We start from the raw sequence: 64,358 nt of genomic DNA, 5'->3' as shown, positions 1-64,358 counted from the left end.
TGTATATGTATGTCTGCATGTATGTGTGTGTGTGTATGTATGTGTGTGTGTGTATGTGTGTATATATGTATGTATGTATGGCCGATTCAGTGTTTACATTTTTTACGGAAATCGACGGAAGAAATCGACAATCGACGGAGGAAATCGACGGAAACGTGTGCTACGACAAGCGAAACATCGCCAAAACCATTAAATGGTTGACTACTTTTTGAAGTCTGACGTTCATGCTGACAATCACGGTCCGGGCCATATTTTACATATTTTACTAGGTTGAGTAAAGTGTCATCCAATTTGATGTTTATTGGTAATTAAACTTAATTTGCAACAACGGTGCATATTTATCGGCTTTGTTTTTGTTGATAATTCTTATCTTAACTTTTTCTGTGATCGTAATTTGAGAAGACATACAGAAGTATGCTAAAGATCAGACAAAATCTGTTGTGAACAAGAAATGTAAAATACAGTTTATTATAAACAGCACAAACACTTTGTAATTAAATAACTTTCAATGTGATACCTGTTAAACAAATTATTTTTATTTAATAAAATCTAATCATAAGTAAGTGAAATTATGCTACATACAACTAAATTGAAAACCGTTTCCTTCTGGCCATATCGGCAATGCTGAAAACTTTTGAGTGCGAATTTTACATAAGTAGAAACTTTTTTTAACAATTTTTATCCTGAAAATCTCGTGTATAAATTATAGAGGTATGTATGAAAGCGCTAATTTAACTTTATGGGCACTGCAAAATAGTTTTAAAATGTTAAATACCATATTAAAAAAAACTCGAAAATCAGACCATGTTTTAACTTTATTCAACTGATATATATATATATATATCACGTGATCACGTGACCGACCAGACCATCAGATGTTGTTACACATCGCTGGTCACAATGCGTTCGCATTGTTTTAGGCTTCGAATGACGCCACCCCGCTGGCTAAGCGAGCAGGCCAACAGAAGAAAGAGTGGGAGAAAGAGTTGTGAAAGAGTACAGCAGGGATCACCACCCCCTGCCGGAGCCTCGTGGAGCTTTTAGGTGTTTTCGCTCAATAAACACACACAACGCCCGGTCTGGGAATCGAAACTGCGATCCTGCGACCGCAAGTCTGCTGCCCTAACCACTAGGCCATTGCGCCTCCACTACATACATACATACATAACTATATATCTGTGTGTATGTATGAATTCGAGTAGTATATCCTTGATCAGGAGTGGTTAGAAAGTCACCATTGGTTTCGCGTCTACTTTTGTCCAGGACAAATAGACGAATCATCAGATATGCTGGCCGGAAACACGTAGCTTCTTTCCTGAAAGAGGTGAATATACAGTCTGGGTCAGTTTGGTGGTGGCAAAACGGAAACAAAATAAACCCCCTCTTTCTGAGAGGGAAAGGACAGTTGCCTTCTATTGTATGAGTCCAGCTGTGGCTGAAGTGGTGTCTTTTCCGTTCTCTTGTTGGAAAACGGGTAAGACCACATTTCCAAAATGAATTTTCTCTCATGACGACAGTGGCTAAAAATTTCACTTTTTTAAGTCAAGATGGTGCCTGGGTCCTGCAAACATTTTAGGATCATTGCCAATTCGGCTAACAAAATTTGCACTGTCTGCTTCCCTTGTGATATGACCGAGGTGGCTCAAGCAACTTCCAATTAATTTTATATGGCAATCCTTCCTCTTTTAATCGCCATATACAGCTGACTAATGTTGTAACTATTTTAAGATCCTCCCTGGTGTCCTAACAGAGAACCTGCAGTTATTTATCATGGCCTTAAAAGAGTCCTCCGATTTTTAAAGCTCATTAACGTGTGTCTGTTGTTTCATTGCTGTTACTATATTTTTAGTATCTGTCCTATTGATAACAGAATCTACTTTCCTAGTCATATCTAGTAGCTTCATTCTGTTGGTACCTTTCAATGTTGGCAATCTTTTTCTTACCTCTTTTCTCTTTACTTCCTGCAACTTATCTACAATCTTTTGACCTTCCTCACTTAAATCCTCACTTAAATCGTTGGAGCCATTTTCCCCTACCTTATTGGTAGTGTCATTATTATTTTTCCTTTAGGTTCTTCTTTGGTTTGAACTGTATCACTTATGCTGTTGTTTGTCTTTACTACTGCCTGGTCTTTCTTTTCTAATTCCTTTGCGATCTCTTCAACCTCCAATTCTGTCATCCACTTTCTTCTCCTAATAACTGTTTCTTTATTGCCCACAAGGGGCTAAACATAGAGGGGACAAACAAGGACAGACAAACGGATTAAGTCGATTACATCGACCCTAGTGCGTAACTGGTACTTAATTTATCGACCCCGAAAGGATGAAAGGCAAAGTCGACCTCGGCGGAATTTGAACTCAGAACGTAACGGCAGACGAAATGCGGCTACGCATTTCGCCCGGCGTGCTAACGTTTCTGCCAGCTTGCCGCCTTCTTCTCCTAATAACATTAGCTTGATCTACCAGCCTCTGCTCATTCACTTTAAACACACCCTTCTCTACCCAAAGTGTTAACATCTGTTTTCTATAACCTCTTCTTTTATATTCACTTTGTAAGTAGCACTGAATCACTATCCTGTTTTCTTCGGTGGTCCATTTCCTTTTCCTCACTCTATTATCTGCTGATGCTGTATTAGGATAACAGCTGTGGTCAGTCTGCATCTTTACTGAACCACTGCCGAGCGAGAGGCCTTCCCTTAAAGGTCCAACTTCATTTTCGCTTTTACAATCAGAGTTTCTACGCAAACTCTTGTCTCTCATAAACTGAGGTAGGGTAACATTCGTCACCATCGTCACCATCACTTAACCGGCTTCCGTTTGGCATAAAAGTCGCTCCCAGCTATATTCCAGTCAGCGATGCTTGCAGAGTGTGACTTCGTGATGGCCTACCTGGATGATACCTTAATTAAAAGTGAAAATCGTGATCAGCATGTCGAACATGTAAAGTGTACTTATTCGATATCTGATAGTTTGGAGTAAGTTTCTGAAAAGCAGAAAATTAACCCACGCGTCAAATGTGGTACGACAGGTCATTAAAAATTACACTGTAAAACAAAACCCAGAAAACAGTTCAACACAAAAAATCACGTAAATAGTTTATCAGTAACAAGAAATACAAACGAGACTCAAAAGGAAATATGTGTATGTAAAAATAATAATACAAAGGTAAAATTACATTTAGACACAGATAGTAACACGCGGTAAGACTATAAAAGTAAAAGCTTAGGTATTAAAAAATACAAGCAACCTTTTTGGAACTGACTGGAGGGAACTGTTCGACTTACGGGATTTACCCTTAAATTTTGTAAAAATATGTAGTGGGGTCGTGCGCCAATTCAAACTCAGAGACAGAAAAATTTTAAAAAGAAGTAAAAAGGTTGTTCCCTAATGTTTTTTCAGACGAGTTGGGTCGGTGCAATAAATTTAAAGCCAAATTTCAGGTAAAAGAAAATTCATTACCAGTTTTCAAACCCAAACGTAATGTACCGTTTGCCGCATTAGAGCAAATGAAGAAGGAATTAGACAGACTGAAAAAATGAGAGTGATTGAAAATATCTTTTTCATACTTCTTAAAATCACTGGATATAATACATATAATCTATATATATAAAGATGAGAATGTGTGTGCGTGTCTGTCTGTCTGTGTGAATCCCTAAAACTCGAAAACTAAACAACCGATTTCATTCAAATTTTACACATGCCTTACTTAGGGTCTACGTAGTGTCATGGGCGAAAACACTTTTCAACTTCTTGCTGAATGCGAGCCCAGAGCAATCTCTTATATCTTCCACTGTTTCAGTATAACGTATCAAAAGTGAAACAATAACATCTCTCTATTGTAATGTCAGATACTTTCACTTTAACACTTTCGCTATTAATACTGAAACTATTATCTCATATATATACATACATACATACATACATACATACATACATAAATACATACATACATACATACATATATATATATATATATATATATATATATATATATATATATATATATATATATATATATATATATATATATATATCGGTGCTTCGTTGTACCATTTATTTACTTTATGTATATATATATATATATATATATATATATATATATATATATATATATATATAAATGAAAGAATGGAGATGAACGACGATTTAACAAAATTCCTTTATTCTCGACATATGTTTCGAAGGCTGCATATTCCTAATTTCGAAGGAATAAGGGGTGCATTATGCCGCCTTCTCATTAGGAAAAACAAGGAACTTATGTCAGCATCAAGATGAACAAAAACTCTTAGATGACTGCCCACACGGAGCCCATAGCGATAATGAGTGTTACTTTAAAATATTCCGTTATAAGCAGTGACGTCAAAAATGGTTGAATGTAGAAGATTCTAGAAAGTTCAAGGATTCAAACAAGGTTGGAGGGGAGAGATCTAAGAATAGGAAGGTGATAGAGTGCAAGTCATATGAATGGTGATGTGTTGTTTGCTTTTGTGATTGAGTGCCTATGTGTGTGTATGTATATAACTGCATTCGTGTCTATGTGTGTGTATGTGTGTGCGTGATTTTGTGTGTGGTTGGGTAGATGCCAAAAATAAACAGTGGTGAAGTGACAGGTTTGTGTCTGTGTGTTTGATTGTGCTTACGATAGAGAGAGGGAGAGAGAGAGAGGAGGGCGAGGTAGAGAGACAAAGGTAAAACATACCTCAACGAATTTGGTAGAAGTCCTTTATGAGTATAAAAATTTGTCTATGGGGTGATGTATAAATGGAACCAAATTATTAAAATTCAAGGAGGTTATTTATATTAATCATCATTCATATGAGTGAAAGGTATGTTTCTGCCAGTGCATGCACCTATAGGATTTTTCAACCATTGTATTTACTAAAGGGAATTTGGCGAACAATATATGGAAAAGTTCGGAATTACAGACGCCACAAAATTTTCTGCCCTTATCAAACGGAAAGGATACAGACAATATGGACCATTCCAGCTTGAAAGTTATATTGCTGTCCTTAAGACGCCAAACTAATTTACCTAGTCCTGTGCTTTGTTGTTTTCTCTTATCTCGGAAAGTTGAATAATGATTGGAGATCCTCAGGGCTAATTTAGAAGTAGTTGCCCCAATGTAGAAGAAGACATCGGTACCGGAAGAAATTTTACACTGGTAAATGGAATTTCTAATTTTAGAATTGCTGGACAAGAACTTTAATCTGTTAGGGTTTACCTCCGAGACTAAGACGGAGTTTTTATTGTTATGATTGCTGTTAATATTATTGCTAGCTAGAATTTTGTTAAATCGTCGTTCAACTCCATTCTTTCATTTATTTGTATTAAAAAAACACACAAATTTCCACACGAAAGCACGTGATCTCTGCCCTTGGCATGTAGCTTCAAACGTGTTTTTCTGACGTGAATTTGCTACCCAGGTATCGGTTAACCGAATTATCCATACTAAGGTAATTCATTCAACTACTTATATATATATATATATATATATTATATATATATATTACGGAGATGTACTCGCATAGCAAGTGATTTGATCTGAGATCGTGTGCTGAAACGAAAACAATTGCAGCGTGGAAGGTGTTTGTAAGCCATTTAAGAAACACAAAAAATCCGTTCGATTCACTTCAACATTTAAGTTTAATTTGTCAAAATATTTTCGTCGCTAAAATCCGCGACCTGTTCACTGACAAAAATCCGTGCTGCATATATATATATATATATATATATATATATATATATATATATATATATATATATATATATATATATATATATATATATATATATATATATATGTATGTGTGTGTGTGTGTGTGTGTTTGTATGTGTGTGTGTATGTATACATCTGCACATGTATATATATACATAGATGTATATGTATAGATGCATATATATATAGATGTGTATGTAAAGATGTATATACATATAGATAAATGTTTACATACGTATGTATGTATATATATATATATATATGTGTGTGTGTATGTATATATATATATGTATAAATATATGTATGCATGTATATATGTGTACATATATATACACCCACCCACCCATATATATATATATATATATATATATATATATATATATATATCAAAATAGTGTTAGAGATAGAAACACCCACAACTTCATCAACTCCAAACGGTATTAACTCAACCAAGTCATAAAATGTCAAATAATATACTTACTAATTTATATTCATAATCCACAAATTTTCCATATTACGGACTACACCTGTTTCATGAGGGTACGTATGGTATTGTTAAGACACAAAGTCTCATTCAAAAACTCATTATGTTTACACACTCCCAATCCTCAGGTCTACTTTCCCCACGTTTATAAATATAACTACTCCTTATATATCACTATGTTTGTCAAAGTTTATTACAAGTATAAATAAGTAAATAAATAAGTTCATGAACCTTAAAAATTTAAGGAGTAAAAACGGATATGAAATACGACTAAAGAATACGAATGAAAAAATGTGAATAAATCCGGATAAAAATTACGACTAAAAATACGAATGAAAAAATTAATAAAATAATATAAAAAAAATAAAAATAGAATGTAAAAAGTAAAAATTATGAACAAATCGGGTGTTAATTTATGTTTTTCAGTTTCCTCCCATCAAAACTAAAATATGTCTCCATCTTGCCAAAACCGTTCAATCTATTCATAAAAATTCCGATGTTATTTGAGTTGAATCTAAGTTATATTAGAAGGCTCATAGAACGTATTCATTACTTTTTATACCTGCTGTGTATTAATGGTACGCAATAAAACCACCCATAATACAGTCAGGGGAACCGGAAGTAAATGTAATATGGGAATAGTCTATTTGTTCCTCCGTTTTTTCATTCTGCCTACCTGTCTCACGATCGATCATCTATCTTGCCCGATATTCCAGTTGTAAGTTTTTTCTTTATACCCACAATTCAGATATTTTAGGATTCATAAAAATCTCATTTTTTATATGTTTATGTAATTATATAGATTTAATATTATTTAATAATTATATTTCTACGATTATTCTTAAGACTTTAAACTCCGTCTCTTCGAAGGATTATTTACCTAAATTTAGTGGAATACATCCACTGGTTTTCAAAAATAGAAATATTATTATTTCTAAGTCTCTCTAAAGGAGACTACGGCAGCGGTACTGGATATTAATAGTTATCGCCAAGCTAATATGGCAGTCCATAAATATAAGACTTAAGCTGCCGTTGATTAGCTCCAAGGGGCCATCGCCTCTAGCTAGCTATGTGACACACGAACCTGTATCCATTATAACCTTCGAACAGGGGAGGTCAGCCGCTTCCCCTTGCTGATCAGGCATCTGCAGACTAGTTTCAGGGTATTTGCCCTTATTCAATGCAGTGCAGCCGACCCCAGCAGCCATCGCTACTGACTGTCTGTTCGAAGGATTATTTACCTAAATTCAGTGGAATACATCCACTGGGTTCGGCTGCTCTGCATTGATAAAGGGCAAATACCCTGAAACTTGTCTGCAGATACCTGACCAGCAAGGGGAAGCGCCTGACCTCCCCTGTTCGAAGGTTCGTGTGTCACATAGCTAGCTAGAGGCGATGGGCTCTTTGAGCTAATCAATGGCAGCATTCGTCCTTATGAGTCAGATACATGCTTGCGTATGTTTGGAGGGGGGGATCAGGTGTAGTGTTGGCGAATCTCAGGAAGCATGGAAGTTTTGAAGGATGCAGTGCTTCGACAACTAACAACTGATGCCGGCAGTTTGTTCCATGCTTCAGCAAGTCTTAGCTTGAAAAAATGTTTCCGAAAGTCATGGGAGAAGCTGTGCTGTTTTCTGACTTTGTAAACATGTCAACGGGTGTTAGACAGGTGGAGTTTGAAAAGGTGCTCAGAGTTATTGTTTGTAAGATGGTTAATAATTTTATGGGTGTCTGTCAAGTCAGCTGCCAGACGTCGGAGTTTCAATGTGTCCATGTCCAGGGAAGTAAGGCGTTCAGAATATGGCAAATGCCTGATGGAGGGTATTCTCTTGGTTGCACGTCGCTGAACGGCTTCCAGACAATTAATATCCTGGGCAAAATTGATATCTTTTACTGAAATTTTATATAAATATCTTTCTATTTACACTCAAAATACTGAGTGTTTATGGGGAAGCCTGAAGAAGTGTATAGTTCGACCTGGAATGAGACCGAGTTATTTGAAACAATATGTTGCTCAGTTACTTTTCATAGGGGCCATCTCACTGTCAACCCAGCGACTTCATAAGTTTCTTTTGGAGGCTGCAAGACTATACCCATGTTCCTGATGACATGGAAGAATGGGTGGAGGTAAAAATTTTCCGAAGTCCTCTCCCTACCCCCTTGGAAAAGATTTTCCCACAAATTTCATTATAATCGTAATGTATGCCGTTTGAAAAGTATTTCTCTAAAATTTCATTGAAAAAAAACCACCCATTTTCCTAAAAGTTATTAAGGAAAAGCTTGGATCTTGTGAATTTTCCGAAGTCCTCTCCCCACCCAACCGTTGCTTTGCGCGCATTTTTTTCTCATATTCGTTTCCTACACATTGTTTTACATCCATTCCAGTATTTTGGGGGTTTGGGGATTTCCATTTCTGGGTCAAGATGAAAACATTAACCGTTTTTTTGTCTACGAATGTTTCATGTGAAGCAACGTTTCTCTATTTTGTTAAAAATAAGAATTCTGCTCAGAGTCCTCTTTCAAACAAGACTATTTAGAAAAGATAACCAATATAGCCATCTTGGCATTATCATTTAGATTTACAAACTAATGTTTTATAAAATTGTCATACTTTCATAAATATGTAGGCGCAGGAGTGGCTGTGTGGTAAGTAGATTGCTAACCAACCACGTAGTTCCGGGTTCAGTCCCACTGCGTGGCATCTTGGGCAAGTGTCTTCTGCTATAGCCCCAGGCCGACCAATGCCTTGTGAGTGGATTTGGTAGACGGAAACTGAAAGAAGCCTGTCGTATATATGTATATATATATATATATATATATATATATATATATATATGTGTGTATGTGTTTGTGTGTCTGTGTTTGTCCCCCTAGCATTGCTTGACAACCGATGCTGGTGTATTTACGTCCCCGTCACTTAGCGGTTCGGCAAAAGAGACCGATAGAATAAGTACTGGGCTTACAAAGAATAAGTCCCGGGGTTGATTTGCTCGACTAAAGGCGGTGCTCCAGCATGGCCGCAGTCAAATGACTGAAACAAGTAAAAGAGTATATGTTTCATGGCATGTTGCGGTTGAGAGTCTTCTGGAATTAAGAAAGTTATGTAAAAATTAGATTTTTTGCATATACACACACAACAAAATGACATTAAAAAAATTTTTTTTTCTCCTTTGGTAATTCGTATTTAGAAAGTTGTTCCTCGGTTTGGCTGTTGTTTCTAGCTTGTCAGATTTCCGGTTGGGGCATACTGAAAAATTGAAGATTTTGAAAACCCCCAAAACACGTTTTCATTCTTTGCCCATCTGGCAAAGAAAAAAAGGGTGTGGGGAAATTTCACTTTCTGTCATAGGGTGGAGGGCAGGGGTGTTTATTTTTCTTTTGAAAATTGATATTTTAGCAACAATTTTTTAGACATAATCTCCGTATTTTTCTATGTATTTCGTCAAAAAAGTATTTCTAAAATAAGTGAAGAAATTGGGGGAGGTATCTAAGTATTGAAATTTTTTCTTTGGTAATGCGTATTAAAATTTTTGGATCTTTTCGGTTTGAACGACAGTTTTTAAAAATAATTTCCACGTAACTAAATACTTTTAAACTTCGTATACTGGTAGAATGTGTTTATAATACATCTTTTTCTCTTGGCTTTATTGAGAAAATCCTATAGTTTGTAAGATATTTTTTGTTTTTCTTTTCTTTTCAGAATGTCAGGTTTTTCTGTTAAGATACTTTTTGCGTCTGCTATTTTATAATTCTATACATGCGTGAAATTTTGAAATGCAGATTTTTTTTTTTTTTTGCAGATTCGAAATCTCCGCCCTCGATATAGTGTATCCCTGCAAAAAAAAAAAAAAAAAAAAAATCCCGAAGTGGGTGCGATCCATGATCTTTACCTCCGCCCATTCTTCCTGTGGTCCTCGAATTCGAGGAGAGACAAGATTGACTAAGATTCCTCGGTAATCTCCCTTTAAACGTTTGGCGGGAAGCGCGAGCAAATTTTCCTTCCGAAAATTCGGCCCCAGAGAAAAATAATTCGGGAACCACTGCTGTCAACAAACATGCAACTGTTGTATGATGTGATGGATTAACAGCAGGTTGCCAGCTGGGTACTACTTGAGAACTGTGGTCCCGGTGCGCGCATCCGCGCTAGCTAGCCGATCCTAAAACGACTTCCTAGCAAAGTAAATAAAACACAAAATAAATAATTTTTTTATCCAAAGTAAATAAACTAGTCATGACTAGCTGGCGCGGATGCGCGACTACGCGCACCGGGCCCACTGTTCACAAGTTGTACCGCCAGCTGTTGGTGTAGGCAACTCTCGAACTGTTGAGTGTTTCGACGTATAGTTATATGGTGGTGGTATCGGTGTATACTATAGTGTAGGTTGCAGTTGCTGTGATTCTTCATATTAGATAAGCAGGAAGAAAAACACAGTATTAAGGATAATGAATATGTAAGATAAAGGCAATGAAAAATTTGGGGATCTTTTCCTTTTGAACGGCAGACAATTTCTAGTTAACTAAACACTTTTAAACTTCGTATACTGGTAGAATGTGTCAAAATAAAACATTTTTTTGGATCTTTTCCTTTTGGGAAACGATCCAAATTTTGAATGACTTATATCACACATGTTCGAATAAAACCCACGTTGCATTCATGCATGCGTACAAATTGTACTCCGGTTATGGAGACTTTTTGCTAGGCAGGAGTCGGGGCGGAGGAGGTGGGTCATTGCGCATCAGTTACCGTAAGACCATAATATACTTCTTTTTTTAATTTTTTTAAATATATACGTAGATCTTTCTCTTTATCTGTCGGTCTAACTATCTATCTCTATCTATCTGTCGGTCTATCTACCTACCCATCTGTCTATCTACACACGAACACATTTACTTATGTACAGTATGTATACGTGATCAAACGGACTCCAAAGAAGCCAGTGATGGTAAGAAATATATTATGGAGTAAATCAATGAAAAGAGTCCAGAGAACAATGTGTGAAGAGTGGAAAATCAAACGTTTCAGGAAGAATTTGAATGGCGAAAAAGAAATGAAAGATTGGATTGATAGATAGGTAAATAGGTGGTCTGGGTGTGTAAATTTAAATACATATGTGTTATATATATAAAGTTAGATGAAGCCGGTTTATGGGAAGACCCTGGGTTTCACGTCCATAAAACGTTTAGCTTTACAGAGTATCATCACCAGATCCCAAAACTGTTGGCTCTGGCCTCTCTAGAAAATGGAAGGGGAAAGAACCTCGCTACTCGATATCAACACTAGGGGGATTGTCTCCCTTTGGCTATTGATCGTGAGTGACTGTTATCTTGTGGGGTTCCAATAGGCCAGCAGGAATTTCCTGAAATGCAAGCACGGTCTAAAGACCTTCGTTCTGGAGTTAAGGATGTTCCCTGTGTCAAGGGGTCCTTTAGTATCCTTGCCTGTTCCACTATGCACAGTTTACCATGCCTGATCCGTTTATGTAGGGGTGTCTGGATGTTCTAAGATCCTTCATTGAGAGTAGAATCCCGTTGTCCTTCCGCTGCCAGATATGGCTGGTTAATGATGCAATGTATTATTAAAAAATATATGTATATATCGCTCGTATTAAATATATAAATACTTTAATAGTATTAATATTTTTATACAATGGAGCACTTAATATAAATTCAGTATATAATATTGTGCAGGAGTGGCTGTGTGGTAAGTAGCTTGCTTACCAGCCACATGGTTCCGGGTTCAGTCCCACTGCGTGGTACTTTTGGCAAGTGTCTTCTACTATAGCCTCGGACCGACCAATGCCTTGTGAGTGGATTTGGTAGACAGAAACTGAAAGAAGCCTGTCGTATATATGTATATGTATGTGTGTGTGTGTATATGTTTGTGTGTCTCTGTTTGTCCCCCTAGCATTGCTTGACAACTGATGCTGGTGTGTTTACGTCCCCGTCACTTAGCGGTTCGGCAAAAGAGACCGATAGAACATGTACTGGGCTTACAAAGAATAAGTCCCAGGGTCGAGTTGCTTGATTAAAGGCGCTGCTCCAGCATGGCCGCAGTCAAATGACTGAAACAAGAGTAAAGAGAATATTCTTATTGAATATATTTACCTAAAGATTTCTGTACTTTGCTCTCTCTATATAAAGAGCACTCAATACTAAATTTGTGAAGCATGGAAAAACAATATCTAGGAATTTCACTTAAAGATATACCAATTTCTTCCAAGGACACATATCTATTAACATTACTCCAGAAAACAAATGACTTAAACTTTTGAATTTATTTTATACATTATATTTATATATATATTTTGAATACATAAGGTCTTTCATATACTCTTTACTCTTTTACTTGTTTCAGTCATTTGACTGCGGCCATGCTGGAGCACCGCCTTTAGTCGAGCAAATCGACCCTGGGACTTATTCTTTGTAAGCCCAGTACTTATTCTATCGGTCTCTTTTGCCGAACCACTAAGTAACGGGGACATAAATACACCAGCATCGGTTGTCAAGCAATGCTAGGGGGACAAACACACACATACATATATATATACATATATACGACTGGCTTCCTTCAGTTTCCGTCTACCAAATCCACTCACAAGGCATTGGTCGGCCTGGGGCTATAGCAGAAGACACTTGCCCAAGATGCCACGCAGTGGGACTGAACCCGGAACCATGTGGTCGGTTAGCAAGCTACTTACCACACAGCCACTCCTGCGCCTATATATGGGTATATCTTTATGAAGAATTTGATATTGATTTCTTTATATCAATAATAATAATATATTATTAAAAAAAAATATATGTATATTATGTGTATGTAGGTGCTTTTATGTGTCTCTGAATATGTATGAATATATGCATGTACATTTTATTTTTTAATCCTTATTCTTATTACTATTATTCTTTTTACCATTAATTTTTATCATTGTTCTTTAATCAGAAAATCATCATTTAGGGTCCGTTTTCGACTGGAGCTGGTAAGCCAGAAAGCTGCACCAGGCTTCAGTCTGTTTTGGTTTGGTTCCTATGTTTGGATACCAACCACTTCACAGTGTATTGGGTCTCTTTTACATGTCACCATCATGGGTGCCTTTTATGTATCACCACACTGGCTACAACAATGGTTTCACTTAGCTTGATGTGTCTTCTCAAGCACAGCAAATCGCCAAAAGTCTCAGTCACTTGTCATCAACTCCATACGACTCAACATCTGAAGACCATATTCAATTCAATTTTTATTGGCTCAAAAAGCAAAAGCAAGGCCATGTAGGGAGACAGGGAGGGTGGTCATACAAAGATTTCAGGCCATTTCTGGTCAAGAGAGACTTTGAACCGAGCGGTCGTCGGCATCTTCACTATCTCGTCCGGCAGCTTATTCCATGGATCCACAACCCAGACGGAGAAAGCCCTCCTCCTTCAATTGAGATCAAATCGTTGTAGATAGAGCTTTTCGGAGTGACCTTGCAGCCCACGCTCTGGAGTAGGAGTGAAGAACAGCTCTTTCGAGAGGTTACACTTTCTGCTTATGATGTTGTGAGTGAGAATGAGATCACCATGGCATCGTCGTTTTTTTTTCTTGTTCCATGTCTTCCTGGGTCTGCCTCTTCCATAGGTTCCCTCTACAGTTAGAGAGCAGCACTTCTTTACAAAGCTGTCCTTGTCCATATACATCACATGACCACATCACTACAGTCCTCTCTCTTGAGCACCACATCTAATGCCTCTTAAAATCCAATTTTTCTCTCAAGATATTTACACTTTGTTGTACATGCACTCTGATATTGCACATCCAGTGCAGCATACTAGCTTCATTTTTTTCAAGCCTTCGCATGTTCTCTGCAGTTACAACCATGTTTTACTGTCATGTAGCATGGCTGTTCACACACAGGTATCATTCAATCTGCCTTTCACTCTGAGGGAGAGGTCCTTGTTACTAATAAAGGCAGAAGTTCTCTGAACTTTGCCCAATCCATACTTATTCTAGTAGCAGTGCCCTCAGAGCATCCACTTTCACTGCTGACTTGGCCAGGAGCTTTCCGTCGTCATATCTTTCATAGCTTTATCTACCAAGCTACTGTCTATCTGGATAGCTGGTTCCTTTGTAGGGTCCACATTAGGCAAACTCACCTTCATCATCATCGTTTAATGTCCACTTTCCATGCTAGCATGGGTTGGACGATTTTGGCTGAGGGTTGGCGAACCAGATGGCTGCACCAGGCCCCCAATCTTGATCTGGCAGAGTTTCTACAGCTGGATGCCCTTCCTAACACCAACCACTCCGAGAGTGAAGTGGGTTCTTTTTACGTGCCACCGGCATGGGGGCCAGTCAGGCGGTTCTGGCAACGAGCTCGCTCCTTTCATGCATTCTCTATATTTAGCAGCTTTTCATAGTTGCACTTCTTTCTTTGCAGAGTCACTAACTGCAAAAGCAAATTCTTCTACAACATCATGATTTTCCTCAACACCCTGTCTTGTGAACTGAAACACCTCAAGCTGCTGGTCATGCTGTAGAACATAGGCAAACTTTTTCCTTTCTGCTTCTCCCCTGGCCTCCCTTCTAGCTACCTGATATAGTTCTTTACTACTGCCACCATTCTAGTCTTGTTTCTTTGCTCTAATGACCCTGTCAACAACACTGTTCCACCACCACGTCACCCCAGGTCTACTTGGGACTTTGCACCAGCCACAAATTTGGTCTATGGCTTTCAGTAAGTTGTCTTGCAGAAACTTCAAGTTGTCCTCTATGCTACATGTTGGTAATTGCTCCTCTTTCTCATTAGAAGCTTCGGTTAGGATGTCTCTAAGTCTCTGACTATTCAAAGGACCCCCTAAGTTTTCAGATACTTCTTCTCCAGACTGGCCTCTTCTTGGAATCCTAGCCTGTAGTCTTAAGTCGCTAATGACTAACCTATGCTGATGGGTACATTCTTCACCAGGAAAAATGTAGCTTTGTACACTGATAACAAAAACTGCATTCATTTTTTTTTTCCTAGAAATTAATAAGAAGTCACGCTTATATATTTGTTTTGCAAGATTCTTGATGTAAGGAGAGATACACAGATAAGAAAAAAGAAAGCAAAGTACCACTGATGAGGTCACAGAAGTGTGACGAAATAAGATTAAGATTAATGTAAAAAATAAATAACACTGAAGCAAATTAACACCAAATATATAGTGTGTGTGTTTTTATTGGCTAAACTGACAAAATGACCATTCCTAAATACAACAACAATAATAAGAAGCTTCTATTGCCAACATGCTGGAAGATGAAATTGTTATAGCAACATATATTGTTGTAGAAAATAAAAGAAAAAGCCAAGAATCTGTGTCAGTGGGAAAAGGCACAAGGTTAGAAAGGAACACCCTTTCTCTGAAGAATTTAATTTTGTTTTTGTATTGGTGGGTGCAACAGTCAATTCTGTGACCTGTAGCAAGCATACTCACACATTCCAGAGATATCAGGCTACCAATTTCAGCATGGAATGGTAAACCACAGTATTGAGTTTGTCAACTTGCAAGACGGGACCCACACTCAACAAGTAGAAAATACTTGGTCTTTCCTTGCGAAAGGGGAATAAACTTTGCTCTGGTACTCATCGTTCTACAGCAGACTCGTTTATATAGCACTGTAGGTACGAAAAATACGGGATCTTTTCGGTTTGACCGGCAGTTTTTTTAAATAATTTCCACGTAATTAAACACTTTTAAACTTCGTATACTGGTAGAATGTGTTTATAAAACATCTTTTTCTCTTGGCTTTATTGAGAAAATTCTGTAGTTTGTAAGATATTTTCTTCAATTTCTGCAATGTCAACCAATCAATGACGTCTATTGAGGTGAAAACATTCTGTGCCGTATGAATATGTCCCTCGTTTAAGAAACAGATTGGGTTTACTTACATTTCTGAAGAAAAAAAAGATACCCTTCCCCCCACCCCTAACCCTAAAACAGATTGAAATGCAATAGCTCGATACTAGGGTCATAATTATGGGTGACAATTTCATATAACACCGCCAGAAATTATTTTAAAAAATTGCCGGTCAAAGCGAAAAGGTCCAAAGGCAGGTATAGCGTAATTTGAGAAAAAAAAATTTTTTTTTTTTCATTAAATTCTTTAAAAAACAAGAAGTTCTGTAATGTTTTCATTCTCATGTCATCGGCATATGGGTAAACATTGGAAAAAAAAAACACGATTGCCATAACGACAGTTGCGACTTCTGATATGACGGCAACGACGGTTTTTGATTGGCTGAAATTACATAACTTTAAATAGTTGTAATGTATTAATTTCTAAAAAAAAACAACCAAAAAAAAGCCAATTTTGTCTCATCAGCATACATAACTACAACAGTATAGAAAATTTGAAAAAAATAAAAATAGATAAAAGGTGAAAACCTAAAATACTTCAAATGGTTAGAAGAAATTTAATCAGATCCAGTTTTTCTAACTAAATCTTTTAACCTGAATACTTTATTCCCTAGCATTGACTTTTTCTCGGTTAAATTGCCTTGGGTTGCTAAATGGTGTTTATACTAAAGATGTTTGTTCAATAGTTTATTGTGGTTATGGCTCGATTTATGACGAGCAATAATATTTTGCCATCAGCAATACAGCTGCTAAGGAAAGTAAAACACTATATATGATGGATATATTAAGAAAAAGGAAATACTTTCTCACATTTGTATATTCAACGCCATATCTTGTCTAACCACAGCTGACTTCTCTGTCAACAGAATGACGAGATGCGATCCAAAAGTGATAAGAATTTAAATGTATTCCGTACCACAAACTTAATAGCAAGAAGTATAAAATACGTTCAAAGGCACTACTTGAGAACAGCGGTCCCGGTGCGCGCCCTCGCGTACTCGCGCATCCGCGCCAGCTAGTCATGACTAGTCGATCCTTACTTTGTGTTTTTGTGTTATTTACTTTATTTAAAAAATTATTTACTTTGTGTTTTTGTGTTTTATTTACTTTGTTTAACAAAAATTATTTACTTTGTGCAGAAAAAATTATTTATTTTGTGTTTTATTTACTTTCCAAGGTAGTCGTCGTAGGATCGACTACTTACGACTAGCTAGCGTGGATGCGCGCACCGGGACCACTGTTCGCTAGAAGTACCCATTCAAATACTGATCACACATATATAACGAAGAGATTTCTTTTTTCTTTTAATATTCAATAAGTTTGTTGTTAACAATTACTTTTGATTATGTGGCAGAATGTGAGATGGGGTCACTTGTGGGTTTTTTTATAAGTTTATTAATCTTAATTTAACTTGTTGCTATTTTCGCAGGAATTCTTTGACAAATCAAAAGTTAGAAATAAACATTCTGTTGCCTTAGATGGTAAAAACTAATCATCGTCTTTTTTCCCAAGTTTGTGCAAACGTATAATGACACCGTTTAGAAAACGTCTACATCAAAATAATTACCTAATTTTTAATGAAGTTCAAAGCTAATTGCGAAAATGGATGGCTTATCGTTTTAAAGTTAAAGACCATCAATGCTGGGGTTTTTTAATCGAAGATGTCAATCCCGGTTGATTGTTGCTAATATGATCAGAGTACAAGTCATAATAAAAAAAGTTTTTATTTTTATTATACTGATCATACTGTATAACTTTTCTATTTTAACGTCTAATGGCCAAATGGTTAATATAATTAATTACTAGCTGTAAAGTATGGTCTATCCATCTTTATATACATATACGTAGGTTTTTATAACAAATGGTTCCGATTAATTAAAATGTCACAAGAAAGACATTAAAAAATGGTTTATTTTTCTATTTCTGGAAGCTGGTACAAATATTTATATAAATAGCATAACACCTATGTGGAGATACAGAGCTTTCTTCCCTAGTCTGATCGATACTCGCCTTGTTGACTGACATTATTTATTTTTATCATTCCCCCTCTTGACATACAAGGAATAAACTGGTTCCATCGATTCGGCAAACGTTTGCCAATTTCTTAAATCACACCATTTGCCCTTCATACACATCTTGACCGACATTATTTATTTATATTCTGTCGAAATTCCTTCCTTATACAATTAATTTTACCAATTAGCTGACATTAAACCGAACAGTTTCTTTCTTACCAGCTGTCATATACTATCATTTCCATCATCCTTTAACCTTGCATCTTCATCTATTCTCTCTCCATCACATCTCTAATAAACAGCCATTCGTTTCCCTCTTACGTTACCTTCTCGCTTCGTGTTATTTACGTCACGCTTTCATTTCACTTCGTCTTTCTCTCATCACGAACTTCTTGCACAGGTAGTCCTCGCTCCTAATCGTGTTTATCGACGACTGGCCTTAACCCCGCCTCTTTTAGCTTTTCCATGTTTCGTCGTCGCAGATGTATCAGTATCCGCCACTGTTTCGTGTAGTAACTACGTACACAAGAGCTACCGCCACTTTCTCTCTGCGATCGTCCATCAAACGTGTAGCAAAGCAGCTCGAAACAGCAACAATATTTGATATGGCGGGAGATTCAGATTGTTCCGCTCCGTTCCGTTGGCCTAAGGCTTTTCTATTCGGAGATTCAATTACCCAGGTAAGTGCAACATGCTGTTTAGCAGGAATAACGCAAAAGCAACAAAATAACATGAGTTGTTTTATTTATTTATTTTTTCAATTAGAAAAATGTGTTTAATTAGTTATATTTAGAAATGTTAAATATACTGTAACCGACTTAATTAAAGGTTCTCGTTAGCAGTAATCATTAAGAAAGAGAGAGGGAGGGAGAGAGAGAGAGAGAGAGCCGTCGCGAATGAATACTATCGAGTCACCGTATAAAAATTATAATTAAATATGAGTTTAATTAACACCTGTATGTTTAAAAAGGTGTGAAAGATGTTATGGAATTCGGGAAGCTCCCAACGATCAGGTTGCTGGGAGCATTTGGAGATACATGAATGTCACGACCTCTCGTTCCCTTCTAAATGTCATTTCTGTTCACGCCGGTATGAAAAACAACATAAAGTCGCCAGTTATATATTTATTATACTATGGTTGTTTTAAATGTATTTCATCAGATCTACGGCCTGAACCGAAAGTATCATACCAAAACATTTTTGCGAGTAGAACATAACTATAAAGCTATTAATTTATGCCCTTACACGGCTGTTGATAGTCATTTTAAAGGTATACCGAAGTTGACATTTCTGTTTACCTAATTTGTTGAGACTAACCAATATAAATTCACAGACCGAACCAAGAACTATTCTTTTTCCTCAGTTTACAAAATACATCACTAAAAGATCAAAGATAATTTTCCTTTCACCGTTTAACAGACCAGTGTATTTGAAAACCAGGCGTCTAGTTTATGATGTATTGCTAAATGAGAATATATTTTCTTCGAACCAACGGCATTAATTTTGCAAAGATATTTAATGGGTTTTCTACAGGTTGAATATCCACTTCAACTCTTCCCTTTTATTCGTTGTCGTTCATCAGGTTTTGGATCTAGTCTTAGTTGTCAACGCATGAAGCTGTTGACATAACACTCCTTTCTTGAATGTCATGTCAAAATACTCGTCAATTATATAATGCTTCGGTGTAGAGTGACGAGGTGGAAGATCTGTGTGTGAACTGCTGAACGAAATGCCTCAGACTATTTAGTCTTCATTTCCTATATGCTTTAAGTTCGAATCCCACATGGAAGAGACAACTTCATCATACATTCTTACGAGATGATAAAGTATGTATGGATAGATTGACTACAGCTGCTAAACCTGTACATAAATTTTCCACGATACGTAATCAGCAATCAATAACTAGTGCTTCTGATGCTTACATCGGTATGCGTTATTTCAATAACACCTATTCACGGTTAGGTGATTAGTTATTGAATACCGTTGCTCTAGACGGAACCCATGCACCTTAAACAAGTTTTCCCACACTCACGGTTCTTATGAGCCTACCAGGGAACTTAGCACTCCTGTAACAGGAATGAACTATGAATGTATAAGAACATGTAAGAATGCATATGTGCTGACGGAAATTATCTCGGAAATAATTTTAAAACGTGATTAAACCAAATTTTAAGTGGCCTTTTGGAGGCAGTTGGTAATTTCAAATTTGAGAAATGTTTGAGGAAAACTACCTTAGATAAAGGTTTTATATACTGGCTACAAAAACTGGAGCATCTTACAGATGTGATGAGGCGAAGAAGTTCGATTAACTTTAAATTCAATTTACGTTGTCCGTGCAATAAGTTGACAGGTATTTTTCCTCAGGTATATTGCTATTATTAGTAACAAGCGTAATATGAGTATACACTAGTATACCCGTGTCATCAGAAATACCGACAATTTTATTAAGGATAGAGAATGGTACATCAAAGCAATGTGGAGAAACCATTTGATAAAAGTCAGCAATAGAATAAGTATATGTACACACACAGTATTGAAACATGTGAACAATCAGATATAGTTGTAACATCTCTACTGAAAATATTGTCGTCCACGTAATATATATATATATATATATATATATATATCATCATCGTTTAACGTCCGCTTTCCATGCTAGCATGGGTTGGACGGTTCAACTGGGGTCTGGGAAGCCAGAAGGCTGCACCAGGCTCCAGTCTGATCTGGCAATGTTTCTACAGCTGGATGCCCTTCCTAACGCCAACCACTCCATGAGTGTAGTGGGTGCTTTTTACGTGCCACTGGCACAGGTGCCAGACGAGGCTGGCAAACGGCCACGATCGGATGGTGCTTTTTACGTGCCACCGGCACGGGGGCCAGGCGAGGCTGGCAACAGCCACGAACGGATGGTGCTTTTTACGTGCTACCGGCATGGAGGCCAAATGAGGCTGGCAACAGCCACGAATGGATGGTGCTTTTTACGTGCTACCGGCATGGAGGCCAAATGAGGCTGGCAACAGCCACGAACGGATGGTGCTTTTTACGTGCCACCAGCACGGGGGCCAGGCGAGGCTGGCAACGGCCACGAACGGATGGTGCTTTTTATTATTTGAGGGAATATTATTCCTAACTTACAGGGTAAAATTCAATTTAGAAACATTAAATCAAATTTCACAAAATATAATATATATAGGCGCAGGAGTGGCTGTGTGGTAGGTAGCTTGCTAACCAACCACATGGTTCCGGGTTCAGTCCCACTGCGTGGCATCTTGGGCAAGTGTCTTCTGCTATAGCCCCGGGCCGACCAATGCCTTGTGAGTGGATTTGGTAGACGGAAACTGAAAGAAGCCTGTCGTATATATGTATATATATATACAAGTGTGTGTGTATATGTTTGTATGTCTGTGTTTGTCCCCCTAGCATTGCTTGACAACCGATGCTGGTGTGTTTACGTCCCCGTCACTTAGCGGTTCGGCAAAAGAGACCGATAGAATAAGTACTGGGCTTACAAAGAATAAGTCCCGGGGTTGATTTGCTCGACTAAAGGTGGTGCTCCAGCATGGCTGCAGTCAAATGACTGAAACAAGTAAAAGAGTAAAGAGTATATAAAAATTAGAAAAAAACCACCTTTTATCAATTCAAAATTATATGTAATTTTCTAGATGGTGTAATTTAATTGTTCATTTTGAATTGATAAAAGGTGGTTTTTTTCTAATATATATATATATGTGTGTGTGTGTGTGTGTGTGAAACATCCACTTTTTTGATGCTCACATGAACGGACAGAATTTGTACTGCTGGGTACCTGTTGTCAGTCCTCATCTGTCTTCCGATTATGGTGATATTTCACAGAAGACTCGGAACAAAGGACATGGTGACATGCAATTACATCTATTACATGATGTCAAGTCAAGGAAACAGTAAAACAAACACAAATAAATATATAAATACATATATATGCTTTCGAAAGCCTTCTCTTTTCTGTTGAGGGCTTATATGCCCCTTTATTAGACTATTTTCCTTAGTCATTGCATGGTGATCGCCATAAGCTGTAACCTTATATCATCATCATCATTGTTTAACGTCCATTTTCCATGCTAGCATGGGTTGGACGGTTCGACCGGGTTCTGGAAAGCCAGAAGGCTGCACAGGCCCAGTCTGATCTGGCAGTGTTTCTACAGCTGGATGCCCTTCCTAACGCCAACCACTCTGTGAGTGTAGTGGGTGCTTTTTACGTGCCACCGGCACAGGTGCCAGGCGAGGCTGGCAACGGCTACGATCGGTTGGTGCACTACAGCCTGCGTATACAGGACCCAAAGGCACTGCAATCCCAGAGTCATAGGCAGTGAAAGACAGGGGATCAGTATGTGAAATGATGCCTCATTTCATATGCTCATTACCAAGATGGCAGCAGAGTGCAGACAACTGGCAGGATGGATACTAAAGTCCTTCAAGACAAGAAATCAAGAAGTTATATTGACTGTGTGGAGGACCTTTGTTCTCAGCCACCTGGACTACCGCTCTCAACTCTTGTCACCACATAATACCAAACTAACCGTGGAGCTTGAAGCAGCCCAGCATCACTACACTAAAAATAGTGAAACGGTGTAGCAGATGAGCTACAGAGAGAGAGACTGAAAAAAGTACGACTTTGGTCCCCGGAGAGAAGGCACAACAGATATGTAATAATCTATATATGGAAAACTCTAGAGGGGCTGGTACCTAATTTCGGCATTGAATGTTATACAAATGCCAGAACAGGATTCCCTTGTATTGTACGAAAGGTATCATCCACTCCATCTAGATTCAAGAACAGGTACTGCAATAGCCTAGGGTTCAAGGGCCCACAGCTCTTCAATGCCCTACCACAAAAATTAAGAAACCTACATAATATGTATACTCTTTTACTTGTTTCAGTCATTTGACTGTGGCCATGCTGGAGCACCACCTTTAATCGAGCAACTCGACCCCGGGACTTCTTTTGTAAGCCCAGTATTTATTCTATCGGTCTCTTTTGCCGAACTGCTAAGTAACGGGGACATAAACACACCAGCATTGGTTGTCAAGCAATGCTAGGGGGACAAACACAGACACAAACACACATATATATATACGATGGGCTTCTTTCAGTTTCCGTCTACCAAATCCACTCACAAGGCTTTGGTTGGCCCGAGGCTATAGGAGAAGACACTTGCCCAAGGTGCCACACAGTGGGACTGAACCCGGAACCATGTGGTTGGTAAACAAGCTACTTACCACACAGCCACTCCTGCGCCATATGTATGTAGATGTCTTCAAAAGGAACTAGACACTTTCCTCTCAATATTGGATGAGCCTCTGGCTCGGCATGAGGTACAGACGAAGACAGCGGAGCCGAACTCTCTCATACACCAAATGGGCGAATAGCTGGAAAGAAAGGCAAATACAGGAGTGGTGGTGTGAAACACCTGCACACTGAGGATATCAGCTGAAGGATAATCACAGGTAAGAGTGCAAAAGTACAGTGGTGGTAGAGTATGACTGCAGCCGCAAGGCTGAAAAGAATAAAGGAATAAAAGAAAAGAATGCGTGTGTGTATATATATATCATCATCATCATCATCATCATCATCATTTAGCATCCGTCTTCCATGCTAGCATGGGTTGGACAGTTCAACTGGGGTCTGTGAAGCTGGAAGGCTTCATCAGGCCCAGTCAGATCTGGCAGTGTTTCTACGGCTGGATGCCCTTCCTAACGCCAACCACTCCGTGAGTGTAGTGGGTGCTTTTTACGTGCCACCTGCACAGGTGCCAAACAGAGCTAGCAAACGGCCACGAACGGATGGTGCTTTTACGTGTCACCGGCACGGGGGCCAGGCGAGGCTGGCAACGGACACGAACGGATGGTGCTTTTACGTGCCACCGACACGGAGGCTAGACGGAGCTGGCAAACGGCCACGAACGGATGGTGCTTTTACGTGCCACCGACACGGGGGCCAGACAGAGCTGGCAAACGGCCACGAACGGATGGTGCTTTTACGTGTCACCGGCACGGGGGCCAGGCGAGGCTGGCAACGGACACGAACGGATGGTGCTTTTACGTGCCACCGACACGGAGGCTAGACGGGGCGGCGCCGGCAACGACCACGATCGGATGGTTCGCTTAACCACAGCTGCAATTCCCACTGATGTTGATCGACCTCAATTTGGTTCTGCTTTCTGATATATGAATTGATTTGGTTTGATTTTGATTTTGACTGTTCTCACTGGTCTTGCCGGGTTTTCTCACGCACAGCATACTTCCAAAGGTCTCGGTCTCTGGTCATTTCCTTGGTGAGACCTAAAGTTCGAAGGTCGTGCTTCACCACCTCGACCCAGGTTTTCCTGGGTCTACTTCTTCCACAGGTCCCCTCAACTGCCAGGGTGTGGCACTTTCGCACACAACTATCTTCAGCCATTCTCATCACATGACCATACCAGCGCAAACGTCTCTCTTGCACACAACAACTGATGCTTCTTAGGTTCAACTTTTCTCTCAAGGTACTTACACTCTGTCGATTATGAACACTGACGTTACACATCCATCGGAGCATACTAGCTTCATATATATATATATATATATATACATATATATATATATCTTTATATATATAAAACTGAGAATGTGTGTCTGTTTGTCTGTCTGTGTGTTTCCCTAAAACTTGAGAACTACACAACCAATTTCATTCAAATTTTACACATGCCTTATTTAGGGTCCGAGGAGTGTCATCAGCAAAAAAAAATTTTTAATGCCCCCCCCCCCCGAAGCAGAGGTAGGCTGGATTGTAGCCACACTTCTATACAAGAGGGAGAACAAGATACAATTGATCGAAATTACAAAAGACGGGCTAACAGTTCCAGTCTGTTATATATTTTGAGTATTGTTATCACTAGCGATATCAAGATATAACTTTGTATTTTGTATTTTATGTGTAGATGTACATGTAATATGTACACATATATATACACATATATACATGCACTAGCACTATGACCCGGCAACGACGGGTCTTTAATGCTAGTATATATATATATAGTAGGTACTGTAAATTTAGAGTGAATACTAGATAAGTATATGCCACATAGTGGCAGAAGTGAGAGAATATATCAAATCATCATCATCATTTAGCGTCTATTTTCCATGCTAGCATGGGTTGGACGGTATAACTGGGGTCTGTCAGATTTGGCAGTGTTTCTACGGCTGGGTGCCCTTCCTAACGCCAACCACTCCTTGAGTGTAGTGGGTGCTTTTTACGTGCCACCTGCACAAATATAAATTAAAAAGCAGAACACAAAGGATATCGAGGTACACGTGTTTCAAGCTTTATAAATAATCCGTTATTACATCAGTGTATTATTGATATAAAAGATGGTTTAAAGCTCTCTTCAGCCGCAAACATTGTTAGTCCAAAGATTGCATCACAATATAAAAGGTACACGTAGTATTACCCATTATAATAGGTTTATCATATTTCCTTGAAAAAGTATATTTGTATAATTGTATAAACGTATAATGATTCATTGGATTTCAAAAATGAGCCTGGTGCAGCCCCTGGCTTCCCAGACCCTGCTCGAACCGTCCAACCCATGCTAGCGTGGAAAACGGACATTAAACGATGATGATGATTATACCACCATTCAGCATAGAGTGAATGTTAAATAGATTGGATTGAGTTTATATTTAATTCGCTTGTATAAGATAGAAAGAAAAAAATAGAAAGAAAAGATAAAAGTTAAAACATAAAATAAAAAATAAAAGTAATAGAAGCAAAGGACAAAAATAATAAAAGTAAAAATAAGGATAATAAAGTTAGATACACATATAAATAAGATTTAGTAAAATTGGAATAAATTAACAAAAGAAATAAGAACATAAAGTAGAGTAAGAGATAAAGAGATAAGATACTAAAGAGTGCTGAGAATAAGATTTTGACTTTGATGAGATGGTAGTGGTCATAAATAAAACCTTATTTTGACCACTTGTTGAAATATAGATTAAAATTTTTTTTTTTTTTTTTTTTTAATTTTTTTATTGCCCACAAGGGGCTGAACATAGAGGGGACAAACAAGGACAAACAGATTAAGTCGATTACATCGACCCCAGTGCGTAACTGGTACTTAATTTATCGACCCCGAAAGGATGAAAGGCAAAGTCGACCTCGGCGGAATTTGAACTCAGAACGCAGCAGCGGACGAAATAACACAAAGCATTTCGCCCGGCGTGCTAACGTTTCTGCCAGCTTGCTGCCTTGTTGAAATATAGATTAAGCACAACGATATCAAATTACAACCTTAATCTATATTTCAAAATAAGGTATTATTTACAACCACTACCATCCAGTCAAAGCCAAAATCTTATTCTCAGCACTCTTTAGTATCTTATCTCTTTATCCCTTATTCTACTTTGTGTTCTTATTTCTTTTGTTAATTTATTCCAGTTTTGCTAAATCTTATTTATATGTGTATCTAACTTTATTATCCTTATTTTTACTTTTATTATTTTTGCTTTTATTACTCTTGTCCTTTGCTTCTATTACTTTTTTTTTTCTATTTTTTCTCTCTCTCTATATATATATAGGCCTTTGATAAAGTCGATCATGGAATGATATGTCACAAACTGCATGATCTTGGCATAGTTGGAAAATTGGGAGAATGGCTTCATGACTTTCTGAAGGATAGCAGTCAGGTGGTAGTAGCCAATGGGGCCACTTCCATTAACACGCAAATAGTGAGCAATGTTCCACAAGGCACTGTTTTGGGACCACTTCTGTTCATAATGGCCCTCTAAGACATGCCTTCAGCCACGTAGAGAGCCACGATCACAAGTTATGCAGATGATACAAAAGTTTCACAGGCAATACAGAACCCTGAAGACACTAAGCACCTGCAATGTGAGCTGGACAAAATATACAAGTGGGCTGAAAAGAATAGCATGCAGTTCAATGCTGAAAAGTTTCAAGCTTTATGCTATCAGCATGCAATACCCAATAAATACACTGGACCTGGAGGGATTGCAATCCCAGAGGCACAATCAGTGCGAGACCTGGGTATTTACATGAGTGATGATGCAATCTTTCATGTGCATGTTGCTAAATTGGCAATGAAATGTAGGCGGCTGACTGGATGGATTCTTAGAACCTTTAGAACAAGAGACCAGGAAACCATGATGGTCCTCTGGAGGACACTTGTCCTAAGCCGCTTTGACTATTGCTCTCAGCTATGGTCACCATCCAGTGTCAAGTTAATCACAGAACTTGAGGCGATCCAATGAAGCTACACGAAGACGATAGCCTCTGTGCAGCATATAAGCTATTGGGAAAGACTCTATTCCTTAAAGCGTAGGCGAGAAAGATATGCCATAATATACATCTAGAAGATCCTAGAAGGACTTGTCCCAAACTTTGGCATCGAGAGTTACACAAATGCCAGAACTGGGCGCCACTGCATAGTGCCAACGACTCCAAATTTGCCATCAAGATGTAGGACAAGATACTGTGATAGCCTGGGCTTCCGAGGCCCACAGCTCTTCAATATCCTCCCGAAGAACCTGAGAGACCTGCATGGGGTGGATGCAGATGTCTTTAAAATGAAACTGGATCTCTTCTTGTCAGGTGTCCCAGATGAACCAACTTCATGGCAGGAGGTGCAGATGAGGGCAGCTGCATCGAACTCTCTCATGCACCAAATGGCAATTGCTAAAAAGCATTCGTGAAGTAAAATCATGTAGCAACACCAAATGGCGGTGCCCCAGCATGGCGACAGCTTGTGAGCTGAAACTAGATAAAAAAATAAATAAATAAAATATATATAAATATTTTTTTTTTCTGTAGTTTCAGCTCAGAGCTGCGGCCATGCTGATGCATCGCTGTTTTGCTACACTGTTATTACTGAGAGCCTCCTCCAATATGTGGCACTTGGTGAAGAATCATGGTTAATGTAGCTACACTCATTTGCATTTCTTGCCGTGAGGTAGCTTCATCTGAGACTCTTGACAGGAAGAGGTCAAGCTTTGATTTAAAAACGTTTATATCTACTTTGTGCAGGTTTCTCGGGCTCTTTGGGAGAATATTAAAAAGGTGTGGGCCCCTGAAACCTAGGCTGTTGCAGTAACTGGTCCTTAGGCGCGATGGTGTTGCTGGGATCTTTGGCGCAAATAGGATGAAGACCAGCCTGGTAAAATATGTCTAAGAATTAAAAGAAAAAGAAGCCCGACTTTTCAACATGACATCGAGTATTTTGGATAGAGCTGCACCTTACAGGCATGGTGTACATAAAAGACCCATCAAATGTGATTTATGCCTGCTGGAAAAATATTTCATTTTATTCCAGAACAATAACTCTTTAAATCAAGCACGCGAACTCTTGAATTCCTGCAGACACGCAGGTAAATTTAAAATGTCGGCTAGCAATATACCATATGGATAGTGTATATTTTTGATTCTTGGACTAGTTTTTATTCCCACTGTTAGATTTGTTTCTTATCATGCATGATTTATTCCGCATCGCAAAGTTATTGTACATATTTTGACATATTTCTTAAGGAAAACCTTCGACTGTTATATGCAAATATCATTTTCTTGTTTAAGATTCTGCTTTTATTTTATTTCATTTTATTGTATTTTATAAAAAACAATTTAATTGTTTAATTTATAGATAATTCGATATAGGGTGTTCTATTTTGCATGTCTTTTATCCGAATTTTATTATTATACACTCAGCAATTTTTTAAAATAATGTTGTTTGTATATATACGTCAGGACCCAGACATATTTTTATGTATTCATTTGTATGCGCCTATGTATATGTGTAAGTAAGCATATATGTTTATTCTTGTACACATACATACATGGATGTATACGTATACATGTATTTACTTGGATTTGTGTGAATGTGTATTTATGTACTTATTTCCATATAGTTATGGAAAGAAAAAGAAAATATATGGAGTTCCTGGAAGTGGATGCCAAATGAAAAAAATATTAAATTTGTAACTGAATGAGAAAATAAACTCAAAAAAGGGAGGTGGGGGTGGTGTAAAAATTATTGTTAATAAAAATAAATAAAACTACACTCCTTTAGAAAAAAAAATTGAAAGGAGAGATGTTATAGGGATAATAATAATAATAATAATAATAATAATAATAAACTAAAACAATATCTATTGTCATAGGTGCCCTGGGAATGATAGCAAAAGGGGATGATTGCTACCTAACTCAGATACCAGGAAACCCAAAAATGGCAGAAATTCGAAAGATAGTGCTCATGGGAACTGCTCATATCCTACGCAAAATACTTTCTATGTAATCTCAAGTTTTAAAACAAACATAATTTTTGTATGGTTTTTTTAGACATTCACTTGTACAACACTAAGTACAAAACCATATATATGGCACATTAGGCATAACACCAACATAAACTTCCAACCTGTTGTCTCTTGAGGTCTCTGGGTGAGACTTGGAGCCAACTTGTACAAATATAAAGCAAAAGTCAAACATATAATAATAATAATAATAATAATAATAATAATAATAATAATGGAACACCCCTCCCACATGACAAGTGGTATGTGATAGTTGTTATAAATTCTGTGACGTAGGAAGTTGAGTCATCAAGTAGTTGGCAAAGTCGGTCATAGATAGTCATGTCTTTACTTGTCTAACTAACTATACTGCTATATTGAAGTTGGCTTTATATACAGTCTGGTGTTGGATTACGGCATTTACATACTTGTTTTGGGGTTTTTCTTTTTACTTCTCTCCTACAAGTTTGCTATAAGTTACAGATGTCATTAATGCCTTCGATTTATGTTTTTAATATTTAAAGCAAGAAATTAGTTTACACATTTTGTTTGTTTTTTGATCTACATCTACATGCAACTCTGAGAAAGGTATCAGGTGGTCGTGGGATGAGCTAAAATCAACAGCTGAATATCCCTTAAATCAAACATCTTATCATTTAAAAATCATCATCATCATTTAATATCCGTTGTCCATGCTGGCATGAGTTGGACTGTTTGACTGATTATACTTGGAAGGCGGCGAGCTGGCAGAAACGTTAGCACACCGGGCGAAATGCTTTGTGGTATTTCGTCTGCCGCTACGTTCTGAGATCAAATTCTACCGAGGTTGACTTTGCCTTTCATCCTTTTGGGGTCAATTAAATAAGTACCAATTACACACTGGGGTCGATATAATCAACTTAATCCGTTTGTCTGTCCTTGTTTGTCCCCTTTGTGTTTAGCCCCTTGTGGGTAGTAAAGAAATATATACTTGGCTTGATGGGTCTTCTTCTTGAGCATGGCATAATGGTAAAGGTTTCAGTCATTCGTCATTACTTCCATGAGGCCCAACACTTGCCAATGCCAGTAACTTGTGTTACTGGCATTGGCCACCTTGCCTCAGTGAGGCCCAATGCTCAAAAGATGCTCTTACGTGCCACCTGTACAGGTGCCATTTGCGTGCCACCAGTATATGCTATGACTGTGATTTTACTTGGCTTGATGGGTCTCCTTCTCAAGCATAGCATAATGTCAAAGGTCTCAGCCATTTGTCATTGCCTCTATGAGGTCCAACACTCAAAAGGTTTTTTTCACATGCCACTGGCATTGATCACCTTGCCTCTGTGAGGCTCAATGCTCAAACGGTGCTTTTTACATGCCACCGGCATGGGTACCAGTTACGTGACACCAGCATTAGCCACAACCATTATTTCACTTGGCTTGACAGGTCTTCTCAAGCGCAACATATCACCTAAGGTCTCGATCACTAGTCATTGCCTCTTTGAGGCCCAGAGTTCAAAGATCATGCTTCACCACCTTGTCCTGTGTCTTTCTGGCCCTACCTCTACCACAGGTTCCCTCCATAGTTAGAGATCACTTCTTTTCACTGCTGTCCTCGTCCATACACATCACATGACCATACCAGCACAGTTGTCTCTCTTGCACATCACATCTGATGCCTCTTATGCCCAACTTTTCTCTCAAGTTGCTTATACTTTGTTGTACATGCATACTGACATTGCACATCCACCAAAGCATACTGGCTTCATTTCTTTCAAGCCTATGCATGTCCTTGGCTGTCACAGCCCATGCTTCACTGCCCATATAGCATAGCTGTTTGCACACAGGTATTATAAAAATCTGCTTTTCACTCTGTGGGAGAGGCCCTTTGTTGCCAGCAGCGGTAGGAGCTCTCTAAACTTTGCCCAGCCTATTCTTATTCTCACAGCTACACTCTCAAAGTATCCACCTCCACTACTAACTTAGTACCAAGATAATGGAAGCTATCTACTACCTCTAGCTGGCAGTTGATGGAATTTATTTTCTCTACATTTTCTGTGTTTATTGTACCTGTGCATCTTCCACACATAAAAACTATTTTCTCTGTTATTGCTGCACTTCTTATGCTACCATAGCTTACACCAAGTACATCATATGGAGTTTCTACCTATGCCTTTTCTACAGATTGAGCAGGGCCATCAACCTGAAGAGATTTGAGATCTGTCTGCCTCCCTACTTACTGTGACTTTGGTTTTTGCTAGGTTGACTCTAAGGTCCTTTGATTCTAGACCTTGCTTCCATACCTGAAACTTCTCTAGTTGTGGTAGTGATTCAGCTATAAGAGCAAGGTCATCAGCACAGAGGATCTCCCAGGGACAGCCTGTCTTAAATTCCTCTATTATTTCCTGGAAGACTATGATGAACAAGAGGGGGCTGTGGACTGATCCTTGGTGAACCTCTACTTGTACCCTGAATTCTTTGCTGTACTCATTACCAATCCTCACCTTACTGACAGCATTCCTGTACATGGCTTGTACTGTTCTCACCAACTACTCGTCTATTCTTAGTTTCTGCATTGACCATTGACCACCAGATGAGGGATCGGGGGGACCCTGTCAAAAGCTTTCTCCAAGTCAATGAAAGCCAGGTACAGAGGTTTATCTTTGGCTAGGTATTCTTCCTGCAGCTGCCTTACCAGAAATATAGCATCAGTGGTGCTTCTCCCTAGCACAAAACCAAACTGCACTCATCTAGACTAACTCTCTTCTTAATTAGTTAAGCTATGACCCTCTCTGTAACTTTCATTACCTGATTCAGCAATTTGATACCTCTGTTATAATTATATAAGGCATCACCTTTACCTTTGTAGCAGTTGACTATTGTACCTATACACCAGTCATTGCATATGACTCCTTTGTGACTCATCTGATTTACGATTCAGATGAGTAGACTGTAACTCACACCACCAGATATTTTAAGCATCTCAGTGGTGATTCCTGATGGGCTGGACCCTTTCCCTGTCTTCATATCCTTAATTGCATTATCTACCAAGGTATTGTCGATTCAGATAGTTGGTCCCTTAATTTGGTCAACATTTGGCAGACTCTCCTCCTCCCATTTATTCCCCACGTTCAGCAATCTTTCATAACAGCATTTCCAAGCCTCTTTCTTTGCAGAGTCACTAAATGCAAATGCACCATCATCCATACAGACACATTTTTCCTATAGCATCACAATTTTCTCTCGCATACTGTCTTGCAATCCAAAACACTTCAAGTCTTTGGTCCTCACGTCACTGAGCATAGGCAAACTCCTTTTCTGCTTCTCCCCTTGCTAGTATACCTGTCTCCTAACTTCCCTTCTGGCTATCTGATACAGTTCACTGCTATCCCCACCCTTCCAGGCCTGTTTCTTTGCTCTAATGACCTTGCCCACAGCATTGTTCCACCACCATGTCACCTTAGGTCGGGATGGCTCTTTGCACCAGATTTGGTCTGTGGCACTGAGCAAGCTGTCCTGCAGGAATTCCCAGTTGCCCTCTATGTTACAAGTCTGTAGTTCCTCTCCCCTCCCATCTTTTGTTTTAAAATATTTTCAAATTTATGTTTCATCTTTTTTAATGCAAAGTGTGTAGTGCAAACAGAATTGGCCAAAATTGGTCTTGAGGGAGTGGAATGTCATAAATTTTTCAGAATATTTTTTCATAAAAAGCTTACCCCCATCATTTCCAAGACTGCTATGCAAAAAAGGGGGGAAAAAAGGGAAAAACCCTCATCAAAAAGTAGAAAATCCAACTTATGTGGGCATCCTGATCTGAAATTCTGCCACTTATAGCCATTGTCATCTGTGGTTACGTTCTGAGTTCAAATTCCACCGAGGTTGACTTTGCCTTTCATCCTTTCAAGGTCGATAAATTAAGTACTAGTTATGCACTGGGGTGGATGTAATTGACTTAATCCGTTTGTCTGTCCTTGTTTGTTCCCTCTGTGGGTAGTAAAGAAAAAAAAAATTTATAGCCATTTTTGATGGTCCATTAAAATTTTATTGAAATGTCATATTCCAAGATCTCAGGATTTATGTAGTTCTATTCCAGCTACAATGGAACAAAATTCAAGTCCCGGTGACTTGTGTCTTTGGGATTTAACTAGGTCTGTAAACACTGCAAAATTGACTGTTTGTGACTTGTAACAAAATAGGCTTTACATAAATATCTTTAAAAATTGCAACTGCTATGCTATGGTCACTATTAATTTTTGTAATTTGAAGATGATCATCACCTCAGTTTCTAAGAAATGGCATCATAAATATGGCTAATTTATTCATTTAGGCTAATTAGGCAAGATTTTGACCATTTCACTGACCATTCAAATTGTCATATTTCCTAAAATATTCATCCAAATTTCACAAATGAGGAATTAAAATGTTTCTTTTTGGATGCTCTCTTAGGAAAAATTGAGTAGAAAGTACATTTTAATATTTCTAAAAATTCATAGTTATTTGCCACCCATGGTGGCAAATGTATACTTCCAAAGTTATGTTATACGACAGCTAATTATCATCATCATCATCATTTAACGTCCGTTTTCCATGCTAGCATGGTTTGGACGGTTCAACTGGGGTCTGGGAAGCCAGGAGGCTGCACCAGGCTCCAATCTGATCTGGCAGTGTTTCTACAGCTGGATGCCCTTCCTAACGCCAACCACTCCGTGAGTGTAGCGGGTGCTTTTTACATGCCAGGGGAGGCTGGCAACGGCCACGATCGGTTGGTGCTTTTTATGTGCCACCAGCACAGAAGCCAGTCAAGGTGGTGCTGGCATCGACCATGAATGGATGGTGCTTTTTACGTGCCAGGGGAGGCTGGCAACGGCCACGATCAGTTGGTAGTTTTTACATGCCACCGATGCTGGCATCGGCCACGTACGGATGGTGCTTTTTAGGTGCCAGGGTAAGCTGGCAATGGCCACGATTGGTTGGTGCTTTTTATGTGCCACCGGCACAGAAGCCAGTCAAGGCGGTACTGGCATTGGCCACATACAGATGGTTAACACTCTGGTAATAAATAATGTTGCCATATCACAAGTATTGTCTACTATTTTACATTCATTTTTCTGTACTATTTCGTTTTTGGATTTGGTTTGCAAGATTCTTTTTATGAGTTCGTGTGTTGAAGCATATCCTATTGTGTCTGGGGAGAGTCATTTTTTTTTTTGTGCCTTATTATGTAACACACTCACCGGTAAAATTACCACTTATTTCTTGATATTATTGTCCTAAAACTTTTGTTGCATCTTGCAACCTTTTCAATTGTAACTTCAGAATATGCTGTTCACAAGAACTCATCCCTGCCACACAACATGAAAATTAACACACCAATAGCAGACCTGGTTAGAATAATGACCAATGCGTCCCCACTATGTGAACCCTATGAAATGAAAAAAACATATACTTCATACTAGTTGTAAATTAAATTCTCCATTTCAATGATTGATTGATTATTTATTGTTGAGTTGCTTGATGTGCACTTGTTTCTCTAGAACATTCACATGGAATTAGTGAATTGAAAAAACAAAAGGAAAAGAACAATTATTGGGTATTTCTAGTTGTGGTCATCCTGTCTTTCGTATCGGTCATATCGTTTCAGTTTGGAAGGTGATTAGAAATTGGTTCGCTACATTCAGTCTCCTGACTAATTAGAAGTTGTACCCTTCCTGATTTGTGAATTGTTAAATTTAATAAAGGCAACCAAGTATTAATCATATACTTTGGCAATTAATTAAAACAATCAACATTTTGATAATAAGTCATCTCATATTAGTGCTCTGGAAACATTAAAAATTATTCATCATCATCATCGTCATTGTTTAACGCCCGCTTTCTATGCTAGCATGGGTTGGACGAATGACTGAGGGCTGGCGAACCAGAAGGCTGCACCAGGCTTCAATCTTGATCTGTCAGAGTTTCTATGGCTGTATGCCCTTCCTAATGCCAACCACTCCAAGAGTGTAGTGGGTGCTTTTTATGTGCCAACGGCATGGGGCCAGTCAGGCGGTACTGGCAACGTCCTCATTCGAATCTTTTACACATGCCACCAGCACAGGTGCCAGTAAGGCGATGCTGGTAACGATCACGCTCGAATGGTGTCTTTTACGTGCCACCAGCACGGAGGCCAGATAGCTGCTCTGGCAACGATCACGCTCGGATGGTGCTCTTAATACCCTACTAGCATGGGGCTCGAGTGCCAGTAAGGCGACACTGGTAACGATTCAAAAAATATGTTTAATATTTTTGTGTTAGGGCATTTAATTTGTTAAAATTGTTTTCTCTTCTGATCATTATTAAATGTACACAGTTATTATTTCTTTAATGGTTTCTTTTATTTGAATCCCACACTGCTTATATATTTAAGTTTAATTCCAATATTCTTTCTCTTTTCCATTCTAGTATGCCTTTAGTCATGATGGCTGTTGGGCTTCCCTTGTGGCAAACATTTTGCAAAGGTAAGACTAATTTTTGTAATTATTTTAGGATAAGTTAGCATTTATATATATATAGGCGCAGGAGTGGCTGTGTGGTAAGTAGCTTGCTAACCAACCACATGGTTCCGGGTTCAGTCCCACTGCGTAGCACCTTGGGCAAGTGTCTTCTACTATAGCCTCGGGCCGACCAAAGCCTTGTGAGTGGATTTGGTAGACAGAAACTGAAAAGAAGCCCGTCGTATATATGTGTATATATATATATATATATATATATATATATATGTGTGTGTGTATGTGTTTGTGTGTCTGTGTTTGTCCCCCTAGCATTGCTTGACAACCGATGCTGGTGTGTTTATGTCCCCATTACTTAGCGGTTCGGCAAAAGAGACCGATAGAATAAGTACTGGGCTTACAAAAGAATAAGTCCCGGGGTCGAGTTGCTCGATTAAAGGCGGTGCTCCAGCATGGCCGCAGTCAAATGACTGAAACAATTAAAAGAGAGTAAAGAAAGTATATATGTATTTATATATATAGGGAGAGTTTACGAAAAAAACAAAAGACGAAGACAGGTGGTGTACAAAACAAACAGATGTATTAGTATAATGCTCAGGAATAGAAAAAGTCTTTTACGTTTCGAGCCTACGCTCTTCTACAGAAAGGGAAACAGAAAAAACAAGGAGAGAAAAAAGGAGAGATATATATATATATATATCACCCATAAGAAATATGGTCACGTGGTGCTCCAGTTTCATGAGGATTTCTTTAATTCTTGTGAGGCAATCTTCAAACTTGCCTATGTGGTTCGGAGCATCCGGTGGGCAATATGTATTGCATATGACTATATTATGCAGTCTTATGTATACAATTAGAGTGTCAAGTGTCACATACCGAATTTGAGTATGACAGTAAAACCTGGGGTGTGAGGTTGTCACATATGTATACAGCAACTCCACCATGGCTCCTTTCCCTTCTATCCGTTCACAGTATGGCATAGTTCTATATAAGCAACTGAATATAAAGCTGCTACACCATTTTTGAGGGCTGACGCATTCATAAATAACCTGATTAACTATATGGGTGATCTGACTGTATCCTACTCTACTAGGTATTATAAGCATCTCGGCAGTGACTCCTGATGGACCAGGGGCTTTCCCTGTCTTCATATCCTTAATTACCTGATCCATCGTACTGCTGTTAACTTGAAAAGCCGTTTGGTTCACATACAGGAGACTCCCTTTCTCCCATTCATCATACATATTTAATAGCACTTTCATATCTTTTTCTTTTCAGAATCATTAAACGCTAGCATACCATTATCCATCCATACACACTTCTCTCCCTCAACATCTCAACCCTTTTTAAACCAAACATCCCCCTCCCTCTTTTGAGGTCCTTAGTCTCGCAAGTTGCCAAGGAACCTCACTAGTGCTGGTGGTGTGAAAAAGCATCCAGTACATGTTGTAAAATATTTTGTGTTAGGAAGTGCATCCAGCTGTTGAAGTCATACCTAAATAGACACACGAGAGCCTGATGCAGTCCTTGGACCCATTGGATGCCATGAAGCTGTGCAATTCATGCTAGTGTGGAACACGGACGTTAAATGATGCCATTATTGTTGTTTCTTGAATTGCAATTATAGAAAATTTAAAAGGATTTCACTAAGAGGAGGCTTATTTAATGATTCTGAAAAGAAAAAGATAAGAAAGTGCTATTAAATATGTATAATGAATGGGAGAAAGGGAGTCTCCCGTATGTGAACCAAAAAGCTATTCAAGTTAACAGCAGTATGATGGATAAGGTAATTAAGGATATGAAGACAGGGATTTCACTAAGAGGAGGCTTATGAATGTGATTTCTAAAATCCTTGATGCAGTGAGCCTTCCACCAATTTCTAGCTAATAGTTTTCGGTTGCTACACTGGTGGATTCAGTGTTGTACTTTTGTTAGTATATAATTTGCACTGTTAACCTTTCAATTCAATTTTTCCAAACTTTTCTTTTCATTTTGATTGTAGGAAATGTGATGTTATCAACCGGGGATTCTCTGGATATAACAGTCGGTGGTGTAAAAAGATTTTGCCTTCTGTATTGAATAAAAATGAACTGAAAGATGCTGTATTTGTGACTATATTCTTAGGAGCAAATGATTGTGCTGATGTAAAAATTAATCCTCTTCAACATGTTCCTGTAGATGAATTCAAAAACAACATGGTAGAGATGGTTCAAATACTTCAGGTGAAAATTTTTATTATATTTAAACTGATCCCACCCACCTTTTATTTTATGCATACAGGTATTGCTGTTTGTTTATGAACGAGTGTGATTAAGGAGTTTGTTTTCTCAACCACCTCATTTTTGGTTCCGTCCCTTTGCATGTCTTCTGCTATAGCCCCAAGCCAACCAAAGCCTTGGAAGTAGGACACGCAAGGAGACAGAAGTACACACACACATACATAAAAACACGTAAACACATGTATATACAGAATATCCTCATCATCATCTTCATCATCGTTTAACATCCGTTTTCCCTGCTAGCATGGGTTGGACGGTTCGACTGGGGTCTGGGAAGCCAGGGGCTACACCAGGCTCCAGTCTTGATCTGGCAGTGTTTCTACAGCTGGATGCTCTTCCTAACGCCAACCACTCCGTGATTGTAGTGGGTGCTTTTTATGTGCCACTGGCACAGGGGCCAGGAGAGGCTGACAACAGCCACGATCAGTTGGTGCTTTTTACGTGCTACCAGCACAGAAGCCAGTCAAGGCGGCGCTGGCATCGGCCATGTTCGAATGGTGCTTTTTACATGCCACCAGCACAATCAATACATACATATTAATATACACACACACACATACATACATACATACACATATATGCATGTGTATGCACACACACACACGCTGACCCACACACATGAGCACAAACACAACAAGGAATGCAGTGTGAATAACGGACAGTCAAAACTATTGGAAAGGTTGCAAGAGGCAGCGAAAATTTTAGAAAAATCCATGCTGTATTGTGTGCACGATAGGTGAACTGCGATATGGCAAGGCATTACTGTATATATATATATATGTGTGTGTGTGTATACGTTTGTAAGAGAGGGATATGTGCATATGTGTGAGTATAATAATAATGAAATTATTGTATAAATAGACAGGCAAAAAAAAAAAATAAACAGTGCTCAGGTGCACCACAACTTGTCAGAATATATGCAGTAATGTACAAATGTCTGGAAAGCGAACAATGTATGAGTCAGATAATGCTTGTGTGTGTATGGAGGGGAAAATATCAGGTGTAGTGTTGGCGAATCTCAGGAAGCATGGAAGTTTTGAAGGATGCAGAGCTCCGACAACTAACAACTGATGCCAGCAGTTTGTTCCATGCTTCAGCAACTCTCAGCGTATGTACGTATGCACATTTACATATATCTCAAAAGATATTTACAAAATAGCATAGTGTTAAAAGTATACAGTAACAAAATAATGAATAAAATTTTATATATTATTTAACTATCAAAGGGATTTCTTAATCATCCTCTGCATGTGTTTCTCTCTCTATATTTTAAACTACAAATATATATTTAAACAGGAAAGTGGATTATCTGCTGAGCAAGTGATTCTAATCGGCCCTCCTGCTGTAGATGAAGAGTCCTGGGCCAAGTGTTGTGAACAAAAAGGTAACATTGTCTTTCTATCTTCCATTTCGTTATGATAATGATGCAGAAAATCTTCACAGCATAGTTATGTTTTTTCAACTGCATGGGACAAACTGTCTGGCCACATGGGACACATTGCACTATTAATTATATGAAAGTTGAATGTGTGTGTTTTGTCACACTCACCTGAGTATATTATTTGTGTTAATTCAACATACCTCATTAGGTATTTCTTATTAAGTTGTTGACACGAACTTATTCATCGTCATTGTCATCATCATCATTATCATATAACATCCATTCCCCATTCTGGCATGGGTTAGACAGTTTTACTGGAACTGGAGAGCTGAATCAAGTTCCAGTCTGATCTGGCAAGGTTTCTATGGCTAGATGCCCTTCCTAACACCAACCACTCCGAGAGTGTAATGGGTGCTTTTTACATGCCACTGGTAATGATTTTGACTACTATTCATGGGTGCCATTTACATGGCACCATTTATATGGCACTGGAAATGGCCAGAACTACAATGTCATGGGTACCATTTACATGACACCAGCACAGTTACAACTACTGGCCTGATGAGACTTCTTGTGCACTGCATATTACCACAGGTTTCGGGCACTTGTCATTGCTTCTGTGAGGCCCAACATTTGAAGATCATGCTTCACCACCTCATCCCATGTCTTCCTGGCTCTACCTCTGCCATAGGTTCCTCCACAGTTAGAGATTGACACTTCTTTACACAGCTGCCCTTGTCCATATACATCACGTGACCATACCAGCATAGTCGTCTCTCTTGCACACCACATCTGATGCCTCTTATGCCCAACTTTTCTCTCAAGGTGCTAACACTGTCGTACATGCACACTGATATTGCACATCCAGCAAAGCATACTAAGCCTCATTTTTGTCAAGCCTACAGCCCATGTTTCACTGCCATGTAGCATAGCTGTTCGCACACAGGCATCATACAGTCTTCCTTTCATTCTGAGGGAGAGGCCCTTTGTTACCCAAGAGGTAGGAGCTCTCTGAACATTTCCCAGCCTATTCTTATTCTAGCTACTATGCTTTCAGAGCATCTACCTCCACTACTGACTTGGTAACCTAGATAATGGAAGCTATCAACTACATCTAACTTACCCACCTGGTATTGGATGGAGCCTATTTTCTGCATGTTTGAATTTTTTATTGTACCTGTGCACCTGCCACACACAAAAACTATTTTCCCTGTTAATCTTTCTCTGGTATTGCTGCATCTCTTATGTGTCTGTAGCTTACACTGGGTGCATCTTCTGGAGTTTCTACCTACCCCTTTTATACAGATTGAGCAGGGCCATCTACTGAAGGGATTTGCCATTTGTCCACTTTCTTCCTTACTAAGACTTTGCTTTTTGCTAGATTATTATATAGTAAAACTTACCAATATTTCAAATTGGAAGGTGATTTATGTTTATGCAAGAAATTCCACTGGTATATGTTTGTGCACACATACATGTGCACAAACATGTATCAGTAGCAATTCCTGCATGAAACAAAGCTTGTCATAAGTGACTTGGATATATAAATGCAAATAACATCGGATTTTAATATAAATTCTTCATTTGTATGAGACAGAGCTAGAAATAGAGTCCATACATGCTATATGTATCTTACTCCATGTATATAGCTTAGATTTCTTTTGGCACATAAAAAGCACCAACCGATCGTGACTGTTTCCAGCCTCCCCTGGCACCTGTGCCGGTGGTATGTAAAAAGCACCAGCCATATGTGGTCGATGCCAGCACCACCTTGACTGGCTTCTGTGTCGGTGGCACGTAAAAAGCACCAACTGATCGTGGATGTTGCCAGCCTCCCCTGGCACCTGTGCTGGTGGCACGTAAAAAGCACCAGCTGTACGTGGTCGATGCCAGCGCCGCCTTGACTGGCTTCTGTGTCGGTAGCATGTAAAAAGTACCAACCGATCATGGCTGTTTCCAGCCTCCCCTGGCACCTGTGCTGGTGGCACGTAAAAAGCACAAGCTGTACGTGGTCGATGCCAGCGCCGCCTTGACTGGCTTCTGTGTCGGTGGCACATAAAAAGCACCAACCGTTTGTGGCCGTTGCCAGCCTACCCTGGCACCTGTGCCGGTGGCATGTAAAAAGCACCCACTACACTCACGGAGTGGTTGGCATTAGGAAGGGCATCCAGCTGTAGAAACACTACCAGATCAGACTGGAGCCTGGTGCAGCCTCCTGGCTTCCCAGACCCCAGTCGAACCATCCAACCCATGCTAGCATGGAAAACGGACGTTAAACGATAATGATGACGATGATGATGTGCTAGCTTTATTATCAGGTGTGACTCCTGATATACATACATTTCTCTCTTTCATAATATCGATAGTCTGCTTGCTTTACTACTTTCTTTCTCTATCTTGGTCCTGAAAAAAATATATATCTTGTCTTTTTCATGATAATTTGTTTTATTTTGTCCAATGAAAGCTTTTGACTTGTTGTAAGTTTGTATATCTTGTCTTTCTAATAAATTCATATATTTTGTCTCATGAAAGTTATATGGTCCACTATTCTGCAATGTGCCCATCCACCCTTGCCCCCCACCACATGCCCCACAACCACCATCACAAACCATATCTGCCTCCACCACTTTCATCTATCCCCCAACCCTCAATTGGATACAAGCAGCAATATCTCATCATCATCATCATCATCATTGTTCGACCGTGATCGAGACAATGGAATTTACCATGCTACACCAGACTTCACGGTCCATCATGGCATTACCTGTATCCCTGGAGATTACATCAGGGTAGGAGAGTGGGTGTTTGTTTGGTGTTGTTTGGTTGGGAGCTGACTCTTCTCCATCAGGTGATACCCATCTGTTAAGATTGAGGGCATCACCGTCAGTGGACGCCCTTGGAGGTACAACGTGATCAGAGACAGGACCCGGCAAAGCAGGGGCTGGACCTACATCCGCAGGTATACCATTAGGTCTGGTTCCCTGGGGAAGAGGAACCCTGGTGCAGTTAATTGTAAATTCCATAGTCTTTTCAAATGGCTAATATCTCAATAATTAACACAGAAACATGGAAAAAAAGTCGTGAGACCTAGATTAAATGAAACTTCGAAAATTGCCCATAGTGTTTCAAGATGCACTTTTAACTATGTTGTAAATATTTTGTCAATGTTATGTTTTGTTAGTTTCATTGTTGTAATTTACTGGCTAATTTGGATTTAATCCTTGTTTTATGTTCATTGGTTTGTTTACAGATCGAGTCAGTTCAAATTTCAATAAAAACACAATTCATTATGCTGCAGCATGCAAACAAGCAGCTGAAGAGGTTGGCACTCAATGCATAGACCTTTATACAGAAATGATGAAGCATAATGTAAGTGTTTTTTCATTCTTTACATTACATGTGTGAAAGAGACATCACTGTCATTAGTTTACTATCATTTGATTTTTCACTTTGATGATTTTCTTATTGTTGTTGCTGTTGCTGCTGTTGCTGTTGAGCGAACGGTCTTCGTCCCAGAGCTCGCAAGAAGGAAGAAATCCGAAACGTGGTCCTTTGCTATTCGTAAGACCCGCAGAAGAGAAAGCAGGTCAACCCCCGACACCGAGAGCATCGACGGATGGATGAATGCGCATCCAGGCTCAGCGGTTGCGTAGGAAGTCGGGGACAAGAAACAGGAAGGAAGAGTGAGAGAAAGTTGGAGCGAAAGAGTACAACAGGGGTCGCCACCACCCCCTGCCGGAGCCTCGTGGAGCTTTAGGTGTTTTCGCTCAATAAACACACACAACGCCCGGTCTGGGAATTGAAACCGCGATCTTCTGACTGCAAGTCTGCTGCCCTAACCACCGGGCCATTGCGCCTCCACTTGCTGCTGCTGTTGTAGTGCGTGTGTTTTTATTGGCTAAACTGGCAAAATGACCATTCCTAAATACAACAATATCTGTTTCAACACACGATTTCACATAAAAAATCTTGCAAAACAAATATATAAGTGTAAAATATTTATTTTCTGTTTTATTTAGAACTGGAAAGAGATGCTGAATGATGGACTTCATTTATCAAACAAAGGTTCCTGTTTTCTGTTCTCTCTGTTACTCCCTTTGGTTGAGGAACTGACAAAGAATTTGCCATTTATACTCCCTTACTGGGCGGATGTTGACCCAAACAACCTTGAGATGTTACTAGATGGTATCAAATAAAGTAGTACCACAGGCATTTAACTACAGTTATTACTGAAGGAATTTGGGGATCTTTTTATTTTTGTTATTTGTACCCCTTTTAGGGATTTCAATCTACTTTCTGTCTTTCATTCTTTCCTTTTTATACACACCTTTTTCACTCTCCCTTGAAGTGTGTGTATGTATATATATATATATATATATATATATATATATATATATATATATATATATATTTGTTGTGTGCAACAGAAGCATTCTTAATTTGAAATATCATACTTAATGCAAACAACATTGAGAGCTTAATTAACTGTCTTATTCGTCCTGAGATGATATCTCATAAATGTACTGTATTAAAAAAACCACAAAAGCAGCAGTAGCAGTGCTAGTAGCATATAGTGGTACAGTTCTATATCTCTCAAGCCAAACTCTTAGCCTGTCATTGTTTCTGGCACTATGAGGGCTCCATCATCAAACCAGCTGACAAGGGTGGAGCTGTAGTTGTGTGGTGTGCAAACTTCTAGGGGGTCAAGGCATTCTGCTAACCTCAAGACACCTTTTATCATTCTCTGCCCTCTGACCTGATGCCTCACAACCAACAAGTCATTTCTTTCCTCCCCCTCCTTCCTATCCCCAGACCTCATTGTCTGGACCCTACACACCCCTATCATTTACTTCCTTCCCAAGATTTTTAAACCCAGCAATTTCAGCCACTCCATTGTCTCTGCTAGCAATTACCCTATGGACTCAATCCCCTAATACTTCAACTTCATCCTTGCACCCATAATGGCTTCCCTCACCTCTCACATTCACAACACCACAAGAATAAGGGGAAGAAAGTTCAGAGAGCTCTGTTGGCTACAAGACATCTCTCTCTCTCTCTCTCTCTCTGGGGTTGTATGATGCTTGTGTACAAACAATGCTACATGGTAGTAAAATACTACACTTCTCATTTCCTCTCAGACCTTCCTGACTTTTGTTCTCCTTTGACATGAAGTCTCTTTATACTCCTCACACACTCAAATATTTCTTTGACTTACATCATGACCCCCCCCCCCCGCCAGCCTTGTACTCCTATTCCTCTTAAGTTGGCCGAACTGGTTCTTCCTTTGAATTGCTTTTCATTCTCAGGAGAATTTTACCAACGGGTCTCAGTATGACTATGGGAATGAGAATGGGCCCTACTGTGTAAAACTCATTGTCAGCTTTGCTGAGCTCTAGATATTTCAGTCCCCATTCCAGAGCTGTACAGTCAGTACCTCAATGACTACTGGTGGGATCTCACTCTTCTGCAAACAACTCAACTTTTTTCTCTCCTTCTCTAACCAGTCCTTCCTTCTACCCTTTTCCACCACCTCTGTTAACTTCATTGATATTTCCATTGCCATCAACTACTCACCCCTCTCGTATCACCTTTCATTACAAGCCTTCTGACTCTCACTTCTACCTCAACTTCTCTTCCTTCCAGAAACCCACACCAAACTCTTTGTCCCTACTCTCACTTCCTCCATTTCCATTTGCTCTGTAGTGACAAACATGACTTCAAGACACAGTCCCAAATCATGGTGCACCACTTGACCAAATGGGGATACACCCCATTATTATCCAAGCTGCCTTCACCTGCACTTAGTCTGTCAACTGCACATCAGCAATCCCTTTCTGTACCATCCCACTTTTACCTATCTTCCCTTTTCCCATATTATTCCTTCATTCTATCCCTCCACTTCCCACACCACCTTTCCTTGAAACATACTTGCAATCTATGACCTACTGGTCCATACATCTTTCCCCACTCCTGATACTTAACACGACTCCTTCCCTTGCTCTTGCCCATACTGCAGCACTTGTCCTTTTCTCTCTAACACCACTGTCTTCACCAGTATCAAAAATTACTCCTTCCACATCACCGACTCCTTCACTTGTGCCTTCTGTAATCTTGCATCCTCTGCTCTCTTTGCCACTCCCCATATAGTGGCCAAACTGGTCAACATCTGACTGATTACTTTGCCAAACATTTTTAGGACATCAAACTCAGTAATGACATCCTGGTCTTTCCCTTCAACATCAATCTGTGTTTAGACTGGCCTTGCACAGTGACCACCCTGACTCCCATCTCTGCTTGGAGCAGAGATTACTTTTTTTTCTCCATACTTCAGGCCCACATGGTCTAAATTCTCCACTCCTCTTTATTTAAGCCCCACTTTCACAAACACTTACACACACCACCTACCTTTTACTTTCTCCCACTGTCCTCTCAACTTCTACCCACTCTACTGTTGAACTAATTACCCAACACCACCACACACCAATACATTCAAATAGCACATATACACACTCCTTCATACTTCACACACTTTAGCACCCACACTTCCATTAGTCACCCATATCACCCATCTTCACACTTACAGTAGCAAATATATAATACACCTACACCTCCCAAACACCTGCATTTGCTACTTCTATTCTACTGAATACCACTATCTAGTATTACAAACATATGCACATTTACACACACATAGACACACACAATATACATACAATAGCTTCATACATGTACATGCATAAACATATATATATACACACACAAACACACAGTATACACACACATGCACGCTCATACATACACATTTGTCAGGTTCACAGTTATTCTCCATACCATCCATACCTCAAGTCACCCTTCACAGTTGTCCCTCTTGCCACTCATGCCTCTACCAACCTCTTCCTACTTCTAGTCATTTCAGTATGGAGACCAACTAATTGAGACCTGTTCTGATGAGGAAGAGGTGGTATTTGGAAGAAAGAAGGATAAGGATGGCCAAAGTATCCACTACACTCTCGGAATGGTTGGTGTTAAGACGGGCATCCAGCTGTAGAAACATTGCCATATCAACATATGTCAGCATGGAAAACAGATATTAAACGATGATGATGATATTAAAGGGGAATGTAGTTAAAAACAAAGGGATAAATAATACATACTTTAGGAGTAGAATTTAGAATCAATGGATAAGGGTGGTAGTAAAATATAACTTAGAAAATTTATGAGAAAATTTTAATCAATATTTAGAAGAAGGATAGAAATTAAATTTAAAACCTAATAATGAAATACTTTAATATAAAAGAAAAAATATTAAGATTTTTCTTAAACATAGTGTATAGATTGATGATAAAAGCATTCTATAATGAATGTATAGCGGAATTAAATTATCATATGAATAGAAATTTATAGTATATTTTAAACTAATATAAGAACTATTCCCTTCATTACAGGTGGATAAATATATCGTAAAAAATGGTATCCAATATATAGGGTAATTGAATTGGAGGTATACTAAACGTATAAGGGAGTACACTCAGATACAATATTTAAACGAATTTGGGTATGTAAACACTTAATGAATATATTGCATGATTAAAAAATATAATAAAATAAGAATTCCCATATCCAGTAAATTATATAAAAGACCTTACGAATTGTCTAAAAAAATATTTATAAATTATAAACATCAAGAAAGTATATAAAAGGATATACAAATGTATAAAAATATCAATTATAAAATATTAAAGATTTATAAAATATAATGTGTAATTAGAAATATAAAAAATATATTATACAGTGAGTTGTCAAATCTTTTATAATCTATAGAAGCTACATTGATACAGAGGCTATATAAATACATAAAAATTTAATAATATAAAATATAAAAATTTTATAAAATATTTTTTACAGAATGATATAAGAGATATAAATAAGGATTTAGAATTAAAAAAATAGAATAAGGATTATCTTATAAATTATATTGGTATATTGCAAAGAATTCCTACACATGTTATTAATACAATATAAAATAAATATATGTAACAAATATTAATGGAAATAAAAATACCTTTGGAAATGGGTTTATAACATATTTTAAAATACATCAAAGACACTGATCTAGGTAGAATAATAACATCTTTGGCAGTATACTTTATACTTAGGGGAGGTGTGATCCAGTGTAAAATTTATATGTTGTACTATGAGGGAAGAGATTCCCAATACTGAAGTGGTAAATCTATAATATAATCACTGGAAATTTATAGATCAAAGGGGTTAAGAGTTATTAGAAAACATTATTGAATAGATTTTGAGATAATAGAGGGTAGGCTGTGAATAATATGACACCCCAGATAACTCCTGCTACCAAAATACAGAATGAAGTACCTATTATTAAAGGTATATTTAAAGGTATGAGTAATCCTATGAACGCATGACACTATAAGATCTAATTCGTTATTAATTAGGTTTTGTTTATCTCTGTATTTGAATATTTCATGTATCTCCATACAACTTAGTTCACATCAATACGGGCTATTTGTGTATGACTGAGCTTGTTTTTTTTTCATATTTACAGAACACCTGATGTAAATTAAGTTATTAGTTTCTGTTATTACTGCACATTTGTATATAACTCTTTTTATATCATTCTGTAAAAAATATTTCATAAAATTTTTATATTTTATATTATTAAATGTTTATGTATTTGTATACTCTCTTACACATTTGTGTAGCTTCTATAGCTTATAAAAGGTTTGACAGTTTATAATTTCTTTTCATAAAATTAAATATATAACGTAATATTATATTTTTTATATTTGTAATTACACATTATATATTATATTTGATATTTTTATACATTTATATATCTTTTTATATAATTTCTTAGTGCTTATAGTTTATAAAAATTTTTTTTGACAATTCATAAGGTCTTTTATATAATTTACTGGATGTGGGAATTCTTATTTTATTATATTTTTTAATCATGCAATATATTCATTAAGTGTTTACATACCCAAATTGGTTTAAGTATTGTACCTGAGTGTACTCCCTTATACGTTTAGTATACCTCCAATTCAATTACACTATATATTGGATACCATTTTTTACGATATCTTATATTTATCCACCCGTAATGAAGGGAATAGTTCTTATATTAGTTTAAAATAATTTTATATATATATATATATATATATATATATCATCATCATCGTTTAACATCTGCTTTCCATGCTAGGATGGTTTGGACGTATGACTGAGGGATCTGGCAGAGTTTCTACAGCTGGATGCCCTTCCTAATGCCAACCACTCTGAGAGTGTAGTGGGTGCTCTTATGTGTCACCGGCACTGGCAACTACCTTGCTCGAATCTTTTACACATGCCACTGGCACGGTAACAATCATGCTCGAATGGTGTCTTCTACGTGCCACCGGCATGGTGGCCAGATATATATATGCATATATGTATGTATGTATGTATGTATGTATGTATGTATGTATGTATGTATGTATGTATGTATGTATGTATGTATGTATGCATGCATACATACATATATATGTATATTTTATGTGTACAAATAAATGTACAACTGCTACTGTTTAGTCTATGTAGATTATCATCATTCAGTCTGCTTCCAGTATAGTAGTTTATACTTGGTAGGCTACTAATTACGATATACTGAGGAAATGTTGGAGAAATCACAGCAAACACAAGTTTATGCCATTTGCTCCTATGTCTATCTCAGCAGTATAGTTCTTTAAAACTTTGTTCTGGATTTTTGAAGGGCAACTGAATACTTAACTAAAACAGAACTTCAAGGAACGTTTAATTGCATTATGTTAGAAAGAGAGCTAAAGGCTCTTGCTCTCAGTAACATAACACAATAAAGTGTTCCCTGATTATATATATTGTAACATTATACTATAACCTGTACTGTAATTTGACATATTGCTTTTGATTAATTTAATTATGAGAACTTTAACTAAAAAATACACATAATGGGAAAAAATGCTTTCTGTTGCTAATCAACCAAATGCTCTTCCTTCTGCTCATTTGCATATGTTCATGTTAGAAACCATTTGTTATTGTTACATTGATTAATTTACTATTATTAACACTAATTCCTTTATTTTGAAAGGCATTTACTATATATCCTGACTTTTTCTATTTTTTATAATCATTATGAAATACAACTCCGAGTGCAAAACTTGACACTATATTGGGTTTTTTTAAATGTCATTTAAGGATATTTCTTTGTTAATAAAATCAAATCTTTTATTGGATTGTAATGTAAACCATGAGACAATGCTGATTTCTGTCTTTTTCATAAGAGTTTTATCACACTAAATGTGTTTTAGTATCTCTATCTTTATTTGTATTTTTGTTTTGCAACCAGTTAAAAAAACCCATTATCAAAATGGTTTCCAAAAAGGAAATCAAAATTCTTTGTTAAGTTTTTGTTTAATGGTAAGCTAGCATTGCTTGTTAACTACTGGACTTGAGAAAAGTCTTTGTGTATTTTCCGATGCCTCTGTTGAATGTCTCAAATTACTCAATGTTTTTAATGTTTTGACTTAGATTCTTTAGTTCATCCGCACACACACAAATATCTGTGAGAATCTGCATTAATACAGGTGGACTTGGTAGCAAAGAAGACAGACATTAAATGACGTAATGATGTAATGATAACATATCATTATATATGTACTTTTTTAATTATAAATTATCCTTGTGTTTATATATATATATATATATATATATATATATATATATATGTATGTATATATATGTATGTATATATATGTATGTATATATATGTATGTATATATATGTATGTATATATATGTATGTATATATATGTATGTATATATATGTATGTATATATATGTATGTATATATATGTATGTATATATATGTATGTATGTATATATATATGTATGTATATATATGTATGTATGTATATATATGTATGTATGTATATATATGTATGTATGTATATGTATGTATGTATATATATGTATGTATGTATATATATGTATATATATGTATGTATGTATATATATGTATATATATGTATGTATATATGTATGTATGTATATATATGTATGTATGTATATATATATATATATATATATATATATATATATATATATATCTGTAAAATAATATGTGACAATTATTCAGTAGCCAAGATATTATTTACATAATATTGAGGTCTCTTTCTTTTGTTATCTTCCCTTTTTTACCGATATATATATATATATAAAAATTAAATTTGAGATAAAACCACTATTAGGCAAATCCAACAGTGTAAAACATAAACCAAAACATAGAAATAAAATTAATTAATATAATATACAAAATATATAAAATATAAAATTCAAAATTTAAATTTAAAGTTAATAATTTTTAATTAATTTATATTTATAAATTTTTATTTTTTATTTATTTATTCATTTATTTTTTTAATTAAATATATATAACTATCAAAAAGTATTAAAAAGTTTAATATAAGATAAAAAGTAAAGCAACTATATATCTATTTATATGTATATGACTTTTTCTTCCACTAAATCCTTGGACTGGGGCACTGCTTTGAAAGGCTTAATTAAACAACTGAACCCCAGTACTTATTCTATCAGTTTAGTCTCGTTTACTGAACTGTTCAGTTATGGGGACATAAATAAACCAAAAGCATGATAAAAATGGTTTCCAAAAAGGTTATCAAGTGGTAATAGGGAAAAACATAAACACAATGATATACACACACACACACACACACACACACTCATGCATGCATATGACAGGCTTCCTCATAGTTTCCACCAAATTCGCTTAACAGGGCATAGGTTAACCTGGGGCTATAGTAGAGGACACTTGCCCAAGGTGCTGCACAATGGCACTGAAGCCGAGACTTCACAGTTGGAAAGTAAGCTTTTTAACCACAGATACATACATGGATATTCCTATGCATATGTGTGTGTGTGTGTTGATTAGAAAAAGAGTGCTTGATACCATAGGATGGATTAATTATGTTTTATTTTGGTCAGGACTGTTTCCACCAAGAAAAGTAGATCTAGAGTCAGAAAGTGATATGATTTAATGCACCCAACAGTATCAACATATCAACCAATGTTGCCAGGCACTTGCTTTCTCTCAGGAAAACACTTTTCCAGTGAGCTCTTATAGAAAAATATTCAACAAGACCACAGTTAAGCTGCCTTGGAAATATAGAGTCATGGAAATCTGCATACCCTACTAATTTAAATCTAACTGAAAAGCTGTAATTTAAGAAATAGTTTACACTGCCCACTGGAAAATAAAGGCCTCTCAGAAGAGTTCATCTACAAAGCCGAAATTTTAAAAAATGGCAATACCAGAAAACACTTTTAAAGCCCACTTCACACAACTTCTTTACACAATTTGAAACAGTGGAATAAGTATATTTCACACCTGGAGGACAATGGTATAAACAACTCTACCATTAATTAGAGCACTGTAGCAAAAATACAAATATTTGTGGTCAATCAAGTGGTCATTAACAGCTGATGATGCTTTGGTGATACAGACTTTAGCTTTGTCTCCAAAGATGTAGTCAATTAAATGCCAGTGATATGATCAAAGTTGTCTTGTATTGAGACTTCAGCCTAAATTATCATTATTTATGTTGGCTGCAGTGCTGCTGTCACCGTCAGCAGAATCAGTCGAGTGCCAAACAAGATCTCTTACAATATTTAGCTACATCTTTTGGTCTGATTTCAAATATTTACTAGAATTGACTTTGTTTTTTGTTTCAGATTCATTAAAAACAATATCAGTCAAAATTAGAAATATTGAATTTCTAAATGTCTCAGAGAGACATGAGCAGTGGTGGGGCGATATAGAGGTTGTATACTGTCAACTTAATGTGACAGTCCCGCAAAGGGAATTACACCACCGCTATTTAGCCCTAGGAAGCATTGATGCTTCCTGTCAGCTTTGACACATTCAGGTGCTAATCCTAGCTGATGGGGTTACTTGTCTCCCTTTCGCAAATATAAGGACACAGGAATTGTGTCAAAGCCAACAGGAAGTGTCAATGCTTCCTAGGGCTAAATAGCGGTGGTGTGATTCCCTTTACGGGACTGTCACATTGAGTTGACAGTATACAGCCACAATACCAGTCAAGTAGTAGAGTAAATTTAATTCTCTCATAGCCCTACCTTATATTTTTGACTTCATACAAATATTAGAAATCATTATTGTTACTGTATTGTGTCTTCTGTACTGTTCTGATTGTTGTTTAGGGGTTTTGGCCCTTAAATAATTTACTATTATTGTTGTTGTTATTAAGGTGGTGTGCTTTGTGACATTTCTTCCGGCTCTTTATGTTCTGAGATGAAATCACGCTGAAGTCATCTTTACTTTACATCTTTCAGAGTTGCTAAAATAAAGTACCAGTCAAGTACTGGGGTTGATGCAATCAGTTTTTCCCCTCCCCTTAAAATTGCTAGCCTTGTACCTATATTAGGAAAGCATTTTTAATGACTGTGCTTCCCAACCACATGGTTTCGGGTCCAGTCCTACTGCGTGGCATTTTGGGCAAGGGTCTTCTACTTTAGCTGACCAAAGCCTTGTGAGCAGATTTGGTAGATGGAAACTGAAAGAAGCCTGTCATGTGTATGGGTCTGTGTTTGTCCCCCGTTACCACTTGACAACCGGTGTTGGTGTATTTATGTCCCTGTGGTTTGGTAAAAGATACTGATAGAATCTTAGAAATTAATAAGTACTGGGGTTGATACATTCAACTAAAAATTCTTCAAGGCAGTGCCCCAGCATGGCCACAGTCTAGTGACTGAAAGAAGTAAAAGACAAAAAGATTATTATTATTATTAAACCTGTGAATTGTCCAATAAAGGACAAAATATTTGGCAGAAATTGGTTAATTGTCTTTATATACAGTGTTCAAATCTTGCTGGAGTTGACTTTGCTTGTTTTAGCCTTTGCGGGGCTGATAAAAAAATTACAAATCAAATACTTGGGTTTTATCTAATTGACCGATGCCTATGATAAAAATTATTATTGAAGTTAATAAGAATGTAAATTCTTATGGTTTATTAATGTGTTGTTGATATTTATAAAAATTAATAAGATCTCATTTTTTTTTCATCCTTAAGTTTTCATAGATTTATTGTAACTTGTAGCCTTAAATATATCTATAGAAATTCCCCATGTTTCAACAGTAAATATTTTGTAGTTAGATATATTATCTTCTGCTGGTTAATTTTTCTGACCAGTAATGGAGTTGATAACTTCAAATAAGTTCATATGATATTTTATAAATATACAGGTATACTTCTCTTTCTCCCTTTCTTTCATTCTTTGTTTCTTTCCTTCCTCTCTTCTTTCTTTCTTTCTTTCCAGTCCATCAAAGTTTTCTCACCTGTGGAATCACACACAGGTGAGAGAATGAGTAGTGAAGTGAGTCATCAGCTTGCTTCCAACTGAAATATAAAACTCTGTGTTGAGTGTTTTTTCTACTGTTTGTTCATCAAAAAGTGTGTGTGTATATATGTATATATATATATATAATTAAGTTGTGGAGGCGCAATGGCCCAGTGGGTAGGGTAGCGGACTCGTGGTCATAGGATTGTGGTTTCGATTCCCAGACCGGGCATTGTGAGTGTTTATTGAGCGAAAACATCTAAAGTTCCACGAGGCTCCGGCAGGGAGTGGTGGCGATCCCTGCTGTACTCTTTCGCCACAACTTTCTCTCACCCTTTCTTCTGTTGGCCTGCTCGCTTAGCCAGCGGGGTGGCGTCATTTAAAGGCTAAAAGAATGCGAAGCGCATTGTGACCAGCGATGTGTAGCAACATCTGATAGCCTGGTCGGTCACGGTGATCACGGTAATAATTAAGTTAGGCAGCAGTAAGCAATGTGTTCCATAAAGGAAAACTATAACCGTCATTAAATATGACTAAGGGTGTTAGAGACATCTACATTGCTAGAAATAAAAGCTAAACACTAATGCTGCAGTTAAAGCACATAATTATATACATACATGGTGACAGACCGTAATTGCCTAAAAAGCAGTGGTCGAGCTATTCACATGCACACATCTCAAAAGTATATAGACACCATTTTGAAGGTGGGGAATCTATTGACTAGAAACAAAATAACGTCATTTGATGAAATGAAATAATTAATCTAGTATTAAGTACACGTGCTTTATGTTGTTTTGGATCTTCACCTTTTGACCAGCAGATTTAGAAAATAATTTTTTGTAACTAAACACTTTCAAACTTCGTATACTGGTAGAATTTTATCATATAAAACATCTGTTACTCTTAGTATTTTTGAGAAAAGTTTATATTTATGAAGTTATTTTGTGTTAAAGTTGTCGTATTTCGTTAATTTCAACCAATCAATGACGTGTATTCAGCTGCAAAAAATTACTGCTGCTGTTTGTCAACAAGAACTTCCAGAGGTGTATATTTCGTTTTTCACTGTTATTTATGGAGTGTATCTGAAGCATGTTTACTTCATGGCACCACCATAATCGTTCATGCATTTCTACTGCTTTTAGTCTTTTTTTTTCCTGTTTTTCAGCTACTATTTTCAGAAAGACATTTTTTGCCAACTCCCCAACCCCTACCCCTCCAATTTCTTCATTTTTCATTTTTTTCAGTAATTCTAATGCTAAAACCCCAACCCTAACCCTAACCTTAAAACCAAAACCAGTACAAATGCACGAACGATGTCATAAATAACAGTGACAAACGAAATATACACCGCCGATAGTTGTTGTTGACAAACAATGGCAGTAATTTTATGCAGCTGAATACACGTCATTGATTGGTTGAAATTAACGAAATATGACAACTTTAAAACGAAATAACTTCGTAAACATAAACTTCTCTCAAAGATGCTAAGAGTAAAAGACATTTTATATGACACATTCTACCAGTATACGAAGCTTGAAAGTGTTTAGTTACAAAAAGTTAATTTCTCGATCTGCTGTTCAAAGGGAAAAGATCCGTTGTTTTTAATACTTTAACCCATTTGGACATCATACTAACCAGTATTTTACACACAGATAAATTGGTTTAATGAGGAGTGTCTATTTACTTTTGAACTCTCTCTGTATGTATCTAAGTATGCATGTATATACATATATGAAGTGAACATGCATCAAAGGTGACAGTTTTCCATTTGAATATTTACCTACCATGTATTGAAAATTATTTTATTGTTCTTTTTAACTTTGTAGATGGATAAACTCATATTTATCATTAGCTAGTATTTTTATGCACTGTTATTTTCACAAAAGATTATTTACATTTGAAATTGAATCAATATAAATTAACTACTTTTATTTTCATTTTATATATATATATTTAATCTATTAAATATACAGTCTGTTTTACATGCATGCATGCATATGTACATACATACATAACTGATACATGAATATAATTACTTACTTGCCGGCTACAATCATGATGTAGTAACAGGAAGGAAAAGCTGCTATGTTAAAAACAGATAAAGTATGTAAATGAATAGAGGCAGTGCCTATAAAAGGAAACCTACTTAAAGCTGCTCCAATGAAACATGCTATCATATGGAATGATTGCATACAAGGCCAGCCCAAAATTACTCACACTCTAGTACCAGTAATTGGTACTCTTATGATATATATATAATATATATATAATGAAATTATTGTATACAGTGCTCAGGTGCACCACAACTTGTCAAAAGTGCGTATAAAGTATATGCAGTAATGTACAAATGTCTGGGAAGCGAACAGTGTATGAGTCAGATACATGCTTGTGTGTGTATGGAGGGGAGAAAATCAGGTGTAGTGTTGGGGAATCTCAGGAAGCATGGAAGTTTTGAAGGATGCAGTGCTCCGACAACTAACAACTGATGCCGGCAGTTTGTTCCATGCTTCAGCAACTCTTAGCGTAAGTATGAGTCTAATTTCAACGTAATTTTCTATGATTACCATTGGTTAGGAATGTAACTATAAGTACTTGTACTTAAGGTTAGTATTTATTGAGAGTATAGTTCTTCACTTGTAAACTACCTAATATTATGGTACAACATATTCCTTGCCTAGCTTTAATCTAAACATGATATTAGGTTAAATTTTAAGATTACTTTTGTTATAATTTATATTCTCCATGTGAACACTAAGCTAAGCTAATCTTTTTCTGAATCACAAAATCTTTCTAATTTCATAGTGTTAAGATATCTCCCTGTGGATAGGATGTTATTCTACAGTACTCAGTCTTTCCTCACTGCAAGAACGAAACTCAGTATTCCAAATTCTACATCTGTTCCACAGTGATAACCAAATGTCTTGGCATGGACATAATATATTGTTGGTATTAGAATATCACCTGGCGAGTACCTGATTGCTTTCTGTTAGTCTGTCAACTTGGTTCTTCATTCTCTTCCAAGGTTTTCCTAGGTACTAACCAAAACCCACTATTAGGACGAATTATAGTGCTAGTATTGTTACTCTCTAGAATGTATTTCTCAGTTAATCATAATTCTAAATCTATTTCAAACAACTTCTGTACCTTGGTGTTTTACAATTTCAGTCAGGTTTATAATGATACTATTGGCAGTCTTTTCTTGAGCCAACCCAGAGTGTACAACAAGTACTGTATGTTTAAAATTAACGAGAAAATATCTGGGATAACTTGACCCTTTCGTTACCAACCTGGCTGAAACCGGCTCTGGCTCTGAGTACAAATATCTTGTTTTCATAAGTTTTGGATTAAAATCTTCCACCAAACCTTAGTCACAATTTATGTTCCTAACACTAGCTGAATGATAACTAAGTTATTTTAATAAATTCTTTGTTATATTTAAAGTAATTGAAAGAAACACAGAGCTTCTGAAAATAAATACGGTAACGAAAGGGTTAACGTTAGTGAGATCTGAAAGCATATATGGTCAGATAACTCCCTGGCTCCATAAAAATGGATTCCTAACTAGAAAAAAAAAATAATGTTGAACTATACATATGCATTAATATTATATATCCTACTATATGTTATCATGGAACCTGATATATATAAATGTATATGCTGGAAAATAACTCAATACTTTGAAAGTTGTCTCCAGTATTCTATGTTTTAAGCAGCTATTTCTTATTTTTCTATGTATCAACGGCAGCTTCAAATGTTTTGTTTTATCAAGTAAAAAAGAAAAAGAATATATATATATTTTGCACCAATGAATATAATGTAAAGAAGAGATGAGATTTCATTGAACTGTCTGAAAAATTCTTCAAAACACTTCAAATTTGAAAGCTATCCTTTTTACATATTTTTTTGTTATTTTAACTATATGCAAAAGCAAAAGCCCGAGGCTTTTATTGTAAAATTTGATACGAAGTTTACATTCACTTTTTTATTGTTTATGTAAGGCAGCTATTTTACAAGCATGATTCATAAGCAGTGAATATGCTGAAAGACAAGGAGAGATATTTCATATTTTGAAGGGTAACTTAGGGACACAAAGTCCTTTGAGAATGTGAATGTGTTACCCATTTCTGGGATTTTTAAATCCATTTCTACATGTGTTATATGTATCTTCTCTCATCTGAAATTGCCTTCCTTATTCTTAATATTCACTTGCATGCACACAAACACACACACACTTGTTTATATTAGATTATAGAAATTTGTTGAGAAACAGGTCTCTGTAAAAAGTTTCTCTTTATGATTTAGAATGTGTGATGTTTGAATTTTCAAATGAACCATCATTAAAACATTTGTCTATTAAAATGTATTGAGGTAGAATAGTATGAATGGAATTGTTAAAGAATTCTTTATTTTCAGTGTATGTTCTCCCTTGTCAATGTAGTGTATTAAATACAAAGTTGGGATCTTTTCGCTTTGATCGGCAGATCTTAAAAATAATTTCTTTGTAACTAAACACTTTTAAACTTTGTATACTGGTAGGATGTGTTTATAAAACATCTATGACACCGGAAATAATTGTTGTTGACAATGATCCGGACAAATTGGATTCACCTCAATAGACGTCATTGATTGGTTGAAATTGCCGAAATGCAAGAAATTATACAACAAATAGCTTACAAACTATAGAATTTTCTCAAGAAAGCCAAGAGAAAAAGATGTTTTATAAACACATTCTACCAGTATACGAAGTTTAAAAGTGTTTAGTTACGTGGAAATTATTTTAAAAATCTGCCGGTCAAAGTGAAAAGATCCCAAAGTTGAATTTAGTCAGTAGAGAAATGAAAACAGGCGAGTTCAGTCAATGTTGATGATCTGGATGTTACAGAAACTGTTTTTATTTTATTTTATTTATTATTTTTTTACACCTTATATCTAATTTGCCTTGAGTATAATTTTGGTAGGATGCCAAAAAAAAAATATATATATTTATCTTTTTTTATTCTTTTTATATCCATTTTGCTACCAATGATTTGGTTTTGTGGTCTTTTGTGCCAGTTTAAAATTACATGAAAAATTTCTTTTGGCAGCTGAACATCAAAGCTTGTATATAACATACCTGGTCTGTTTGACAATGAAAATTAAAGATCATAAAACAGGACTTTTATATACTCAAAGGCATTATTGTATCAAACTATAGATCTTGTTTATAGAGTTTTCTTGCCTTGAATGGGATATTGAAGTAAAACCACATTTATGCTTGCCATTTTTATAATTTTTTCTGCATAACTGCATAATATAACTTATTTCTATTTTTGTAAATTATGCAGGTTAAAATTATGTTGTATTACTGAAAAAAAAATCAATATTAGATGTTACTTTACTTTATAAAAAAATATGATAATCTTTATTACTCACCCCAAATAATGATAGATTTTTATCTTGCAATTCTTCATTTCACTCAAATCATTCCATTTCTTCAGAAGTAGGCATGCTATTTTATCATGGTATATATACCTTCTTATACACAAATGACACTTGCCTCCTATCACCCACTGCCACAAAGTTTGATTGTTCAATATTCCTATCAACAAGCCACTTTGCAATGTTCAGGTTTTACTAGTCAGACAATATGATGTTACCGAGTGTAGGTATGCTCATGGTGATCCAAACTTGCAACTCAGTTTTATATTTCTTATAATGTGTTCCTTGAGAGAAAGCTATAAATATTGTACAATCTCATTTTCCTTTAAGCCAAAATCTTAAGTATTTTGCCTATGAAATAAATTGAATATTCTTGGGAAATTCAAGAGTTACTTTCTAGTTTAACAATAAAATAGCAATGGAAATGAGTTAGGTAAATATTTTTAGCTATTCTGAGTATAAAGTCCATTGGATATAGATATAAGCAATTAGTGGCTTGTTTCAAAACATTTTATTTTATCTGGAATTATCTGATGTTTGTTCAGATTAAATAATTCTTAACTTTCCTCTTTTTCTTTTAGAAATAAAATTCTTAAAACTATTTTGTAATTACAGCTTGAATTCTACGAGGTATGGACTCGTACAAAGTTTGAATTGTTTTCAAAGCTTGCTTATTTTTATGTTTTTTGATTTATTAGTGTTAATATGTTTTGCTAAAATTGCTGTTTCTTTTCAGATATCATCAGAAAAAGGTAATTAAAATTCATTAAAATGACAGATCTGTTGGACTTTCAAAGAGGTCAAATTGTTGGTGCTCATATGGCAGGCGCCAGTGTAATGAAAACAGCCAAAATATTTGGTGTATCAAGAAATACTGTCTTGAAGGTAATGACAGCCTTTGAGAAAGAGTAAAAACCTCCTCGTTAAAACAAAGCTCCAGAAGAAAACCAAAACTTTCAGATAGGGACCGTTAGATTCTTATGTGAATTGTCAGAAAGGATCACAAAAGTACAGCTCCTAAAAATTGCCTTTTGGGGTACAAACAGAAGACACACTCACACATATACACAAATATACACATATATACGACAGTCTTCTTTCAGTTTCCGATTACGAAATTCACTCATAAGGTTTTGGTTGGCCTGAGGCTATAATAAGCATATATATAAGTCAGTAAATGATGGGGTTGCGTTAACCACATGCAGAGAAATGATAGGAGAGGAAAAAATAAAAAGGCAGAATGCTAAATTGAAAGTAAATTTTAATAAAAATGGGTGTATGAAAAATTAAAAAAGAAATCAAACCGGCTTACACAGAAAGGCAAATTTTCAAGATATGGAAGGGGAAAAAAATTAAAAAAATTTTTCTTTCCCCTTCCAAATCTTGAAAATTTGCCTTGCAATGAAAGGCAGTTTGATTTCTTTTTTAATTTTTCATACACCCATTTTTATTAAAATTTACTTTCAATTTAGCATTCTGCCTTTTTATTTTTTCCTCTCCTATATATATATATATAGTAAAACTTACTTGGAAGAAGATGCATGGCGTTCGATCATATAATAACAAATAATAAATAAAACATATGCATATATACATATGTATATATGCATATGTTTTATTTATTATTTGTTATTATATATATAGTAGCTGACATACCCGGTAATTCCTGGGAAAGTGGACTTATTCCTTGGTTTGATTCTCATAATTGTTTCGCTAATCCAGTAACAACAAGACAAAGTTTGTAGCCCTTAAAACAGTTTTCATGTATTTATTGAGAATACCGAACTGTCTTACAAAGGATCTTGTTTTTAGGAATTCCCAGTAAGTTATGAATACCCAAATTGTGAAGTCAGTTATGTAATAACCTGAAATTAATTACCCTATAGTAAGAATTCAAATAAAGTAGCCCCGAAAAGGGCTTTAATACGTTCCCAGAGTATATAGATTTTAGGAAGAAATACTAATAAGGTATGTATACTAAAATCGTGAAGCATGTTACATAATAACAGGCTAACAGATATAAGATAATAACAATTCAAAGTAATTAACTGTGAAAAAATGCTTTTGTGTGTTCCCAGAGAATATTACCCTCTGCAGCACTACTGTTGGTATATTCGTGAATAAGCCACCAACCGAAATAAGTGGATCTATTGTTTAGGAGAATACCATTTACTTGTTTAAGAGTTGTATTGGATAAATTGAGAAAATAACTAAAATAGTTCAAATACTAAGAAATAAACATACTGAAAAGGAATGGGTTATTTCCCTTAGTGGTTATTTCCAGGAGGGAATGGGTTATTTCCCTTGGAAGCTTAAAAATACTTACTTCTACCATTCACTCACGCCCAAATGTTATTCCTCTTGCCATTTACCCAATCATTTTTTCGAAATCAATTTATACTTAAAACCTCCCCTGACACATAAGCAATGTGTGTGTGAAGGTTAAGAAAAATTGGTCGAGCCGTTTTGTTGCAAAACGAGGACACACCGATACAGAGAGAGAGAGAGACATTTTCAGTGTTTATATGTAAGATATATATATCAGGTTGAGTGAAAAGTAAGCAACGTTTTGAATCATGAAGAGTTTGCACCAGATTTTTGCAGAGTTTAAAATTTTTTTTAGACACTTTTTGCAATTATCTTATTATACAGATATTGACTTGCGCAAATGCATCAATAAATTAACATTAATATTTTTTTCACCGTTGTTACAACCATCTGAAATGGAAGTGTCAAAGCACGATATTCGAGCAATTTTGCTATTCAACTTTAAAAAAGGATGTAAAGCAGCTGAAACTGCTCGAGATATCAACAAAATGTTTGGTGAGGAAATGATCAGTGAGTGGTCAGCTCGAAAATGATTTAAGCAATTTTGCAGTTGAGACCTGAGCCTTGAAGATTATGGGTATAGTGGATGCCTATCTATCATTGATGACAGTCAATTGAAAACCATCATTGGAGAAAGATCCACGTAAAACCACTCCAGAACTGGCTTTTTCTTTTCCTTATATTTTATTTATCGATTTTGTAAATAGTGAATATATCATCATCATCATCATCATCATCATCGTTTAACATCCACTTTCCATGCTAGCATGGGTTGGACGGCTTTGATTGAAGGCTGGTGAACCAGATGGCCGCACCAGGCTCCGATCTTGATCTGGCAGAGTTTCTACAGCTGGATGCCCTTCCTAAAGCCAACCACTCCCAGAGTGTAGTGGGTGCTTTTTATATGCCACTGGCACGGGGGCCAGTCAGGCGGTGCTGGCAATGACCTTGCTTGAATCCTTATATATATATACATAAAAAATAAAATCAACAATGGAAAGCAGAAATTGTATCAGTGAATTTGGATGTTTGACATCTCCTTTATTATTGTTTTGCTACTTCGGTAGTCTTGTGTTATTTGTTCAACCAGGTAGAATGGAAAAGATTGCTGTTGACATATCTATGAAGGATATTCCAATTCCATCTAAGAAAGAATTTTTGAAAGACCTGATAATTAAAACTACTGAATTTATTCATTGACTCAGATGGAATAGAAGGACTGAGTTGTCAGATATTGATCGAGGAGCTGTTAATGAAAATATTATATCAGAAAATTTTTAAAGCTATGAAATTTCCACCTTTGAATAGTCATCTTACTAGTTTTGAAAATGGATTATGGGACACCGTTAAGAATGTTAAGTCTAAAAAATTCCCCATTAAGGGTAAAAATCATTTATTGAAATTGAAATCAATTGTTTCTGACTTAAGAAAGAAGAAAGGCATTATTGTTCACTCTGATAAGACCAGAAACTTATATAATCATAACATTACTCTTTATCACAAGCTATTAAAAAAGGAAACTACCAATAGCTGATCAGAATGTTTTGAGGACGAATAATTTAATTGCTAAAACTATTATGGAAGATTATCATTTGGAGGATTACCATTTGTTCCTAAAAGACCTAGATTCTTTTTAAAAGGCTATAAGAAAAATTTTTATTGTAACCCTACAATGCACCTGATTTGACCAGGGAAATCAGATTTGGGGAGACCCAGAAAGGCCATTTTAGACAAGTATATTCCAATTCTCAAGGATAAAATAAAGTTGCATCTTTGGTCTAACTCTTATGAAGTTATTGATTGGTTTAATAAAATCGAGAATAAGGGTAGGAATAGATTTATTTAAATAGATATTAACAATTATTATTCTTCGATTAATCAAGTCGTTTTAAACAAGGCCCTAATATTTGCTAAGAGTAATTCTGACTTAAGTATAGATGAAATTAAGATCCTTTTAGTGGCTAGATGATCTGTTATTGTATTTGGGAATAAGTCTTGGGTTAGAAAGGATAGTTATGATGGTTTTGATATTCCTATGGGGGTTGGGGATTCAGCTGAGGTTACAGATATTGTAGGTATTTACATCCTGTTTATGTTAGGGCATGAGTTTCCAGAGATCACTGATGTTAGGAAGGGCATCCAGTCGTAGAAACCATGCCATATCAGACTGGAGTCTGGTGTAACCCCTCAGCTTGCCAGCTCTGGTCAAACCATCCAACCCATGCCAGCATGGACAACAGACATTAAATGATGATGATGACGATTTATTGAACTAATTGTGGTAAAGCATCCTTGTATTTACTTCACTCCGAACCTCTAAATAGGGAACTTGGACCAGGTAGCAAACAGAGGGGCAAATCTCACCCAGAAATGGTTTGGAAGGAAGTTGTCTCTGAAAGGCAAGACTGAGGAGTCCAAAAGATACATTGCTTTAGTGTTGTGCTACTGCCCAAAGCCCATGCATGTCCTAAAGAACATCTGATCAAATTGGAAAGCTTATCTTTTGCTTTTTTGAAGATGAACCAGAGGAACCATTGGTCAGTGTCCAACTGTTGTTAGCACACACTCTGTAAAGTAACAGATACTCTTCTTTCTGATGTCATCATCATCATCATCATCATAGTTTAACGTCCGTTTTCCATGCTAGCATGGGTTGGACGGTTCAACTGGGGTCTG

At 36.9% G+C, this 64,358-nt stretch overlaps 1 protein-coding gene and 1 long non-coding RNA gene across 2 annotated transcripts; both read left to right on the top strand.

Moving 5' to 3' along the window:
* Positions 1-18,423: 18,423 nt before the first annotated feature.
* Positions 18,424-43,759, top strand: LOC115213397 (isoamyl acetate-hydrolyzing esterase 1 homolog). The gene is made up of 6 exons (XM_029782347.2): positions 18,424-18,758; positions 35,815-35,870; positions 37,864-38,083; positions 39,437-39,524; positions 42,772-42,890; positions 43,541-43,759. The coding sequence occupies exons 1-6, from the start codon at positions 18,561-18,563 to the stop codon at positions 43,715-43,717; spliced, it is 858 nt and encodes a 285-aa protein (XP_029638207.1). The 5' UTR covers positions 18,424-18,560; the 3' UTR covers positions 43,718-43,759.
* Positions 43,760-56,337: 12,578 nt separating this feature from the next.
* LOC118763813 lies at positions 56,338-59,619 on the top strand. Its single transcript, XR_004999562.1, has 2 exons — positions 56,338-58,389; positions 58,751-59,619. It is a non-coding gene; the product is annotated as an uncharacterized LOC118763813 (long non-coding RNA).
* Positions 59,620-64,358: the final 4,739 nt, after the last annotated feature.

Source organism: Octopus sinensis, linkage group LG6 (assembly GCF_006345805.1).
Source record: "Octopus sinensis linkage group LG6, ASM634580v1, whole genome shotgun sequence".
In the NCBI taxonomy this organism is placed as follows: domain Eukaryota; kingdom Metazoa; phylum Mollusca; class Cephalopoda; order Octopoda; family Octopodidae; genus Octopus; species Octopus sinensis.
Note: the sequence above shows the minus strand (reverse complement) of the source record. Positions and strands in the feature narration are given on the sequence as shown.

Excerpts from the sequence above, each read along its gene's own strand:
- LOC115213397 (XM_029782347.2), top strand. The coding sequence starts at position 18,561 with ATGTATCAGTATCCGCCACTGTTTCGTGTAGTAACTACGTACACAAGA. Across the intron at positions 35,871-37,863 it reads GTGGCAAACATTTTGCAAAG|GAAATGTGATGTTATCAACC; the intron begins GTAAGACTAATT and ends TTTTGATTGTAG. Across the intron at positions 38,084-39,436 it reads AGATGGTTCAAATACTTCAG|GAAAGTGGATTATCTGCTGA; the intron begins GTGAAAATTTTT and ends ATATTTAAACAG.